This window comes from Morus notabilis, unplaced genomic scaffold (genome assembly GCF_000414095.1).
Source record: "Morus notabilis unplaced genomic scaffold, ASM41409v2 Scaffold96, whole genome shotgun sequence".
NCBI classification, from domain to species: domain Eukaryota; kingdom Viridiplantae; phylum Streptophyta; class Magnoliopsida; order Rosales; family Moraceae; genus Morus; species Morus notabilis.
In genome coordinates, this window is record NW_010367009.1 from 331194 (window position 1) to 399745 (window position 68552).

Below are 68552 nucleotides of genomic sequence, written 5' to 3' on the forward strand. Positions count from 1 at the left end.
ATCTGATTAAGGCAAGATTACGTGCCTGATCTTATCCTCAATTATTTCCTCTAAACAGATTAAATTTATACTTATTAGAGGTAATTAGTTTAGCTCACGTAAGTTAATCTACTACTTACAGTCCAATATCAATTTCTGAATAATTCAATAATGTTTTATATTCTTACTCGCGTAATATTTCAAACTGTTTCAAGTCTTGAAATTAATTTTAGACTGAACAAATTCTAAATTTTAATTTTCTGTATTCTATCCCAAGAATGACGTTTCTGACAGTGTCAACTCCCGAGCTCATATTGTATCCATCTACTATAGGTATTTATCTTGTGACTTTAACCTAACTGTCTGGCAATTAAGGATTTTTTTTTTCTTCTTTTAAAATGTTAGTGCGTTTTTTTTTATACGCCGCTAACATCGTGCTGTGCTTAGAGATTCTTGAAATTAAGATTCTCAAACTATACTTGTACTGAAAATTATTCCGCCTTAAAATACGGCGAGAATTTATCGATCGAATTTACTTGATCGAAACATGAACTTAACATGAAATTTGCTATAGAATTTAGGAATACATATATTAATTCCATAAATCCTCCATTCACAATATAACATAATATTTTCTAAGAAAATCCTTGGCTTAAAAATACATGAATTGTATTATTTAAGGTCTGGAATTTTCTCAGTCATTACACATATAAAGATAGCATTGCTGCCATGGTATGATCATCAGTACTGAATTTCCCCGTCTTCTCATCCCGAAAAGCATTGAAGACTTCTGCAATGTTCAAAGTTGAATAATAATATATTTGTATATGATCATGAGGAGGAATTAGTAAGTACTATAAGGATCGCTTGATGGATTAATTATTATATATAGGGAGATTATAAAAATATATATTTAAGCACCTTGAGGAATTCGATATCCATGTTGACGTAGGATTCTAAATTCAAGAGCTGTGGCATATAGATTCATGTTCTTCTTGGAGTACATATTATTGTAATTTGTGTATATTTCCTCCAACACACTCTGTATTTCAGCCTCAAAGTGATAAGATATTCCAAGTCTCTGCAAGATGTCTATATGCTCAAGTTGCGCTATATGATCACCTTCCAGCGTTTTAAGAATCTCTCTTACCTCTTCCTTGAGGTTCTCGACTCGTTCAGCATAAAAAGATTCCCTCTGAAATAACCAATCCAATAGTAGTAGCAAAAAAAATTAAAGAAATTAATTATGTCACCAAATGAGTATTTACAAAGGCTAATATATATACATATATATATATATATATGAAATTAATAATGTCGAAGAATGTTACCGTGTATTGAGTTCCAAGTGACTGCACGTAGTCGAACTTCCAAAGAGGAGGTTGGTAGTTTGCAGATCGTCGAGCAATATTTTCACCATTAATATTGGAAACTTGTTTAGAATTATCGGCCACGCATTGAACTCGAGAAGAATCAAGTACTCCAGTAGTACTTCTTAGTCTTTGAATTGACGACATTGGAAATGGAGCAGCTGGATATAATGATAATGCTGGTGATCTGCTGATAAAACTAGTGCAAATCGAGAGTGAAGTAGAAAACTGTACTGTATGATACGCCATGGATAAGAAATGAAGCTCTTCTCTTCTCTTTTCTTCTCTTTTTTTTTTTTGTTTTTGTTTTTTGGTTGGTTTCTAGCTCTTAGAATGGACAGTATAGTATTAATGAACTCTTCTGTGATTTTGCGAATGACAAGTTAAGTCTCGCTTCTATATATTTATACACCTCATTTTGATGAAGCATATACCAAACCAAAAGGAGGGCTTTTTTAATTAATATCTGTACCTTTTTCATTTGGGGCAGTCGGTCGGTGACTCGCGTAGTAAATTATGCACATGTTGGTTTTTGGAAAAACAAAAGCACAATAATAACATTTATGCACATGTTTTTCGTTTCTCAATATCGCACATTTTTTAATACTCTTGCAACCTTTTTCCATCAGGCTTCGACGATCGAAGGTGGTGGATTACAAACTAACAATTACCTGCACCAAGCTACAGTAGTCAGTCAATATAGCGCCACAGTTTTTGGACTAGCAATATTATATTTTTCTAGTGCCGCGTTTATGACGTGGTGTTTATTTATTTTGTATTTTACAATGATCATGTAGCCAGTACTGCCTAATTGAGTACGAATCCACTTTGAGAACAGAGCCTGTTTGTTTCTTATATATATTTTTGATTCTGAATCATAATTCATAATTTTTTTATTGTGTTTTCTTTCACAAAAAATATACGTAAAATGAGAATGATTCTGAATCATAATTTTGAATACACGAACCAAACGTTAATTTTAGCCTGGTTCACTTTACATATTTAAATTTTTAATTTTAATTGAGATATGACATTTTTTGAGAGTTTTTAACTGTAATAAAAAAAATTAAATGTGATATTTTTTTTAATATTTTTAACTATAAAAATTAAAAATTAAAAACTTAAATTAATAAGATAAATGATGCATCACTTAAAACTTAAAACTGAAGTCTCGCTTCTATATATTTAGGAGTTGTTTAGTTAAGGGATTCGTACCTCGATTCAAATTACAATTACATGCACCTAGCTACAGTAGTGAGTCAATCTAGCTACAGTAGTCAGTTAATATAGCGCCACATTTTTTGGACTAACAATAGTACATTTTTCTAGTGCCGCGTTTATGACGTGGTGTTTATTTATTTTGTATTTTACAATGATTATGTAGCTAGTACTGCCTAATTGAGTACGAATCCACTTTGAGAACAAAGTAATTTTAACTTTATTCACTTTACAAATTTAAATTTTTAATTTTAGTTGAAATATGATATTTTTAAAAAAATTTTAACTGTAATAAAAAAATTAAATATTATATTTTTTAAAAAATTTTAATTATAAAAATTTAAAATTAAAAACTTAAATAAATAAGATAAATGAGGCATCACTTAAAACTTAAAACTGAAGTCTCGCTTCTATATATTTATACACCTCATTTTGATGAAGCATATACAAAACCAAAAGGAGGGCTTTTTTAATTTCTCCTAATTTTTATATGTACCTTTTCATTTGGGACAGTCGGTGACTCGCATAGTACCACAAAAGAAAAGCACTATTAATTATGCACATGTTTGCTTTTGGAAAAACAAATAACAAAAGGACAAATATATTGTAAATAATTATGACGTGGTGATTATTTAATTTGTATTTTATAATATTATCATGTAGTTGTCCAATTGGGTACGAATCCACTTTGAGAATACGACAAAAGAAAAGTACTAATAATTGTGCACATGTTTGCTTTGGGAAAAACAAAAGGACAATTATATTGTGAATAATTATGACGTGGTGATTATTATTCTGTATTTTATAATGATCATGTAGCTTCTAATTGAGTACGAATCCACTTTATAAATATATTAAAAGAAGGACGTGGGTTACTGTTCATGTAGACCCACTTTATTATTCTCTTTATAGTGGAATGTCTATTTTGTCATTCTTTTCCTCTTCTTTCTTTGTTTGGTTCAGGGGTTGCTTGATCTTTTTTCCTCCCACTTGTTGATTTTGTCATTTTGTGCCTGCTCCTTTCTCTTTCTATGGTCTCTTGCCTCAGTGTTTTTCGTCTTTTTTCAGTTGCTTGAGCCCTACACTCTTTTGTCCTCTCGATCTTCTCTCTTTTGCCCTCTTTCGGTGGCCGCCACACATTCTCTCTGTGGTCCTCTCTTGCCCCTTCAATCTCCTCTCCCTTGCCCTCTTTCCCCGGTCGCTGCGCATTCTTCCTTTGATGTTTAATTTTCCTTGCCTTTCTCCTATGATTTCAGAGAAAATTTTGAGATTTTATCCCTTCTTTCTTCTACTTTCTTCAACCATTTTTGTTTGTGGCGTTGGTTTGATTTTTTGTTGTGGTTTTGCTAGATTGTTCTTCGATTCATATGGGTTTTAGTGCATGTCTCTTCGGTATTCCTGAGTTGCCTTTATGCTACCTTGATTTGTGGGTTTGGTTTGAATTTTTGTCTGCTTTTGGGGCTTGCATGTTCAGCCTTTTTGCCCTCGCCTCTGTCATCTGATTTCAGAGGAGATTTTGGGATTTTATCCCTTCTTTCTTTGACCTTCTTCGACCATTTTGGTTTGGTTCTTCGCTGTGGTTTTGCTGGATGGTCTTTTGATTCATGTGGGTTTTGGTGCAAGTGTCTTCGGTTTTCCTAGATTGCTTCTACGCTTGCTTGATCCGCGGTCTTAGTTTGGGTTTTTGTCTGCTTTTGGGGGATTGCATACTCAGCCTTTTTTTGCGCCAGATTTTAATGTTTTCCTCCATGTTTTTCCCTATTGCTTCCTCTTGTGCCTCATTTGTTTAGATTTCTTGGTGTTTACTAAAGTTTGATCTGGGTTTTGGTGCATGTTTCTTTGCTTTTCCTGGGCTGCCTCTATGTTCACTTGATTGGTGGTTTTGGTTTTTGTCTGCTTTTGAGGGATTGCATGTTTGGCCATTTTTTACCCTTGGTTTTAATGTCTTCTGTTGCGTGATATTTATGCTCACAAGTGCACATGTCGCAAACAAGTAATAAAGAGTGAATAAGAGTGTCGATCTCACGAAGATTGAATCACCAAAAATACGTGTTGGGAGTTGTATATTCAACAAAACAAGTAATGAATGAATGTGGCACAAATTCACTAAAATGATGTAAATAAAATGGATGCAAACGAAGTGCAATCTAAATGGCTAACAGTAAGAAGAACGTAATGATGGGCTGTAATTTAGTGGTGAAAATGAGCTAGGTCTGCTAACTTCCCTTAAATTGCAAGTCTGACTAAAATGTTACCTAGAATGTTGCAGCATTTTACTATCCCTGTCAACAGAAACTCCTTGATGCATAAAGTTCTTCCGAATTAATTATGACTAGGGTTCCTCAAGCCTTTTCTGACATATTCCTATGTGAATCCAGCTCTAGGAGTTCAGATTTAAGCTCAGGTTTCATTAAGTCATGCAAGGTGAATCATATATTCCTATACTATCCACTAATCAACAACTCAGCAAGTTTATTGAGCAAGCATCATTCATGCTAATCCGATTAAAACTAACCCTTCCAGTATTAATCTTAATCTTGTATCTTAAAATTAATGGCCAGTCAAGAATAGAAATAGACATTAGCTCACATGAATGAACAGAAATAGTAAATTAATAGCATCTCATAAACAACTTGTCATTCTTACAATCTTGGTTCCATTATCAAACCTAGCTAAAACAAATTAGTTCATAATGAGATTTACAAGGTTCAAAGCTCCAGAATAATCCATAGCTAAATTAGTAGCTAAAATAACAAAAGAGAGTTAAGCTAACAGAAGAAGAACAAATTTCAGCTGGATCTTGGATTCCTCTTTGGCCGGCCAAAATGTCCTTCAACCTTCAGCCCTCTTCTCACGTTTTTTATGCTTTTTCTGGGCTGAGTACTCTTTGTATTTCCTGCCTTCTTCAGCTCTCGTACGAAGCTTTTTTTCTCTCTGGGTAGTGCTCTTTTTTTTTCTGGAGAGAAGATACTCTGTCTGTGTTGCATAAGGAAAAACAGTCTCTGTCCTCTTTTCTATATTTCAGCCCGTTTCTATCTCTTCCTCTTTTTTCTCCACTGGCGGCTGCCAACTTGTCCTAAGAAAACATTCCCTTCTAGGGCAACACAAGGGCTGAGGTGTCACTTGATGATGTGCACAGTGGACCCAAATGACACCTCTTCGGCCAGCTCACACGGATTCATCTTTGTATGTTTTCTCCAGCTAGTGCGCTGACGTCACCCATATGCCAGCTATTCCCAGAATGCTACCCAAAATGCCGCAGCATTTAGCCCAGAAATTTCCTGCAAAGTGCGCACACAGCCTTAGTCAATTTTTCACCTCATTTTACTTTAAAATCACCAACTTTCACTTTAAGAGGAGCACCAGTATGGAATTCAGCCAAAGTAAGTGTAAACTCTACAAATCTAAATTAAAACACACAATAAATTAGAAAAATCACTCTTGGTCACGCAATTTTGAGCTATAAAACCATTGGATAACTCTAATTTCTTAGAGTTGTCATCTTCTTACATGCTTTTGTGCCCCATCTATTTAGTAGACTTCATTACATAGACTTAATTACACCTCTAAATTATTATCTCAAAATAGACTTAATTACATAGACTATTATAATAGTATTTTCTAATAAGAAATTATAATTAAAAGGGACACTACAACAAAAAAGGTCATTTGCGGCGACTCATTGTCATTGCCAATAGGTGAAATGTCGTCGCAAATAATACATTTTTGACGACATGTTGTCGTAAATTAGTCGCCATAAAAAATTAGCCGCAAATAATATATTTACGACGACAAATTTTTGAGCTGTCATTGCAAATATAGTAGCGACGACAGTCGTCGCAAATAAGTCGTCACGAATGTTCCGTCAAATATGTCGTTGATGATGACATGTCGTGGAATATTTGCGACGATATATGTCGTCGTAACAGTTCAATCTATTTGCGACGACACTCCCATCATTAGTAATGTGACTATTTGCGACAACATCTTAGAAATGTCATCGCAAATAGTATTTTTTTATAACTTTCTTAGTAATACTAATTAATAAAGATAAAATTTATAATAAAATTTATAATAAAATAAAATAATATAGTTGATATAAAATAGTCAACATAATAATAAAATAAGTCTTAAAAAGTAAATTAATTAAGAAATACTAAAATGTATTGATAATAAAAAAATTAAAAACAGATATTTTAATCTCCTAAATTAGAAGCATCGTCATCCTCATCCTCGTCTTCTTCGTTTCGCTCAGGCGGCAGAGGAACCAACGGTTGGGGGCGGTTAGCTGGCAAGAAGTTAATGTTGGGATTCATGGAGTGCATGACTTCCATCATGATTTGCTGGTTGTCGAACATGTTGCGTTGCTTGATGTAAAGGTTGTTCAGCCAGTTTTAGACATGCTGTGGCAAATTAACTGAAGATGACACGTTTGATTGCGAAGCAGATGATGAGGTGGAAGCGCCTGAACAATTCCTCCATGGTAGTGTCGGTCCCACTCCCTTAGTGTGTCCTCTGCGCTTTCCCAAGACTTGGGATATAATCCCCTCCTCATTGACCGCCGTGGATGAACCTTCCCCAGCAGACAGTGTCATCTGCGTGGTTCTTTCCACCACCATCTGAGCCTGCAAAAGTAAATAAAATAAAAATAGTATAATATGTTATGTTAAATATGAAAAAAGAAATAAGTTTAAAATTTACTTACAAATGCATGTTCCGCATCCGGATTGATAAAATTCTCCCCATGACGGTGCATGTCACCCCAATTGTCAATTAATGATCTTGGCTCTTGGCTCTCGGGACTTGCCTAATCAAGTTGAACGTGTAGAATAATTATTAAGCCAAAGTGACAAAAACTTAACAAGTATGTAAATTAGTATTACCTTATCGAAACGATGCTGAGAGTATGACTTTCTACCATGGAAGTTAGACCACTTCTGACTACCACGATTTTGTTGTTTTTAGCACATTTTTTCTAGCAATAATTATAGATGAATTAGTAACATACTTAATAATTAAATAAACCAATTAATAAAAAATAAGAAAATATAATTAAATTGAACCTGAAAAGTAGGGGACGTAAAACGATCATAGCAAGGTCCCCATTGCTCTTTGCTCCTCAAGTTTTTAGGAGGATTTTACCTGACAAAATCTTCATTTTGAATCCTCCTTTTGTGCTCCTCAGCACGTCCTTCCAGGCATTGTAATGTGGGTCACATATATATCTTGTATTCAAGCCGACAGCATTGTCAAAATATTTGATGTTTTCGCCAATCGCCTTCCACGAACCTCTCTCGTCAAATGTAACATCGAGCTTCCCATCTTTGTGTGCTTTCTCTACTATATCTCGACCTATAGCTACTCCTCGACCATGCCGACGTCGAGATGTCGGCTCCGGAACTGTACAAAAATAAAAATAATAAAATTTGATTATAGAGAGTTCGACAAGTAACAAGTTTTAAGAGCATGTATTATAACGTATAATACCTGACTGACAATGTGTTAGGAGTCTCATCGGATTAGGTGGAGGCTGTGATCCTCCTGCAGAGCTGGCGCATGTAGCTACTGGGCTAGACATCGAGATGTTGTGTCGTAAACTAATTCTTATTAATTAAATTTTAAAATTAATAGATTTTAATAAAATTTTGGCATTATAATGACATTTTTTTTATTATCCAAAAATTTAAACCTGAAAAAAATATTTTTTAAAAGATTTCAGCACACCATAACTGCAAGATGTGTCACCCAGAACAAGTATTAAAACTTTTAATCTCAACCTAAATCAAATTATAACCTTAAAATTTCAACAATCTCAATATCAAATTTTAACAACCTCAAAATTAATAAACACGACCATGAAACAAGAAATTAATAAACACGACCAAGAAATTAAAATTTGGACCGTATTATGTTGATCTTTTACAACGCATTTGGACTGAGCGTAGTTAACTTTGTTCTTGAGAAATTTACAGCGCATATGTATCAATAATTTGAAACCAAGTTCTTGAGAAATCAAGCTTAACTTGGGGTAATCGAACCCAAAAAGCAAAATTGCTCTACTTTGACAACAGTTTCAGCAGTCCCAACTTCATATTTCCTTTTTTTTTTTTTTTGAAGCGATGTGTAATTTAATTAGGTGAGGCCGAAAATCTTACGCCTACATATAAAAAGTTGCATCAATTCCAGCAACAAAACTGCACATGAAATTGGAAATAGAAGGCTCCATAAATGAAGCAAGGAGAGCATGTATTAATCAAAACTTTTCATAAGGCCTATAATTGACTTTTAAGCGTAAGGACCCAAAAAAAAAAAAAAAAAACGCAAATCAGTATGGCATTTGCAACTCCTAGTTCTATTGGATTCGCTTCCTCAACAATTAATTACTAGAACTCTACCCCCTTATCATCCATCTTTCATCTCTGCATTGCTCTTTTCCTTCCACATTTTCCAAGAGTTCTACCAGTAAAAAATGCCAAGAAATAACTGGGAGTGAAAAGAGATTTTGAAAAACAAAAAAGGAAAAAAAAAAAAAATTGGGTGAACGAATGCCTATACCGGAGTAAAGATGGCCGTTTCCCCAGGATTCAATAACGCTTGAACTAGGATCCGACTGCTGCACCATTCAAATAACAAAAAACTCATAAATTTTAAACTAAGAAATACAATAATTTGGACCAAAAAAACTTACAAAATTCAAACCCACTGAAACGGGGGTTGAAAACGGCAAGATTAACCGGGACAAAGGGCGGCAGCGGCGGCTCTCGACGGCGGCGGTGGATTTCGGCAGTGGCAGCATAATTTTAGAGTTTGGGATTTTTTGGAAGAAAAACAAATAAAACATATAATATTGTTGATTTTGAAGAGAATACAAAGATATTTTGAGAGTTTGGGATGAGAAAACCGAAAAAAATCGGTGAGAGGCCGAGTGAGAGAGAAGAGAGAGAGAAACCGATCGGAGAAAATGGAGGAGGAGGCCCTGCTTGTGAGCATATAACAGGATTTATTGCGACAACAAAATAGACTATTTGCGACGACATATTGTCGCAAAAATAACTTAAAGTTATTTGTGACGACAATGAATTATTTGCAACGACAAGTGTTGTGTAAGGAAGGTTTTGGAATCCTTATTTGTGACGACATATGTAATGTCGTCGCAAATAATATTTGGGGTCCCGCCCTGTTTTCCCGCCTTGTTAATTAGTGAGGGAATACAAATCATTTTTGCGACGACATACATTATTCTCGTCGCAAAAAAAATGTGCCAACCGTCAAAATTATTCTTTTTGCTTGGGAAAATAAAATAAAATAAAGTTTATTTGTGCGGGACTATTTGCGTCGCAAATAATGGAGTATTTGTGTTGACTTGTCGTCGCAAAACGTGCTATTTGGCGCTAAAATTTAGCGTCATACGATATCTGGTGCCAACCATTATTTACGACGACGTATGACGTTTTTGCAACGACATTATTCTTTCAGTTTTACAGAATTAGTAGCGACGACTTGTCGCTGCAAATATTCACTTATTTGCGACGACAAATAGGCCAATTTGTAGTAGTGGGAGGTGTGGAGAGTATATAGTGGTGTGTAAATAGAACCACTCATTTATTTATTGGGTGATTTTAAAATGCGGTTTTTCCTTTACAATCACCTAAGTTTTCTACTTTTTCCCAAATTATTTTTGTAGGGTAAGAAATCTAATAACTGTGTATATATGTATATATATTTAGAGGATCAAAAATCAAACCTCTTTTATATGCACACACCAATATAAAACTTTAATTTGGGGACATTGCCTAAGTTCAAAAACAAGATACTTTCTCGTTCATCTCATTAATTTAAATTTTTAATTTTAAATTTTTATAATTAAAAATTTTAAAAAAATATCACATTTAATTTTTTTTAGTACAATTAAAACCTCTTAAAAAATATCATATTTTAATTAAAATTAAAAATTTAAATCTACAAAGTGAACCAGGCTAAAATTACTTTCTTCGTAAAGTGGATTCGTACTCAATTAGGCTACATGATCATCGTAAAATACAAAATATAAACACCACGTCATAAACGCTGTACTAGAAAAATATAATATTGTTAGTCCAAAAACTGTGGCGCTATATTGACTGACTACTGTAGCTTGGTGCAGGTAATTGTAGTTTGTAATCCTCCACCTTCGATCGTCGAAGCCTGATGGAAAAAGGTTGCAAGAGTATTAAAAAAATGCCTGATATTGAGAAACGAAAAACATGTGCATAAATGTCATTATTATCCTTTTCTTTTTCTAAAAGCAAACATGTGCATAATTATTTACAATATATTTGTGCTTTTGTTTTTCCAAAAACCAACATGTGCATAATTTGTGGTACTATGCGAGTCACCTACCGACCGACCCTCCTTTTGGTTTTGTATACGCTTCATCAAAATGAGGTGTATAAATATATAGAAGCGAGACTTAAACTTGTCATTCGCAAATCACAGAAGAGTTCTTTAATACTATACTGTCCATTCTAAGAGCTAGAAACCAACCAAAAAGCAAAAACAAAAAAAAGACAAGAGAAGAGAAGAGAAGAGCTTCATTTCTTTTCCATGGCGTATCATACAGTACAGTTTTCTACTTCACTCTCGATTTGCACTAGTTTTATCAGCAGATCACCAGCTTTATCATTATATCCAGCTGCTCCATTTCCAACTTCGTCAATTCAAAGACTAAGAAGTACTACTCGAGTACTTGCTTCTTCTCGAGTTCAATGCGTGGCCGATAATTCTAAACAAGTTTCCAATATTAATGGTGAAAATATTGCTCGACGATCTGCAAACTACCAACCCCCTCTTTGGAAGTTCGACTACGTGCAGTCACTTGGAACTCAATACACGGTAACATTCTTCGACATTATTAATTTCACTTGGAACTCAATACTCATTTGGTGACATAAATCATTTCTTTAATTTTTTTTGCTACTACTATTGGATTGGTTATTTCAGAAGGAATCTTTATATGCTGAACGAGTCGAGAACCTCAAGGACGAGGAAAGAGAGATTCTTAAAACGCTGGAAGGTGATCATATAGCGCAACTTGAGCATATAGACATCTTGCAGAGACTTGGAATATCTTATCACTTTGAGGCTGAAATACAGAGTGTGTTGGAGGAAATATACACAAATTACAATAATATGTACTCCAAGAAGAACATGAATCTATATGCCACAGCTCTTGAATTTAGAATCCTACGTCAACATGGATATCAAATTCCTCAAGGTACTTAAATATTTTTTTTTTAATTTCCCTATATATAATAATTAATCCATCAAGTGATCCTTATAGTACTTACTAATTCCTCCTCATGATCATATACAAATATATTATTATTCAACTTTGAACATCGCAGAAGTCTTCAATGCTTTCCGGGATGAGAAGACGGGGAAATTCAGTACTGATGATCATACCATGGCAGCAATGCTATCTTTATATGAAGCTTCATTTCATATGGTTGAAGGTGAGAGTATTTTGGAGGAAGCTCGAGACTTGACTACCAAATGCCTAGAGGAATACATAATGATGACGAAGAATTCCAAGGAACACCAAAATGATGATATTAATTTGTCTCATCTTCTAGTGAGCCATGCATTGGAGTTACCACTACATTGGAGAACACCAAGGTTGGAGAGTAGGTGGTTCATCGATATGTACGAGAGGAGACAAGACATGAACCCTTCTTTGCTTGAACTTGCTAAACTAGATTTCAACATTGTCCAATCTACGCACCAAGAAGATCTCAAACATGCGTACAGGTAATTGTTAGATATATTAACAAGATGATAAATCAAAAATAGTAAATTTTCTTCTCTTGTGCACTCAATTTGTGTAAGATGAAAATAATTAATATATAAAAAATCCAACATACATTATTTATTTTCTACGTACGATGATTGAGGTTGATTCTAACTTGTCGTATATCATGTGTAATTAAAGGTGGTGGAGAAAGACGGGCCTAGGAAAGCTTGAGTTTGCAAGAGATAGGTTGATGGAGAATCTCTTACTTACTTTGGGATTTGCATTTGAGCCTCAATTTAGTAGCTACAGAAGATTAGGCACCAAAGTAAATGCCTTTGTAACACTAATCGACGACATATATGATGTTTATGGTACACTTGATGAATTGGAGCTCTTTACAGATGCGGTTGAGAGGTAATTAATAATTTTGGTAGTAATATTAATATTAATATAATTATGTCATGATCATTTTCAATAATATTGCCTTTTGAATTAAGATCATCACATATTGATCTTTATTAATTTTATTTATATTAGATGGGATACAAGCGGTATGGATCAACTGCCGGATTACATGAGGATGTGTTTTCTTGCCTTCCACAATTTCGTAAATGATACGGCATTAGAGTTTCTCAAGGAACATGGCATCCACTATATTAAATACCTTAAGAAAGCAGTACGTACTAATAATTTAATTTATTTTTTTTAATCATTTTTTCTAGCTCCATCTATCAAGTTATTTCCTTCATTTTTGAACGAAATATTTACATCATGCGATCTTAATTAATTCTTATCTAGCTACAAGTTTATTTCTTGTAATATTTAATTATTCAACAATTCTGGCTAACTTTAAATCTCATATATATCATATTTTTTTAGTGGGCAGATCTTTGTAAATCTTATTTAGTCGAAGCAAAATGGTACTACAGTGGATACACACCAACATTCCAAGAGTACATTGATAATGCATGGATTTCATTCTCGGTACCAGTAATACTGGTGAATGTCTACGTTTTTGCTGCAAATCCTACAACAAAAGAGGCATTGACTTGCTTGGAAGAGTATCCGAGTATAATCCGTCAATCAGGAATCCTTTGTCGATTTCTAAATGATCTTGAAACATCGTTGGTATTAAAAATAACTAGCTCATGGGAAATTATATTTATTTAAAAGATAAAATATTGTGTTCTCTCAATCCATTGTTTTCATAGTATTAATCATTGGAAACTATATTTATTAGTTATTATTTTCTTCTAATTTAGGATGAAATTAAAAGGGGTGACGTTCCTAAATCAATTCAATGCTACATGCACGAAGCTGGTGTTTCAGAGGAGAAGGCTCGTCAACATATAAAGTTACTGATTCGTGAAACGTGGAAGAAAATAAATGAAGATAGAGTTGCAGACTCCTCCTTCTCAAAAACATTCACTGAAATTGCGACGAACGTTGTTAGGATGGCACAAAGCATGTACCTACATGGAGATGGATATGCTATTCAAGATCGTGAAACAAAGGAGCTTGTCATGTCATTACTTGTTGATCCCATTCCTCTCAAGTCTTACCCATGAAAAGCTAAGATGATCACCATTAAAGTGTCTCATTCATGTCTGTTATGTTGCCCCAGCACAATTAATTTTTTTCTTTTTATTTTTCATTTTTCTTATGTGATAAATTGTGGGGTGCACCTAGAACAAAGCCTCTTTCTTGTAAGTTATATCTTTTTTAGAAAAGTAATTACCATTCGAATAGAAAATAACAATTATTAATACATTTATATATATTACTAGTGAAGCAATGTGCTTCGCATGTGGAGTTAATAATGAAAATAAAGTGACATTTTATAATTATTGCGTTAATTCAAGTGTAATTTTTATTTTTTTAGAGTTATTTTTAAAGTAATATTTAGTGTTTTCCTAAGTGATAATTTTATTTTCAAACAAAAAATGTAATAGCGCCAATAAGGAACTCTCCTTTTTACAATAGTAATAGATAATAAATATAGCTTTCATATTCTGCTCCTACTAACAAAATTATGTGCAACTCCTCAACTAAATTATAATTATATCACCTCTAAAAATTTCTCTTCTTTCCCTCTTACCAAACGGAGTTTAAACTATTCATGTGGAAGAAATCACTAAATTTTTTCTTCATTTTCGATTTGACAATCATTGCTATAAATTTTAAAGTTTAGGAGATGAATTGCCAAGATTAAAAGTTAACCCCTGTTTGTAAATTTGGTATGAATGCTTGATATTAAACCTATTTAACAATAGAAGATTATAACTGTAAATAATGTGTGGGTGAGAATCGATGCATCGTTATAACTTATAATACTTAAAGCAGTAAGTACGGTCAATATCTTAATCCTGAAGTTCAAAATCAGGATCGTGGTGCTGGCTTTGGTACTATTGAGTTGGAGATCCTCCATTACATATGACGAATAACGGAGTGTAGTGACGATCGACCTTTCAAGGAACTGATAATGTAACCGGGTGGGTTAGTTGATCACCATCCATCATCCTGAGTGCTTCTTGTTGTTTTTGCTTGTGTGTGTGTGGGGTCAGTTGATCGATCTTTCAAGGAAATGATAATGTAACCGGGTAGGTAAGTTGATCACCATCCATCATCCTGAGTGCTTCTTGTTATTTTTGCGCCCATCATCTTGAGTGCTTCTTGTTGTTTTTGCTTGTGTGTGTGTGGGGGGTCAGTTGATCGATCTTTCAAGGAAATGATAATGTAACCGGGTGGGTCAGTTGATCACCATCCATCATCCTGAGTGCTTCTTGTTGTTTTTGCTTGTGTGTGTGTGGGGGGTCAGTTGATCGATCTTTCAAGGAAATGATAATGTAACCGGGTGGGTCAGTTGATCACCATCCATCATCCTGAGTGCTTCTGGTTATTTTTGCGTGTGTGTGTGGGGTCAATTGATCACCATCCATCATCCTGAGTGTTTGTTGTTTTTGCGCCCATCATCCTGAGTGCTTCTCATTGTTTTTGCTTGTGTGTGTGTGGGGTCAGTTAATCGATCTTTCAAGGAAATGATAATGTAACCAAGTGGGTCAGTTGATCACCATCCATCATCCTGAGTGCTTCTTGTTGTTTTTGCGTGTGTTGTGGGGTCAGTTGATCACCATCCATCATCCTGAATGCTTCTTGTTGTTTTTGCGTGTGTTGTGGGGTTAGTTGATCACCATTCATCATCCTGAGTGCTTCTTGTTGTTTTTGCGTGTGTGTGTGGGGTCAGTTGATCACCATCTATCATCCTGAGTGCTTCTTATTGTTTTTGCTTGTGTGTGTGTGTGGGGTCAGCTTATTGTTTTTGCTTGTGTGTGTGGTGGGTTCCTGAGTGCGTTTTTGCCTGTGTGTGTGAGGTCAGTTGATTGTTTTTGCTTGTGTGTGTAGGGTCAGTTGATCACCATCCATCATCCTGAGTGCACCGCTCAATAACAGCGCCAATAAAATAATGTTTTTGACACTGGACTTGTATACCCAATTTAGTTACTTTTATAGCGATAGCACCACAATAGTTTTTGCTGAGAAATAGCACTGTACTAGTTACTGCCAACAGATGAATTTTGGATAATAATCCATAAATGGAGAAAAAGCATGAAGTGGTAACCAATTAAGAAGGATCGAGAACACGGCCACAGAACTTCAGATGAACTGAAGACTAAGAAATCAAAGAATAAGAGCAAAATTTATAAATCAAATAAAAGAGTTGTCGATAAAATAAAATATTCATTCTTTCAGGCAATTCCCTCGTGTTCATATTTTTCAAACCGAAATAATTGGATTCTTATAAGCATCCCTCACGTTCACCTCTCTAAAACAAAAATAATTGTCATCATAGACCTTAAACCGAGTTATAAAAGGGTCGAAAGAGGAACTCTAGACGAACTATTTAATCGACATCAAAAAAGGGTATTCCACTCACACAACTTGATAATTCTCTGTGACCAACTGCGTTCTTTGCGAAAACTTGGGCGGAGCTCCACCGTTCAGGGGCAAGATGTTCACAACCTGTAAAACGTTAAGACATGAACAAGGTTATAAAGCCATGAATCTGCACTGAATTAATGTTACAACTTTAGAAAATCAATAGCATATTGGAGGGACAATTTTTCAGACGCTATCTTAATGTTCAGGGGAGAAAATCAATTGATTTACATGAAACTAACCATACTTCATATAAACAAATATACATATAACATAGCTATGCCAAACGGGAAGGGAAAATAAACGCATTAGTTAAACTCTAATTTATCAGATGCCCAAATATATCCTTCTGCCCAGCTCCCCAAAAATAATATTCAACATGTATGAATCATAAAGTCAATAATCGACCAATGTCAACAATATTCAAGGATTTTTTTTTTTTTTTTTTGTGCTTACACAAATACGAAAATGATGAAGATTCATATGATAATTATGAAACCACAGCTAATTCTTACTCAGCACCAGATTTATGTTTTATAGATGCAGGACAAAGTTTGCCCTTGCTCGTATTAAAAATTGCCTACATAACAGAATCAGATCCAACCTTATGACTTGCAACATTCACATCAGTATGGAACACAATCACGTGGCAAGTAGATTAGAGGCTCACGTGAAACATTCAAGTAGCATGATGAAAAGGTCCAAAAGAAAGATGCATACCTTCAAATCACTGAATGTATTAGTAGCAGAGAAGCTCACGGAAATAGGGAAAAACACAGATGAATCAGCTGGAGGAACAACAAACTCCATTGATCCACTGCCAAGATTTAAACAAAAAGGTAAGAGTCCTTTGCAATAATGTTTTAAAAAATAAATAAAAAATATATATATATATAACAGAAAGAAATCCAACAATTACGGACCTGCGGCTAGAGTTATCTATGAGAAGTATGGACCATTCCAAGACGGAATTCCTTGAGTCATACCTGCAAATCATCAAAAGTGAAAGTGCATTGAAGGTTGAACTCAAGAAATACAATGATATCAGATAAAACAGAGTAACGATGGCATAGAACTAATTCACGTATCATCACAAGAATGAGTAAATTAAGTAATATGCCAAATCTAGAAGGTGACTTATCAAAACAGAAATATAATATAATATCCAAACAGAACATTTGGTCCCCCGAAATCTTAATCCTTAATACAAACAATCGGCTAATATGCCAGGTTTATATTCCATTTCTCTCTTCTGCACACTCCAAACAATAACATATTTATCATTTTAACAAAACAATCCATTTACAAATAAAGATAAAAGATCATACTGTCACAATAATCATAAGTTGGAAATAAGGACAGGAAATCCCCAACAAGCTGCAAAGTATATTCCAAAAATCAGGATTCTTTAGTGTACGGATCAATAACATGCCTATATTCATGAATCCGACCATATGTAGCTAAACATATGTGAGGGTCCAACACCTATGTTAAAATCTCGCGTTTACATGCAACACTTTACAATTCCACAATTGTAGATTCTGAGATCATTAAAACTGTTCAAAGATCAACATTAGAATAAACATTACAAAGTGGGAATGAATCATAGAACCTAAAGATGAAAATTTTCAAATATCTTATTAATTAACTACTTTCTACGATAGGACTCTGTTTGCTTTCATTGGGTTCGTTGCAACTATTCTTTGTGCTAGAGGAACAATTCTAAGTCTACAAAAGTGGGGAGAAACCTAAGAAAAAAGAACCCGAAAACCCACTTTCCACCATCAAATGGCTTAGGAACCAATCAAGGCACTCTATTGACAGTATTTTTGACCACTTGCTGGCACTGTCTCTACGTTCATGGACTAGCTTTTTTGCTCTTCTTTCCTAATTCAAGCCCTCTACCTACAGTGACCTGTCTCATCTACTGCTGACCACTCAAAGTACAAGCTATAAATAAAATTTAAGGGATTCAATGTCTCACCTCCATTCACCATCAACTTGTCTCACACTTGGAGCCTCGCGGAGAGCTGGAAGTGGTACTGAGATCACAACATTCCGCAGATCAAACATTGATGAAGCTTCATATTCGATGCTGACATAAGTTTCATTACCAGAAACAGAGGGCCAGCAGTTGACTGCAAGAAGAATAGACATGTAAATGACCTAAGCATTCATTAAAACTGTAAACCCAAAAAAATAAAAAAGAAAGAAAAAAGACTTGAAACCCACTTGTTAAAGGCACTATTGATTCGTCTGTGCTCTGCATTCTCCACTTCAAAAGACCAACACCTCCCGCATCACCAGTACCAGCAGGAAAAGGCCTATTGGGATCCTTCAGGCCAAGAATATTTTCATTTGAAAATAATTCTTTGTTCATGTTAGGGTGTGTCTTGAAAAGGATGCCAGGATTCCCACCAGTTTCAATCTAAAGAAAAGGAAGAAAATAAAACAATCATAATGAGAAAAACTAAAGCAGAACTCTTGCAATGACAACTCTATAAGTCTCTTATGGCAAAGACCGCATGCAGCCACTTTTGATTGGGGGGGGTAACCATAAACCAAAACGCAGTACCTGAACTTGGATATGTCCATCTTCTGCATTAAGAATTTGCAGAGACAAAGTTCCCTGCACATCAAAGTTGCTGACTCCACCATCACGTTTAAGTGTTACGTTGAGTTTCTCCTCGACAGTCAAAGTAATAGGATCAGTTAGAGGTGGGGCAGCTGATCTAGATTGGCCAGCTTTTGGCTGCACATCTTCAAGGATAACTTCACCTTCCGCTTTCAAAGACTCCAAGAACTGGTTTGTCCTTTGTGATTTCCCTAACTGCATACCAAGACCTTTAGGAGGAGCATTGGCTGCTGAAGGTGGACGACCTGAGGATATTAACATGAATGGTTAAAAGAGTTCTTTTAGTGCAATATGTAATTGTCCAAATAAATAACTGGTATTGCTGTATTAGAAACAGATAGGACACATCTATATTCATTAAAAGGGAAACATAACGCAGCTTAAAAAACCAAGCACTTTTTTTTGGGTAAAAATAAAACTTCATTGAAAAAAAGAAAAGTACAAAAGCAAAATCAAATCTTAAGGAGACTACTGGCGAGTCTAAAGAATTGAAGCAAATAGAAATGCATTATTTGCAAGGGAATATTGAAAAGAATGGGGGAGAAAACAATAACTTCGAAAATGTAACCCGCACCAAAAATGACATTCATCCAAAAATGATAAATATCATAAGCATTGCCTAACATCCATAGCACCAAGCATGAACGGACCTTTAGACTTGGTAGAAAATGAGTCAACATCAGTGCTCAATCCAAAACCAGAACCACTGCCAAAACCACTTCCACTACTAGAAATGCTCATATCACTAAAGCTACTCTCAATTCTTCCTGAGCCCATCGACTGTAAAGACATAAATCCTCCCTTGTCACCTCTACCCTTTTCAATCTGCAAAATATAAGAAGTGGCTGAATTTTAAATTGGAAGACTTGATGATGGGAATTGTCATAGGCACAGAATCTGTGCATGAGCACATACAGGACCCCTCATAAAGTACCTTGCTTTTGTCAATCTCACTAGCTTTACGTTTCATGACGTCCTTGGTCTCATTGATCTTGCTCTGCATTACCAACTTATGCAGCTTCTCTTCATGACTCTCCATCTCACAGTACTGCTTAACCTGAGCAACAGTAACATTTTCCTTGTGCCCAAGAGATATGACTTCATCAAAAGCAAAAATCAGCTCGAAAGCAGTCCTGCATATGCCCTCTTCATCTAGGGACATAGAATACTCTGGTACCTATAATTGATTAAGGAATAAACTGTTGACCTAAAACTAATGCAAATGAAAAACGCCTTTACCCAACAGATCTTAGAAGCCATTGAAAACCTTAATAATCCAAATTGCAAAATGTTATACAGTAAAAGATATTGAAGAAGAAAAAAGAACTTAAAATTTAAAAGAAATAAAGAAAAAGAAAGAAAGAAAGAGCAAAAGAAAATCTGTTTACATGAAGTAGAAGACTTAGTTGGAGAATTCCATGGACCATCATCCTAAATAGAAGTGGCAGTTTTTCTCTTCAGGAAAACTGCAGTTGCAAGTATAGGTTTTTTGACGTTTCCATGTACTTGAACATCTGATAATACTAAGACTCTAATTATTAGATCCACAGAAGTGAACTAGGATAGTGCCCATCTTATAATAAGTTCACAATTTGTAGAAGTGGGGACTGGAGCACAAGTGCATACAGCCTCCATGACCTTGCGCACAAATGCAGCTTCCTAGCCCTTTCTAGAGAGAACCATGGTGGTAAAAAGAATTGTCATAGGCTGAAAGAATTTATCCAGAAACCCAATGAAAAATGCAAAGTAAATTCATGAAAGACTTATGGAAGAACAAGGCATTAGAGCATGAAGCATAAAAGGTCGGGATCGAGAACCATGGTAAAAACATCTCAAGAAAGAAATGTTTTGCTTCGGATGAGATAAACAACCATAGAACAAAAGGATACAAGCTTAGAGAGCAGCCGCAGTGTCTCCAGATCTTCCAGAATGTTGCTTTGTTTGTTTGTTACAAGTAGCAAGTACAAAGCTTCAATAGGCTGGTAAACATAGCGAACGTTTTCTGTCTCAACATATGTATGTTGTTTTCCAGTGCCTACCAACTTTGGAAAAGCAGCAAGCAGACCTTCTATTCTTATACGAGACATATCCACAAACTGCCTAGATACAAGCACTGCCAAAGCAAGAAATAGAAACCATTAATTGAGAGTTCAAAGCACCCACAAAAAATGCAACAGATCAAAACTTTGTCACTTAAAATGAAAAGTAAATCGTATATCTATGTAATGAATAACAGATTGAGAATCATGATTATGTTAGTAATCTTATTTGCTTAAAAACCAAAGGAATAATTCATATTGGGATATTTACCATTTTATACCCTGTGTTTTGGATTTATTCAAAAACTATACTTTTAGTTTTTTATCTCATCAATATTCAATTATATACCTTTAAATTAGATTTAATACACAAATCAGTACCTTTCCATGGTCAACTTTCGATTTTAACCTTAAAAGTACTTAAAATACCCTTGAATAAAAAACGGTAAATGAAAAAAAAAATTAAAAAAAAAATAAAACTTACAGTTTTGACATAAAAAACATGCAATATACCCTTGAAATAGGTTTTTTTTTTTTGTGTTTTTATTTATTTTTTGTAATATTAGAAAGTTTTAGTTTTCTCTTTTTCTCTTTTTCTTAAGGATAGTTTGTCATTTTGAAGGTCAAAATAAATTGTTGACCGAGGTAGGGTATTTGTATATTAAATCTAATTAGAAGGTATACATTTGAGATCAAAAACCGAAGGTATAATTTTTAAATAAACCCAAAATACAAGGAATGAAAATATAAATATTCCATTTATATTTGAAACAACACAGAAAAAGATAAACAAAATAAAACCAGATGCATTGAAGATTTGTTAAAAATTAATGCTCTAAAAAAAATAAACAAGGTATGCAGAATGCCAATAGATACAACATATACCACTGTCCTTAAGCTTCATTCCCAGTCCCATATCTATATAGTATATTACCAACTTTAACAAATATTTTCAAGCGATTCCAGAAAACATTCTTTGTTAAGTGTGGTGTTTAAACTTTAAACTCAATGTTATTGGAACTTTCAACCCACATATTGTTCATGGAGATTCACACTTCCAAGATGCAGTTTGTCATTTAAATTCCATTCCTTCTGATATTACACTTTAGCTTCAAAGCCATTCCTGAGTATTTCAGACATATCCTTTAAATAAACGCTATGGGTTTAATACAGGTGATAAACTGAGAGTGGGTTTAATACAGGTGATAAACTGAGAGTTCCTACCATTATACTTTACACAAAATGAGCAATCTCTTTCCTTCCCATAATAGTTGTCTCACGTTTTCCTCACACTAGAGAACTCCAACATAAGAGAAGCAGGAATTTTTATCTGAATTGACTAAAAGAAAGGCTAGAAACATACAAATTACTCACCTTTCCCAGACTTGCTTACAATGGAAGCAGCAAGAACAACCTAGATCACAAATGAAAGATAAATGAGAAGCAACATTGCAATAATAAGAAATAGCAACAAGATTGTGAAGGAATCAAAAGATGAATAGCAGCATTAGGTACTCATGCCCTTTTATATCTTTGATTGAAAGGGTGGTATGAAACCGCATGTACTTGGTATGCACACATTTTAACCCCTTTTCAAAATTGAAAACTACAACAAATGCAGCTAAAGATGCTGAAACAACGATAAATTATACAGAGGAATATATAACCACATTAGTAACTGAAAAGTTAGAACCAAACACCATCTGTGATGAAACATAGAAGATTAAAGTAGGAAGCTCAAAAGGGTAAAAAGCTTACCATCTTGATTTACTGAGAAATAAGAATCCACGAGCACCGATCACAACGGAACAAAGTCTTGTCCAGCACCTAAAAATTTAGATTTGGGGAACGTAAGATAATAGACAAGCAACTAAGACCGCAATTAACAAGTATAAGAGAATATCATCATGCAATAAAACTTCCCGTTATTCCATTATCGATAACTTATATCTCTAGAAGAAACTCGCCCACGTGAGAAACAGAATAGCAAAAATTTGAATTCCCAGTAGCTCAACTATAGGCACCAAAAGATCAACTATATACGAATAATTCAGTTCTATTCGCTAATTTGTCATGTCTTTCTGAAGTACCCACAGAACACACATAAACTTGAACACAAAATCTAGAGAGAAAAGCTGGTCTGCCCAGAATCAGGTCGAGGTGAAATTCAAAAACTAGATCCAATCCTATAAAAGACGACCTTACAAATCTTTGAAACATCGTCTTCCCCATAAACTAAGGGTCCATTTAGTTCGCTAATTCGAGTTTTTAATTTAAGTTGAGATGTGATTTTATGTGAGTTTTTTACTGTAGTAAAAAAAGTTAGATGTGACTGTTTATGAGAGCTTTTTACTGCAGCAAAACTCGAATCGGTAAAATGAACTGGGCCTAAGACAAACTTTCAGATATCGTAGATCCAATAGAAGACAACCTTAAAAATAAATCAAACTTTCAGAATCTCACAAGGGAAAACTGAAACGTCCACGATAAACAAAATGAAACTAACAGATCTACTAGATCAAAGACATTCCCACCTACACATTGCAAAACTGAAGCTGAATTGTATAATTTTGAAATCCATTATCTCCTTACTTAACTAATTACATCTCCGTTGCCTCCTCAGTTATTTATTCATTCATTCTAGAGATCAACAACACAAATGCAAATTGAACACGCCCAAATTCTTCTCTAAAACTCCCGACACCCAAAAGGAAAGAAAAATCTCACTCCAATCCCCAATACCGTAAAATTACGATTACAAACTGTGAACTAACGAGATTAAGAATCAAACTGAAGGCAGCTATATTGATTTGATAAGAAAATGAGGAAAGAATAAGAACGAATTTAGCGTCCAGATCCAGCGAAATTGAAATAATTGAATAACAAATGAAAGAGAAAAAGAACTAAATTAGCTTTGGAAACAGATCCCTAACGATTTTTTCCCCCAATTTGACCAAGAAATGGATCAGATCTCCATTAAGAAAGCAGAGAGAGAAAAACGAAATTCATGAGAGAGAGAGGGGAGAGAGAGAGAGAGAGATCTGAACCTGGAGGTGCGACGTTGGCGCTTTCGGAGGTCGACTGAAGTGAGGTAACGGTGAACGAGACGAAACGAAAACACGAAGAAAGAAATTTGGAGAAGAGTGCTCTTGACTTATATATTTGCCAAGGGAAATGAAGAAAACAGAAAATTGGGGATGTGATTTTTTAGTTCCTTCAATGGCGGTATTATGTACCAAATAAATGAAAATTATTATTGCATTTCTATTTTGTTTTCTTACATCCCTGATAATGAATTTTATATTTTGTCAAAAGCAAAAGGGTTTTTAACGGTTAAATTTATATATTTAATAATTTTTACGTAATTTTATATAAATTTAATAAATAAAAATTTAATTTAATTGTAAATTAACGTACTTTAAAAAATTCAAAAAAAAGGGTAACGTATTTTATTTACTAAAATGATGAAAAGACTCTTCTTTTTCACATGATGTAAAATATATATATATATACACACATATATATACATATATATGTTATAGCATGTGCCATCATGTCATGTGAAATATATATATATATATATATATATATATATATATATGTGTGTGTTATAGCATGTGCCATCATGTAAATAAGGGAGGATCAATTCTACCAATTATTTTAAAACTTTACAATCTAATATAAAAATATGGATTTGGAGAAATCTCAATCCACTAATAATGAAGAAGTTCTCTCAACATCTAATCTAATCTAAAACTATCGAATTATATTAGACTTTTGAAGAGCCGTTTTTTTCTTTTTTTAATTTTTACAATTAAAATAAATATCATAACATAAAATAGTTAAACAAAAGCAAATTTAGGGCCGGTTTGGAATATATACTCAAACTATAATTTTGATTCTAATGTTTTAACTTTAAATTTTTTATGAGAGGAAAATATTATAGCAGAATCAATGATTTTAAATTTGAATATATGAAACAAACGGGTTGTAACACTCATTTTTCTAACTGACAAAATTCCTAGAAATAAACATTAAGAATTAACTTGAATAAAGTTATGGTATTATAATTAATTAATTCTAACATCATATTGAGTTATATTTTACAGGTGAATGCGACGAGGACTCGAGGTGCTAAGAACAAGTTCATATCATTTTATAGAAATTATATATGTGTTCATTTTCTTTTTATGATTTGATAAATGTATATATGTTCATGATATGATGTACTTCATGTTATAATGCATGGAATTAAGTGTCTTAAGAAAATTCTAAGTTTTTCCTTAATTTTTTTTTTAGACAAAAGAATCATTTCCATGACGTTAATTTCCAGCTCTATTTTAGACTTTTAAAATTCTGAAATTATTCCATTAGTTTATACAAAGTTGTAGAGCCTTTCATAAGCTTTCCAACGTCTACTCAGTTGTTCAAATTGGACATCGGAGTAAAAAGATGTAGCCAGTATACTATCCGGATATCTAGCAATCTCCGAACAAGTTACTGCACGCGAACATGAACGGAAATTCTAGATGACAGCCATTCCCCCAACTGTTAAGGGTCATTTAATCAAAGAATTAATCCCCAAATTAATGACAAATTAATCATTTTTTAATTTTACATGATTTGTCAGTCAATATATATTTTCACTCATACTCTCTCTCTCTCTCTATCTCTCTCTTTGTTAAGGGTCATTTAATCAAAGAATTAATCCCCAAATTAATGTCAAATTAATCATTTTTTAATTTTACATGATTTGTGAGTCAATATATATTTTCACTCATACTCTCTCTCTCTCTCTCTCTCTCTCTCTCTCTCTCTCTCTCTCTCGCTCTCTCTCTCTCTCTCTCTCTCTCTCTCTCTCGCTCTCTCTCTCTCTCTCTCTCTCTCTCTCTCTCGCTCTCTCTCTCTCTCTCTCTCTCTCTCTCTCTCGCTCTCTCTCTCTCTCTCTCTCTCTCTCTCTCTCTCACGTTCAAAACACCACAGAGAGCCTCCAAGACCAGCCATCAAACCTCCATCATTTTAATCACTTTTTGTAAACCTTTGGTTCTTCTAAGCCACAATCAAGAAGATTTCAAGGTATGTTCCATCTCTAATTTGGTATTCTATTAGGTGATTTTCTTTGGTATTGGGTGTTGGTTTAAGGAGATAATGAATAATTTTCTTTGGTTGACGATTGAGGGATGATATATGTGATTTAGGTGAGGTTTTAATGTTAATGGTCGTATGTTTTATTTTGGGATAATCATATATGACATGGTTATTATTTTGGGTGTTTTGGTGTCTTCATAATTTGATAAATTCTAGAGAGACATGTTAGGAATTATGTTATTTTCTTATATTGCTATTTCTTTTTATGTTATAAATTGTGATTTGATAGAAACATGAGTTAGCATATTGTTTTTAAATTCGAGTTGTAAGATATGTGAATTTTAATAGTCATGTTAATGTTTCTAATTTGCTTTGCCATGAGAATTTTTATAGAATGTGTGAACTGAATGTTTTAGGAACATGTCTTAGGGCTGGTTAAAGTATGAATATGGTTGGAATTGATTTTATCTTTAATGAATTTATTTTGGTATTTTCGTAGTTTACTATGCTGGAATTTTTTAGCTTAACAAATAAGATGGCGTTGGAAAGATCTTGATGTCTATTTTTATTTGGCACCAGTTTAAGGTCGTTTTGATTTTTTTATGATTTGTTATGAATTTTTAAAGAGATAAAGGTCAGCCTGTCAGTTTTTGTAAGATTTAGAAAATTTGTATAATTACTGGGATTTTTATGAGAATGGTATATTAGACGTTGTTTTGACGTGATCAATATATTTGATGAGTTGTTAAGACTTTTTAGTAATCTCATTTTATAATTTATGGCATGAACGGTTCTAGAGGCGAGCACCCGAGGACCTCATTCGTCGCGTCACCGTCGTTAAATTTTAAAAGGTTAAGTAAGGCGCTCATGTAAGTACACTCTCACCTGCAACATGAATTGAAGAATTGAGAAGTATATGATTTTGATGTTTATGATGATGTTATGACACCTTTAATATTTCATATGATGACGTTTTGAAAAAAAATGTATATATGTATTTTTATGTTTTTAAATGGCGTTGTACACCCTTGATGGTGACCAGTGAGCGGTCTTATTGTCACAGTTGGTATGGGATTTGCTACCCCATCCTTTCCGTGGCTAGCGCGCTATGATGGTACAATGTCAGACCCAATATATGATGGATTTTAAAGTTAAAATATGTTCAAAAATAATTATTCTCATGACGACGTTTATTGTTGATGAATAAAAATGTTCATTTACATTTGTGAGAATTAAGTGTCTTACTAAGCCCTTGTTTATATAAGTTATTTCATGTTGTAGACAATCTAAATGGTAAGATGTAGCCATGGAGAATATTGGAGTGGATGCGAGCTATGCGTGATAGGAAAACAGGAGAAACGATTATAGGATGAAAGTGCTTAATGTTAAACAAAGTTTTTAGTTTTTTATTTTTATTGTTTTGGAACTTTGGTTTATGGTAGTTTTGATTTGAAGAATATTTTGAACTTAAGTTTATTTCACGGTATAGATTTTAATAATTAAGTTGAACCGACATGTTTTTTTTTTTCTTTGAGGAAGTTCAAAACTTTTAAAGTTATAATATTTCAAGTTTAACTATTTTTCGCATTCTTTAAGAGGTAAATATTTGAAAGTTAAGATAAGTATGACGATCCGTGAAAGGTCGTGGGCTCTTAATTCGTTATGAAAACATACCTTCAATACAACTCAAAACTAAGTTAGTAAAAGTTTTCATTGTTCATCAACGTCACTTAATAGTTTGAATTTGTGAATTTTATAGAGTGAATGTTCAACACGCGCAGACTAATCCAAAACCTTTAATTAAGATTTATTTTTAATCCATTACCAATCCAAAACGCCTCTCAACTCAATTCAACTGGCAAATTCATTTGGTTTCAACTGCATCTCCTCCCGCAAAGCAATCGGTTTCTGACATTTGACTCGGCTAACTTACCTCATCATAGTATGACCTTTGGCGTTGCCTATCATTTTGTATCTATCCTGGCCAGACTCTCTTTGGGCATGACTGCTAGTGCTACGTAATGTGTTACTACAAATTTCGGCTCCGTTTATTTCATCGATTCGAGTTTAGAATTTGAATTTTATTACAATAAAAAGCTCTCAGAAACAGTCACATTTTATTTTTTTACTACAATAAAAATCTCTCACATAAAATCACATCTCAACTCGAATGAAAAATTCGAATTGACAAATTAAACGGGCCTTTCATAAGTTCCCCACAAAATTTCTACCCATGACTCGATCTTTGCCTAAAGCAGGTAGCAAATCATGTCTTGTGTCGTTCAAAACTTTGTGACCAAATATTTTTTCCACACCATAATTAATCATAGCATCAACAACGTAATCTCAAACATGATTAAAAATCTTAATAATCCTAACCTCAAATATCAAACTTAAAGAACTAAGGAATATTAATGGAGTAAGGTTTATATCCTTGTAAACCAATTCCAAGTTAAGCCTCCTCCTCCTCCTTAATTTCTAACTTTGGTGAGTGAAGGAAGTGAGGATTTTTTTTTAAGAGGAAATAAGCTTAAAGAGGGGCAGCAAAAGAGAGGAAAAGGAGAGTGAAATTTGATCAGATGTGTCTAAGTGAAACCCACGTATATAACATACTTTTGGTGGCTAATTGGATTTGTTTTCTAACTATAGGATTTGCTAAGCTTATAAATGAGCTTAATTGAACAAAATTATGGTTAGTAAAGCACTAAGAATGGCGCCAATCTTAAGGAGGGAAGAGAGAAAAAAATTTCTGCAATATTACAACTAGTCATTCGTACATTAAATCAACTGTACTCAAGGAATAGTATATAGAATGCTACCTTTTTGAAACATGATACACTTTTTCATGTCTTTTATTGACTTTATTAGACCTAATTGTCTCTTAAATTATCACATTACCATTTTGAACAGTTTCTGACTCATTTGATCTGCTATATCTCAATCCGAGACAATCTCTATATTTTCGGAGTTAAATCGATCAACGCATAATATGGATTGGAATTGACCTTCAAATTATTTCTAAACTTAATCTTAAACTTGGATCATGAGTTTTTTAGTCTTAGATTAGGCCAGTCTTAGTTGTCGGGAAATTCAATCCCGATATGAGAATGACAAATGGTGCGTTTGGAACTCGTTTCAAAATAATTTAATTTTTTGTATGAAAATAAATATGAAAACGTTTTCAATTTCAGACAGAAATCATTTTAAAAAATGCATTTAGTAGTTTTATCAAAAGATTATTTTCAGTATAAAAAAACTCATTAATATCTCTCTCTTTCTCTCTCCTCGAGAGAGGAGAAAACGAAAATAAAAAATGAAAAACAACTAAAAGTCGTTTTTCATTTCTCTCTCATTTTACACTAAACCAAAAAATCGTTTTCATTTCTATTTTTTGTCTTTATTACGCCAAACGTCATTTTAGAAACGTTTTCATTTTTTCTTTCTTGAAAAACGTAGAAAATAAAAACGGAATCAATTCCAAACACGGTCAATTTTTTTTTTTTTTTTTATGCTAAATAACATGAAACTCTATTTTTCGAGTACGGGTTTCTTACGTCTTAGAATTGTGTTAAAGTTTAAAAATAAGTTTTGTTGACACAGAGTGTATCATTTAAAATTAGACCACAAACTTTTTCTCCCTCACTTGGAAAAAGCTATCTACAAGAAGAAATTTTACTTTATATTTTAAATGGTGTTTTATGCTTTTTGTGGATGTAGCTGATGATGGATAAGTTGTTTAGTCTCTCTTGAGAAAAGTTTGATTATAGACAAGTTCATAAAAATATATTTGTTGCTAATTTGTTTGAGTGCTCTATTCATTATGAATATAAATTTGTAGAAGCTGCTACTGTTTGAAAACACTAAACAGCATTTAATCTTCTAATTAAGTTTGTTTTATGGACTTAAATATATGAACTTTCTTATGAAATGAATTGGAATTTTAATATATATATATATATCTCTTAATTTGTAAAAAATGGTGGGAAAGTGCATTCCCTTTTTATAAATTAACTACCATTAATTTTATATTTTATGTTCAAATTTTAACAAGATTTTAATGGAGGGATTAAATTTGAGATTCTCATGAATGTAACTCTTATCTATAAAGTACACGCTGCGATATACATATTCTATCGCAAGCTAAATTGCCTTGAATTCATATATATCCGAATTTGGTAGAAAAACTAGAAATAAGTAACTCCAATTATCCAGGACAAACAAGTCCAGCAAAGAAAAAGGATACAAAGTAAAGGATATAAACATATAACATCAAAAGATATCCTTAATAATCATAATTATGTGTCTGCCCTGCACTAAAGTACTTCAAATGCATATAATATATATATATCCAGTAGCCTCGGCCTTTGTATTATAATTAATAATAAAGTCACCCTGCAGAATACCATAAATCAAGAACAACGTTTAAAAATTTGTTTAATTAGCTTGATGATAAGCTAGCTGCTGCTTATAAAAGATTACTAAATTCATGTTCCTAATTTATTGATGTGGATGTCTTTCATGTTACTTTTAAGAGAATTTAGAGCACGTTTCTTTAAGCTTAATTTTTAAAGGTACAAGTAATATAGCTATATATACATATCTCCCTAATTAAATCATCAACATATATAGATATAGGTGAACAAAATTTGACTTGTACGTACCATTATAAATATAGATATGTCTATATATATGATCAGTTAAGAGAGTAATCTTGAAGGTTGGGCTGAGTGGGAAGAAGACGGCAAGGGTAGAAGTTGTGGCTGCCGGGGGCCGCCTGAAGAGTGGCAAGCTGAAGCACACTGCTGGGCTGCTCTTCGCCGTCGAACGGAAACTGGTTCAACACGTTCACGTGATTCGCATTTCGGTTTTCTTCTTCGGCCTTTGCCACCATTGTCATCTGCGCCTGATGATGATGATGCTCCGCGGCCAATGCAGCTGCTGCCTCATGCTCTTTTATCTAATTATTCAATTAATTATTGTTGATTATGATCAATATTAATTTGTTGATTTTTTTTTTGTCTTTTCTTAATATATAGAGAGAATTAGGAAAATTTTTCAATAAGCATGTTTAACTCTAGATCTATATGTTTTCTTTTTCTCGTTATAATAATATTTTGTAGTCACGTATTTATCATATGTGTTTTTCGTTTATTTTTTTTTTCCTGATAAAAAAGGAAATAACACAACATATGATATAAATTTTACGTTGAAAAAAAGAAAATACCGAGAACAAGCCCTTAATTAAGATCAAATACTAAAACTAGCTATTTAATTAGACACTCACCATATGATAGATTTGTCCATTTTCATGCTCCAGTATTTTCTCCTGGTTTCATCATCAAATAAAGGATGATTAAAAACTACCGAGAGAGAGAGAGAGAGAGAGAGAGAGAGAGAGTTCATTAATTAATGATTTTCAGAATTCAATTAACTTTACCGTTCTCTGGAGATTCTGCATCTGCTGCTGTAGGAGTTCAATCTGGTGGTATCAAAATAAAATTCAGGTACAACATTTTCTAAGGTAAGAGTAAACTCTTTTAATGATAATCATTAATAAATAATTTATGTCCTAAAAGTTCTATCTTTTTTTTTTTTTTTTTTTTGCTTTTGGGAAACAAATATCACAAATCAACTCCACATTTTACAAATCTGATCTAGAGAATTTTTTTTTTCTTTTTGCCTCATCTCAAGAGTACGATTATACAATGAAGTGAACTAGTTTACTAATCGAATAATTATCATGTGTTAAATGAAGAAACTTATAAATAAATATAACTATAACAAGCTTATAAAATAAAGAAACTTATAAAATAACTATAATTATCATATATAATAATGTGTGTGTACATATATATGTCTCCTTTGTTTTTGCCGATTCGAGTTGTGAATTTATGTTAGAAAATATTTTAGAAAAAAAAGTTAAATTTAAAAATATTTTGTAAAAGAAAATATTGTAACAAAATATTTAGGTTGTTTTGTGAAACAAACGGGTTACATATACTGTATAATATACAAGCATTTGGAAGCAAACAATTGTAGTAGTACTACCGAAGTAAAATGTAATGGAAAAATAACAGTTTAGTGACCAAACATATTTACGAATGAAGAGATATATATGACATAGCAAACTTTACTTAATCCTAGAAAAATATGCATATACATATATATACTATACATGTATGTATATAATATTTATTTTATTTTTATACCTTCCGGGTTCGCACTTTGTGGACAGAATGCTCTAACATGTGCTCAAGTCCATCAAGTTCCTCCATTGATACAGAGCTCAAATCCTCCCCAGTGTAGCGTTGCAGACTCAGTTGAAGATTGTGGGTGTCGGTTTTTATTCTTCTCAGTTCACCGTGCAATTGTTCCTACAGAGTTATAATTAGTTGAACAAGCAATTTTAGAAGTGTAATATTATACGAACATTATTTAGTCTTTATAACAACATATATATATATATATATATATGATTAGATAATTTGGTTTATAGAAATTATATGGTACCGATTCATTGTGTTCCTCAATCCGGGTTCCTGTCGCAAGCTGATACCTCTTTATGATATTCTCCATGCTGTGAAACGTCAAGAAACATTAATCTTGAAATATATAATTTCCATGCACTAAATTAAGTACTCTAAAATATAGAGTATGGAATTGAATCATCAAAATGAAAATTTGCTCCCCCATTAAAAAACTAGAATAAATTGCTAGCTAGCAGATCATACGACGTCGTAATGGGGGCCGTGCATATAACAAAATGAAACGTATGATCACCGTGTTGTAGTTTAGTTTCATTTCACTGACAATATTCCAATTTGGCTCTATATACGTGTAAGTGTCGTGTTTGTATATCACTGGTATGCACTCAATTAATATATATATATATATATGTATGTATGTATATGAACAAGAGTCTTTTGAATGCACTATGGCAACTTTTCATCTTTTCCCTTTTTCCTTGAAAAATTATGCTTACCAAAATGCCTATTATTGTACTAATAATAGTTGGACACAAATGGACCATTCAGGGAGAAAAAAAATGAAGAAAAAAAATCTAACAGGAAGACAGTTTCACGAAGAGAAATTGATGACATTGAAACTAAAGTACATGAATTGAAGAAGATATATATGCAGCTGGTTGAAAACTTGCTGATCTTAGTTATCTCAAATAAAAGTGTAAATATATAATTGTACAAAGTTTAATTACTCACAGATCAGAAACGAAATATATATGCCTTAAAAAAGGAAAAATATATAAGGGCTTAGAATACATGATATGATCTATATATTGTACACATAGCTCAGGGTAAAAATATATATAATCAGAGTGGGTATGGCTAGACCCTAGATGTACAGATCTAAGCACAACAAAGCAGTTCAAGGAACTTAAATTGTGAAAATGGATTTTGGTCAGTACTATATATGTGTGTGTGTGTGTGTGTCTAAACCTACTGATCATGGAAAGAACAAAGCGAATAACATTAATTCAATAACACAGAGAGAGAGAGAGAGAGAGAGAGAGAGAGAGAGAGAGAGAGAGTACAATAGTTGTAGATCTTGAAGAAGGCAAACACAAAACAGCACAAGTAAAAGCAAAAACTCTTTTAAGGAGACCGATCAAACAAAGACTAGAAGAAAAAAATAGTAGTCTATTTTAATAATAAAAAATGTAGGTTATCATGAATAAAATATCTGTAAAGTACTTCACATATGATGTCCATCATGATTAATATTATTATACAACATATATATATATATAGTGTGTGTATATATATATGTACCTGGATGCCTCAGCACTGCAATACTCATACATTTTGCCATTACTGGAGAAGATGATAAGGCCGATCTGGGCATCACAAAGCACAGAGAGCTCATGAGTCTTCTTGAGGAGCCCGGCGCGGCGTTTCGCGAAGGTGACTTGCCTTGTGGTTTTGTTCTCTATCCTAGAGATGGTTATCTTCCCACGTCCCATAATTTTCTTCAAACCAGCGCTTATAATAATAAGCTACAGATCTTCTAGTTAGGGAAATTAGCCAAAAGAAAATTAGTAAATTATCTGAATTATCCAACAATGAATTAATATAAATTTCTAAAAGATACTAGAGCACTGAATAAACACATATATAGGCTATAGTTTATGGAAAAAAAAAAAGGAAAAAAGTTTCTCATATTAGGATATGCTATAAGAATATACAAACACACACCCTTTTTCTCCTATTAAATGAAGAACTATGTGAGAAAAAAAAAAGTGTTATTACGAGTATGGAAGCTTTTGTTTCTGAAAACCCCAACAATGGCAAATAAATATTTATGCGTATTTTAAGATCATTTTTGTAGATGTTGCAGAAAACAAGAGAGAGAAGTTAGAGAGAAGATAAAGGAAGAAAGGGTTTACTGGTCAGTCGTCTCTGATCTCTTTCTTTTGCTTGTTAGAATAGAACTTCTTTGGCATGAAAGCCTTTGTGAGCTGGACTGGTCTATATTTAGCTCGTTTTAACCTTAGAAATAAAGATGGTCCATTCTTTTGTAATAATATTACCAATATGCCTTTGAACTTGCACTAATTCATCATATTGACCCCCATCGATTCAGTAATATTATATATATGGAGACCATTAATTTGTCTCATCTAAATATAACCACTATGTTTTAATTAATTTTTTATTTTATATATCATGCTAGAAAATTCAAGAGACAATCTATTAAAAAAAAAAAAAAAAAAAACCTAGTATATGATGATGTTAGTGTTTTAGTCAAAAAATTCGATAGCCATTTCAGATAATCTTTTGCTTCGTTTTCTTTATCATTATATTTTTCTTTTTTTTTTAATATTTGAAAGCACAAAAGAAATGAGAACGAGAGTGACGTCGTATTGTTGACCACGCATCATAGTCTCTTCTGCTAGTAAACGCCAAGCTAGCTAGCTGTGGCCTTTATCAGTTTTACCAAATTGGGAAAATGTTGCCAAAAGTTGAAAATTCTCTGAACCCTAACCCCCTATCGGAAATGGCTGGCCTGTGGATTTGCTTGTGAGCTCTCTCAACTTTAAGGTGGAGTTTAAACTTTAATATATGGCTTAGTCATTAAGCAACCAAACATTGATGTGGAAATTATATGGGAGAAAGAGGGAAATAGGACAAGACTTGAGATGAATTAAAATTAATAGGCCAATAGTTTACATAAGTTAATAAATATGCCAAATTACTGTTTTCGTCCATAACTTGTCTAGTTATGAACCATAACTTAACAAGTTATTGTCCATAATTCACCGTTTTTGTCCATAACTTGTTTGGCTATGAACCATAACTTGACAAGTTTGTCCATAACTTATCTGGTTATGAACCATAACTTGACAAGTTATGGCCTATTAATTTCTATAACTAAAAATTGACCTATATACTTTCTTAAGCTTTTCATATTGGCATATTTTCTACTATTTCTCAAATTTAATATGTATATGCTAATTGCCAGTGATATAATATATCAATAGCTTTGATTTTGATTCTCTTTTTTACCTTAATATCTGCTAAATTATTATAATTACTTGGACATGAACGAGATCAGTTGGATTATGATTTGCTGCGCATCGCAAATTATTAACTACAAGTTAATTTACCACTAGAATAAGTACAATGTGGTTTCTAAATTAATTAAAAAAAAAAAGAAGAAGAAGAAGAGGCTCGTTTTTTCCAATATAGTAATTAACTTAATTGCTTTCTTGTATAAATATAGAAAAAATGGAGAATTTACCTTCAAGAGTGCATGAGTATGGAGTTTTGCTCCTTACTCTTGATAAATACCCTTTTGTTAGTGTAATTATTTGACTAAAAAGGTTATCAATCAAAAGTAAAGAGTAAAGATTAACCTATAATTTATGCACCTAATTTGTACATATTATATATAGTACAGGTAGAAAATTGAAAGCTGGAGTGATCTATTATACTACGTACAAATGAATCCTAATTAAGGATGACGATAAGATTTTCTATCTCTCACATTTTGGTTCTAATGATTAATTAATATTATAACTATACCTATGAACTGAAAACACGATAGTGATCACGTAAAGAAATTGTTAATGAAGTAGTTTAATTTTTTTTTTTTTGAAATTATAAGAAAAGGTTATAATCTATTATTAAAATATTTTAATGAAATTTCAAACGGGATTCTTTTTAATCCTCATTAATTTTTTAAGCCACCAATATGCTGTAGTACTATTCCGGTGTTCTCTATGGCAATTAAAGCTCATTCATAGATATTATTTCTCCTTTATGCGCTCCAGATTAGCGAACCATGTTGGAGCTTCTATATATATATATATGCACATATCCCCACCTTATACGTATTAATTTTAAGGTATAAACTAACCATATTGAAATTCTTAGCTATATAGTCGCAACATATAACCTTCTTGTAATGACCTAAATTACATTATGATGTAAAGCTTTTTTACCAGTAATAAGTTCGTCTGAAACCATGTGTTTGTGTGTAGACAAGAGTATTTTTGATGCATATAAGCTAATATAATCCATATGCGCAGATCAGATATATATTAAAATCTGTATATGCATTTATGTAATATATTGTTTTTTCAAAACTTTTTTTTTATTTTTTATTTGTTAACAATATAACATTAATGGTCAAATGATGTGCAGTTGTAATCATAATTTTCTGCGCCTTGCTGCAACAAACCCTATTATAACCCCTTTAGTTAGGAAGCCCTTAATTTGGAATAACCAAGGTTTAGCAGCTTGGTCCCCACAACCACAAGGCCACTACATTTGCATCTCTCTCTCTCTCTCTCTCTCTCTCTCTCTCTCTCTCTCTCTCTCTCAAATTAGAGCTGGTCAGTTGATGTCAATTTTCTTATCGCATGCAATACTTTTGGATCCAGTGCAGTTGAATGTATTTATATTTAACAATCACCTCCTAGTTAATCAATTAATCATTAGAAGTAATCAATATTTAAGAAGGTAATCAATCGAGCAAATTTTCGGTTAAAGAGATCTAATACTCGTGAACTGACCCAACGGCGTGTGTGTGTATATATTTGATGATGATCAACGGTGTATAATAGCTTGCAAGAAATATTAAAGGTGAAAAGAAGTTACAGACATATATATATTTATATATGACATGTATATATATATATATATTACATTAGTGGATAAAAGCATGATTCCGGAATCAGAGCCAGCAGTAGAAAAAAAACAATAAGAACTTGTTGCTTGCCTCAATCTGGAAGCAGTTTTACGTCAATTTCATCTCTCTCAATCACGTTCTCTTTTATTTCACATGGTGTATGCAGAGAGAGAGAGAGAGAGGTTTGGTTTGACTAATCGCACTTCTTATTGATTCTTTGGTTTGGACAGAAAATGAGATGGGGCATTACAATTTTAACTCATCATGCGTATATATTCGTCTTCCCATTAATTTAATTCCGAAAAAGAAAAATGAACGTATATATACATATATACATATATATATACACTTATATATACATGAACGTACAATCAAAGTACGTCTCTTCTCCCGTGGCTGTTCCTTTTTTTTTTTTTTTTTTATGATTTTTAACATTGTACGTGCTCTGAGGCTCATATTTGTTCCCAATAGATACGTGTATTTTGTGCAAACAAAGAATATCAAAGTCCAAATTGAATTTGAGATACGAATCAGCTGATGAGTTATTGAACCCCAACGCATTTTCTACATTTATATATGCTATGAATACCGAAACCCTCTCTCGCCTCTCTACAATATGCATGTCTGCCTCAATAAAAATTATAGAATAATAATTTTATACTTTAACACTCTCTTTACGTGTAGGCTGGACAATGGACAATCATGTGGGTAAATTAATTAAATAGCCTAACACGTGAATATTTAAGCCCGATATATATTACAGACCCAACACATGATGACAATTTTAAATGGGAATAAAGAGTGCAATTACAGGAGTTTGAACTCAGGACCTCCCGCTCTAATACCATCATGTTAGTTTACTAATTCATCCCAAAAGCTTAAGCTGTTAGAAGGTGGGCCAACAATAGTTTTATACTTTAACACTCTCCTTCACGTGTGGGCTAGAGAATGGGCAATCGTGTGAGTAAATTAATTGAAAAGCCCAACATGTGAATATTTAAGCCCGATATATATTAAAAACTCAACACATGATAACAATTTTAAATGGGAATAAAGAATGCAATTATGGGAGTTTGAACTCAGGACCTCCCACTCTAATACCATGTTAATTTACCGGGATGAATTGGTAAACTAACACAATAATAATAGAAATTATAGAATCATAGATATATATGTATACTTTTAATCAGTCCATATTTTAGTTCGATGTACAAGGGCTGTGAAGTCCAAAAAACAAAACAATAGGGGTAGATTTTGTCGAGAACAATTTCTGTGTGTTGAATACAATTAGTTAAGTTATCTTTCAGCAAAAATTAGTCATAAGCTACCGCCTATCTCAATATTTTTAATTCTATTTCCATTAAATTTTGAGAACGTACGTGATAGTGAAGACTGCCGGGCGAATATTAAAAAAAAAGAAAAAAGAAAAACGAAAAAGAAAAGAAAGATGAAGAAGAACTGATGTATGCATAACTGAACAGAAGAAGAATGAGTAAGGTCCCAAATCATCATTTTTACCTAAAGATGACAATTCGTGTTTGACTTAATTATTTCTCGCGTCAAAAGCAATTATGCATAATGAATGCATAGTGCACTCAATGACTTGAAAATGCTTTTGATTGTACCTAACATATCATATGGCGTTGCCTAAAAACTGTTGTTGAGACGGATGCGATGGACTTGGTGAATTCGTTCAATAATTGTCTTTTCTGGTGATTGTATTCGGGTATCTTTTCTGATAATTGTTTTATTATCAAAGATATTCAGATGTCTTCGTCTGCTGTTGGCGGTCGATGCTATCATGTTTCTCGGCAAAGTAACGAGATAGCTCATCTATTGCCTGATTCTGTGCTTTTTTACTTCTGCGATGTATTGGGTTGTTGAGGCTGTCCCGTTACCTTGTAACCTTCTGCTATTCAGGCTGATTTAGCCTTGTTATTCTACGATATGTTTCCCCCTTAAATTTATAAATAAATAAAAATTAAAAAATTAAAAAATTAAAAAAAAAAATCTTAAACAAGGCATAACAGAGACGTTTCAACTTATCTAATTAATTATTCAATAAAAAAAATCTTATCCGACTATTAAATATTAATCAGTACTTCAAGTGTAAGTCAATCAGGTAAACCTAAAAGATGGACGGACAAAAAAGTATCCAAGTAACACTGATCTTCGTACTGGCTCTAAGAATCATGTGCCAATTTAAGCCTCGTTTAGTTCACTAAAAACTCAAATCGATATGTGACTTTATGTGAGAGCTTTTAACTGTAGCAAAATAGTTAGATATAATTGTTTCTGATAACTTTTAACTATAATAAAATTGAAATTGAAAACTCAAATCAGTAAAATGAACGAACCTTAGTTTTAAGCCTTCTCAATTTAATTTGCTATCAAATTTGGTATGAAAAATGCTTCCCCAAAAAAAAATCTTAAGCTAAAAAATAATTAAAAAAAAGAACGTGTGAGATGTTTGTCTTTTCCCGCTCCTCATCCAATATTTGTAGAGCGAAAGACTGAAAAACCAGTCTGCTTCAACAGCTGAAAATTAAAACACTTTCCTTTTTGGTGGTATTTCCTTCACTTTTTGTCACTATTTGTACTTTTATTTTCTTTCCAGTAGCAGATAATCCACAACTTTTTATCGCTCTACATCACCAACTATTTACCTGGGACTCGGCACCATAGCAACAAAATGTACATGACAAATTTACATGTCATTGATAAAAAAGAGCCGTAGGCAAAGCAAAGTTTGTATTTACTATTAACACAAATAATAGCTTTACACATTAACCAATTTCAGAATATTTCCACAAAATACCAGCATGCTTTTCAATAATAATGTACAACCAACTTATAAAACATAATCTCACCGAGTCCCCTTTATCCCTACTCATATGATACACACCTTAACAAAACTAAACTCTTGGAATTATAACTTAATATGACAGCTAAAATGGCACAATGGGATTTCGACAGTTCTTACTTGGGTAGTTGACTCTGCAGCTGATGAGTCTGTGGTTTGCTTTGGCAAGCTGCAGACATAATGCGCAGGCGTCTTGTAATCTCCGTGAAAGACGGGCGTACGATTGGATCAGGTGCCCAGCATTGCTCCATTAGCAATCGCCATTCAGCATCACAATAGCTTGGCACGGGTGGCCTCAATGTGTTGTTGACAATCCCTCCTGCAAATTAGGAATCGCCATGTAAAGTACAGAGAACATTTCTTTTTCTACAAATTCACTTTTGATCTGGTTCTAATGAAGACACATAAGATCTACGGGAGTAATCTACCACATGATGGGTCTAATTCAAGGACCCTCCATATATCAAAGAACATAGTTGTTGCATGATTCATCGCTCTATATTATTTGATGAATGGAAAATTTATTGGCTTGAGTGGTAATAAGCTTGGACCGGATGGAGAAGTTTAGTTCTCGTCTTGCTTTAGGTTCTTTGGTTGGAAAGAGTCGAGGAGACTTTTAAAGAGTGCTTTCAAGACGAGCTCTATTATAAGAATAAACCAAGTGCTAGGCTATTTTTTGAGTTTCGACGTCTAAGGAGTTCACAAATACTCCTCTTTCACTTGAGCTGGAAGTATGCTGTGTTGAGTGTTGGCTTTAGTTTCTCAAAGGGTTTCCCGAGCTTTCTGCAGGTTTTGTTTTGTCATGTTAAGACTAGTTTTTCCTCTTCTTTTTGAAGTCTGTTAATCCTTTTCTTTTTTTTTTTTCCTTTTGAACTCTATTCTCATACATAAGTTTTGTTTGTTTTCCAAAAGACTTGTTATCCAAAATAATTCTATAAGATAATAATACCACCTGAATTTGTAACTTTTGACATTCATAACACAGAACACAAGTTTCTTCATAACTCAGCTAACAGATAACCAAATATATAAATAATTCAACCAAAAATAAATTTATGGCCATGAAGTCAAGGAGATCCGACTCAACTTCATTAAAAGTTCTGATTTCTTGGATGAGTGTTTTCTACGTGCAAGGTAAAATTGCCAAGAGTATTTCCAAAGAAAAATGTAAATCGCTACGAGATACTGGGAAAAAATAAATAAATAAATGAATCAAGTAACTTGTATAAAACATACCTATAATTGCTCCGTAGTGCATATTGGCATAAGGCTCCTCTCCAGTAAGAATCTCCCATAGGACAATACCGAAGGAGAACACGTCAACCTGAAAACAAGGGGAAAAAGAATGGCAAGATGGTTGTCAACACCAGACCAAAAGATATCTGAGATTACAACTCTGAGTAACTCTCTCCAAGTAAAATTATTTACTCGACTCTAAGATAGTGACAATTCTTTCAAGGCTAATTGAATTTTAGTAAAAATAAACATTCCACTACTTGGTTAGCAGATCTTAGACCTCACCCCTTACCACAATCTTACTTACTTATTCATTACTATCATTCTTCTCATCGCCATAGTTCTAAAATAAGGAAATAAGTATTTTAACACCACACAACTAGATTTATATCAGCACTTCTTAGTTCTACAAATACCTACTAGTTTAGTCGGTACACATACCTCGATCTTTTTAGTAAACTTTGGGTTTTATCAAGCAGATTCAGATTCTAGTTATGTATTACAATAAAAGATCAAAAAAAAATTATCACAAAAAAGTGCTTAATTTTTTTTTATTTTGGTTCTAGAGTTCCATATAGCTTACCATCCTTAGATTTCACCCTTTTGTATTTTACATTTTTGCGCAATCTCATGAATTAAAAATGCATCCATTAGATATAGGTTCAGTGAATCATTTTCCCTCGTACAAATTTCAGGATGGACCATGACATGTTTTTTTCTTTGATTGTTTTAAGTTGGAAAGATGTAATAGGGAGATGATTTGGTAGCTTTCTTCTCTTTCTTTTTTCATGGTCAGACTTTGTTTTTGTTCTGTAGCTTTTAGGATACCTTATCCTCTGCTCCTGTTATTGATTTTTTACCAATAAAGTTTTTCTTATAAAAATATCCCGCGCAAAAGTTCTGCATTGTTCAGAATGATTATTTTATTCTCTTTCTTTGTACAACTAAGTAAATAGCAGTTTACCTTTTCAGAAACCTTACTACTACTACCATTCAGTAGTTCCGGTGCCATCCATGGAAGGGTGCCCCTCACACCACCAGTGACTAAGGTATTTCTTTTGATTTTTGACAAACCAAAATCACCAACCTATGAAATGTGAAGCATTCTGTTAACAGTTGGTTTAAAGGTGGCGTCATTTACTGCTTACTAAAAACAATTGAGACAACTCAGATAACACAGGCAAACAGTTAAAGTACCTTGCAAATAGGTCGTGAAGGATCCTTCAAGTTGACAAGCAAGTTATCACATTTTAAATCAAAATGTACTATATTCTTTGAATGCAAATATTCCATTCCAAATGCTGCATCCATGGCAATGATGAGCCGTTTACGGCGATCTAGATGCCTGGTCAAACACAAAATTAATAAAAGATTAAGAGGACTAGATCCATTTATCAGGTATACTGGATATGAAGCTCATCTAATCAAGATAATACCTCTCTTTGCAAAGTAAAACATGCCTTAGAGATCCATTCACCATAAACTCCGTCACAGTAGCTAGCGTTCCTCCTGGTCCATCCTGGACTACGCCATAAAACGCCACCACATTTGGATGATGGAGCTTTGAAAGAATCTCAGCTTCACGCCAGAACTCTAACGTCTGGGAAGTAAATCAAGCACTAATTACAAACATAAAACTTAAAGAAAGGAGGGGGTGGGGAAGATTAACCTCACAAAATCAGCAAGCAATTACTGTAAAGCCAAAGTAATACACCGCTAAATTATTCACAATGGTAGGCAAACGCTATCTTTCATGGCTAGTGTTCACAAGCAGATAAGATTATCAGAAATAAGGACCACCATTTTTCTCTTCTTTTTTTCCCCCCTCAAAACAAGCAAGGGCAATCTGAGGGTATAAAACAGAGGAAACACGCCAAACGAACTCCGCTTGGCCATCTATTCTACCCACTTCTCAAAAATATCTTGAGCATCTCAGGATCCAATACCATTCATTTAAAATTAATAACCAAGCAAATAATGCACTAAACTCACCAATCTTTCTTGCTCTGATGATCGTCCGGTAAAACAGCTCTTTTTTATTCGTTTTATGGCAACATCCGTCCCTCTCCATTTTCCATGATAAACAGTCCCAAAAGTACCAGAACCCAATTCCTTCAGCTCTTCAAGATCTTCATTCTTTATAATCTGCTATGAAATCCAGAGATGGAAGAGAATGATTCAGAAATTCCAAAACTTAAACTAACATCCACTGAGTATACTCCAGAAAAATAATCAGAATAGGAAAAAGAGATGTCAGAGCACAGATGATGCAGAAATTTGTTCTGGCCTAATGGCACGCATTTGAAGAATATCTTTACAAACACTTCTTACATGCACAAATTGAGATGGCAGCAAATAAGACAAAACATTATAGTAAGTATGATATAAGAATTTAAAATCTTTTCCTTTGCTTTTTTCCCTTTTTTTGAGTTGGAATTCAATAACCTATCAGCTTGTTCCGACCTTTTGTTTTATTCTCATTCTTCTCCTTTTCTTTTCCCTTTTTTTTAATTTGATATTTTATTGTATATTTAATCTATTATACAAGCCGGGGTACAGAGTTACGCAATAAATATCAAATTACTACATCAAGTTATATACAAACTTTTCATATAGTTAGATGTTGAAAAAGAAAGTTCGTGCACACTCGACCAAATGTTGCGGCTTGCGCTTCACGTCACATGAGTATTTCCTTAGTTAAGATACAAGTCTCTAAAACTTTCGGCCACACTTCCGTTGAGAAACACATTTGAATAATTATTAAAAAAGCACAAACAAAAACAAAATAGAAGAAAGTAGATAAAGCATGGCATCAATTGACAGAGATATGTGATTATAGTGACAACGAATAGGATGGGTTGGTCCCTATGGAGGAAAAGAATGTGCTGACAAAATTGACCAGCTATACTATTTTGTCCCATCATTTTTGAATATTGGTTTTGGTTGGTTATAATTTTAGCGTTTTCTTAGATAATTTATCCAAGACAAGTCTTTATTGGTAGGGAAGTCCCGGCTTTCAAAAGAAGGCAAGAGACGAGATGTTATCTTGATGCTTGGTTCTAGCTATTTTTTGGATACTTTAGTTGGAGAGATTCCCTAATGAGGGTCCTCTGACTAAAGAGTTTACGGATCTTCATCTCATGAAATTAGGAAAATTCATTTTATTTGCTCGTTAGTGAGGACTCAACTCCCGATCCTCCTCTCATGCTTCTAAACTCCCAGTTAATGTGTGTGTGTGTGTGAGTGAGAGAGAGAGAGAGAGAGAAAGAGAGAGTGATTGTAAAAATGGTGGTCACAATAGTGAAAGTCAAGGAATCATGGTTAACAAAATACCGAGACAATTTTCTCCATGTTCACATTGCTAGAGTATAAAGAAGCAAACTGTAAGGATCATACCTGCAAGGTACTAATATCAAAATTTCCAAGAGTAGGATCTACAAGAGGAACAGCTGTGTTCTGAATATCCAGCTTCCCTTCCTGTATGGTGATAAGATAACGGGTGGTCAAAGGTAAAGAAAGCGGTGGAGATGCTAATTACCTAAGAGAAAGGCAACAAATGGAATACCCCATAATCTGATTCCAGGATAACTGTTTTAACTATATCCAACTGCTCACTCTCCTTGTCCTTGAGTTGTGAAGGATTGTAATCGGAATGGAAATTCATTGTGATGGGACCAGTGATGTAGCTTGATTCTTGATCAATGTCCTCAACAAAGTTCATATGGGAGTCGATGTGATCCAAAGCACGTCCATCAAACTTCAGAGGAGGAAGACTATAATCTACGGCAGCTCCTTCTCCAATGTTTGTCAGCAAAGAAGAGTAACCTAGATGGTCCTGGTCCATAAGGGACACATCTTTTCTTTCAAATTCATCCTGGGCCAACTTTCTGAAGTATGACCAACTCTTTGGCTCATGATTCTCCATGTTGAAGCTCACACCATCACCAGGCAGTGGACTTATGCCTGAGAGGTTCTGAGAGATTCTAGCTTTTAAGAATATGTCTGACAGAAAATCACGAGGAAAACGATCATTGATGTCAATAAGAATGTCGCCATGTTCAGAAGTGCTAACAGCAGCAGCAGACTCTCCACGAGTAACAACTGTCGCAGAGTTTTCCACCCAAGCCATGGGCTGCACCTGGCTCTTAGTATGATTAGCATAGTCCTTATCAGTTGCATTTTCCTTCCACTCAAATTCTGGTGACCTTAAAGCGGAGCCCTCCTTGTTCTTTTCAGCTCCTTGACTTGCTGTTTGATGACTCAACTGTGCTGCTTCCTTATCCTTGGTGGAGAGATCTTTGTAGTTATCTTTGACCCGGACCATTTCATCCTCCCCAGACTTGGCTATTACATGTCTCAAGTCAGGCTTATGTAAATTGGAGTCACGCACCTCCTCAGAAATTGCTGAACTCGTAATGCTCTCGGCAAACTCTTTGTACTTTCCCAATTGTGCGAGTCCTTCTTCAAATGTTTGAGGATTTTTGTGTTGTGGTTTCGAAGATAAAGATGACTGTTCAAAATGCATAGTAACATTCCCATCACGAGATTTATCAACTGAATTTAACATTGGTTGCGAGTGCTCAGAAAGGGCCTGTGTTTTCAAGAACTGAGAACCGAAAGAATCATCTGATTTTGACAAACGGTTTAGTTCGGCTTGCTCTCTGGGAATTCGCTCCGAACTAAAGATTGGTTGGGGAACCACAGGTGGTTCAAGGCAGCTGAAGTCAGCAGGATCTGTCTCAGAACCACCATATCCAGCAGTAAATGGTACACTAGATGCATAAGGTTGATCATCCTCATTATTCTTTTTCACTTCACTTGCATCTTCAAGAAAGACTGAATTTTGTAGAGGTTCCTGGAGCTTCCTATTGCTTTTTGTACCTGTTGAAAGTGGCCCAACATCTCTTGCTGAATTTGCAAATGACGGTTCTTCTGTGTGAATATAACTTGGAGCGGAACCATCGGGTGAATGAGAAGAAAAGACCTGCTCATTTTCCATGGTCCAACTTTTCTCATTTTCATTTATCTTATGGAGTGAGCTCCCTCTTTTCATCACCGCCTCCTTTAATGGCACTTCCTTTTCTAGAGACCGAATTTTGTCAGGTTCACTTGTCTTTTGAGCCAAGCTAACTCCTTTCAGTTTCATCTCTTTCATGGATGCTTCAGAATCATGGAGATGGAAGCCATCGTAGAGCTGCTGTTTAGCCAAAACTCCTTGTTGAGTTGCATGCGCATGAATGGGCATTGGAGCCAAACTTTCTCCAGAAGTTGCATAGTTAGAAGTGTGAATACTGTAATTGTACTGCAGTGGGGTAGATGATAGATGCTGGCTGGCTTCTCCCTTATGTAAGTCAAGTCCCCGATAACCTTGTGTATCAAATTCAGAAGCACTGGCTAAACTAGGAAGCAACGTCTGAGAAGCTTGATGAGCTGATGAAGGCACATTCACCGTTGAAGCAGCAATACTAGCACCAGCTAATTCAAGTGAAGGCTGCCGCTCCCTGTCAACATTTAGACTGAGTAGCTCATCCAAATTGTTCCCAGAGGTGCTTGCCATACCCAATGAGTTCTTTCTTGAGCCTAGGTCCATACCATTTACAGCAACAACATATTGGACCTCAGAATCACCGTCCATGCTTCCTAGACCAAGCTGAACATCCTCCAAATCACCACTAGAAAAGAGGAATATCCGAGGCTTTTGTGATCCCCCATCTTGAAAAATGTTGCACTCCTCCATCATGTTCTGTAGATCCTCATCGCTAGAAACAGAAACCAATGCATCAAGATCCTCACCTGGAAGCTGATATTTTATTGTATGAGTCTGGCTGTATATGGTCAATGTTTTCTGCATAAGTTCCAACCAAGAAATATCCTTACTTATCCGTATGATACGTGTTTCACCTCCAACATATCTAAGCCTTCCGTCACTAGGACGAGGCAAAATTTTACCACCGAAGCTGGAAAGGAACTTCACCTTCGTGGATGAGCTCTGCGATGCTCCTGAAGAGGCATAACCATGAAATCCATGACCGCTATCATTCCTTGACGAGCTTTTCGGTACTGATCGTACTGAATCATGGTAACCCTTCTCTTCATGAGCAAAAGATCCGTTTCTTTCAAAGTCTGGGGCACGGGACTTTTCCACGGAATTAATCATTGAGATATCGGACCCACTTTCTGAACCTGTATGGCTAATTCCCAGTAAGCCTTTTATGTCCATATAAGTAGGCGCATTATTGGGATCAACATAAGCATTCGGAATGAAATGTTGCCTTGGATTCACCCTTTCCCGCATAAACTCGAGAGCGAATTCCTCACCAGTTTGAATGGAGTAGTTCAGCCCAGGTCTAGCCCCAACAGACATATTGTAACCTGGTGGCCGCAAATTAGTATTGATATTACTTGACGGATCCTGAAAATATCTTGAATTAGTGGACCCAAGTCCCTCATTTCTTGATTCAGTGTTGTTGTACCGAACTTGTTCGTAGTTTTTCTGTTGATCCATAGCACCTTTTCCCAGATTCCTTTCCATTTCACTTTAACTTCATTCACATGGAGAAACATCTTAGCTAAGGTGCCAAGCTAGCGAATAATAAACTTCATCAGCACATAACCTTCTTTCCGTGGAGATATTTCAGTCGTCACCAGAACAACCTGCACATTAGTTTAGTTTAGTTACCAATGTAATATCTTGCAATATAAGCTAAAGGGATTCTAAGAACCCATCTCTCCCAAAGAGACGCGCACATGCGTACACACATAAAAAAGAAAAAAAAAATAAGAGCTATGCTTCAAATTATATCGAAAACCCAGGATTTCGACGTCTCACAAACCCCAACTTGCATCCAGAAAAAATTTGAAAATTGTATATGCACAAATCACAAATATTAGCTCCAGACCAAAGAAAAATAAATAAATAAAATAATGCAAAATGAACTTTAAACAAAAAAAAAAAGCTCAATATGTAATTGTATAATTTTGGAAAAAGTTATAAGCAAAAGTAGATGTGTGAGATTAAGAAGTAACAAAAGAGTAGCTAATGAAATAAGCACAAATGTTGAAAAGCAAATGCACCCACGCATAAAACAAATTATTTTAGATATATCAAATCAGTAGCTTAGTAATGGGGATAGGCTCAAATTGATTTTTCGGTTCCATGGAAGATACATATAAAGTAGAAACTGTAACCCTAAACTCATTTTCATTCTCCAATTTTTACATCTCATTCACCCCAGAATTGTGTTAATTTAAAATTTCAACACTAGATCCAACAACTGTCAAACTCCGAAGGATACAAATAATGATCATATATTTGGGAAATTAATGAAACTTCAACTAAAGATGTTAATGTAACGATACGATATTATAAAGAGAACTATAAACCACATTAGTTACTGAAAAGTTAAACCAAACACCATAATATATCCAAGAAGATTAAAATAGGAAGCACAAAAAGGTAAAAAGCTTACCATCTTGATTTACTGAGAAATAAGAATCTGCAAGCACCAATCACAAGGGAACAACAAAGCCTTATTCAGCACCTAAAAATTTAGATTAGAGAATGTAAGATAATAAAAACAAGCAACTAAGACCACAATCAACAAGTAAAAGGGAATATCATCATGCAATACAACTTCCATAATTCCATTATCGATAACTTAAATCTAAAGGAACACACGCCCATGAGAGCAACACAATAGCAAAAATTAGAATTCCGACTAGCTCAACTATAGGCACCAAAAGATCAACTATATACAAATAATTCTGTTCTACGCTCTAATTTTTCATGTCTTGCTGAAATACCTACTGAACACCCATAAACTGGGACACAAAGAAATTGAAAGAATTGAATAACAAATGAAAGAGAAAAAGGATAATCATAGCAGCTTAGGAAACAGATCTTTAACGATTTTTTCCCCAATTTGACCAAGAAATATATCAGATCTCCATTAGAAAAGTAGAGAGAGAAACGAAATTCATAGCTAGAGAGAGAGAGATCTGAACCTGGACGTGCGATGTTGGGGCTTTCGGTGGTCGTCTGAAGCGACGCAACGATGAAAGGAAACGAAACTAAAACACGAAGAGAATGCTCTTGGCTTATATATTTGCAAAGGGAAATGAAGACAAGAAAGTAGAAAATAGAAAATAGGGAATGTGATATTAGCCCCTTCAACGGCGGTACTGTACCAAATAAATGAAAAATTATTATTTCTTTTGTTTTTTTTTTTAAAGGTTTCTAATTTCTTTTCTTACATCCCTGAGTAACGAATTTTATATTTTATGAAAAACTAAAAAGCATAATAAAAAAAAAAAAAACTAAAGAGAGTATTGTAGTTTATTTACTACAATGGCGAAAAGACCCTTCTCTTCGTACAGGTATTTTAAGGAGGGGAAAGGAACAAAGGAAAAGAACGCCATCATGTATCATGTTAAATGACAAAAAGACCCTTTTCTTTATACAAATATGTTATAAAAAAAAAAAAGCAAAAATGTGCAACCGTCATGTACATAAGAAGGGGTTAATTCTACCAATTATTTTTGAACTTCAACGATCTAACTCAAAACTATCGAATTAGAAAAATATGTTATTAATTTGGAAGTTCCCTATTCAATTACAATTAAAACTATCAAATTTTATGGATTAAATTCTGCGGGATAAACCTAAAATTTAAACTTCAACATTTAAAATTATCAAATTTTATGGATTAAATTCCACGGGATAAGCTCAAAATTTAAGCTTTTGAAGCTTAAGGCCCGTTTAGTTTAGTTCGTTGATTTGAGTTTTTAATTCGAGTTGAGATGTGACTTTATGTGAGTGTTTTTTACTGTTACAAAAAAATTAAATGTGACTGTTTCTGAGAGCTTTTTACTGTAGTAAAACTCGAATTCTAAATTCGAATCGGTGAAATAAACGACGTCTTAGACTATTGAAGGCCAATTTATTTTAATATTTAAAATTAAAAATATATATACCATAACATAAAATAATTCGATAAAATCTAATTTAACTAATTATAAAAAACTAACTTCAATAAAACTCAATATTAATCGTTCATCAATATTATTTTATAATTTGAATTTGCAAATTTAACGGATTGAAAAATGTTTCCGTAAATCAATTTAAACCTTTGAGTTGGGATTTTTTAATCTATTAAGGTTCGTTTGGTTGGAGGATTCAAACCATGTGATTTAAACTATTTTCGATTTACGTGTATTTTTTGTGAGAGAAAATACTGTAGCGAATCACGAATCATAATTCGAATAAGGGAACGAATTCCTCTACCAAACACCCCCTTATTATTTAAACCGCCTTCTAACCCAATCTAATCTGACGGATTCATTTGAATTGGATGGATTGAGCAATTCAAACCTTACTTTTTTTTGTAAGTTTCAACTTCATCTCCTCTCACAAGGCAATGGGTTGCTGACCTCAGCCTTCAAGGATTCGATTAATCGTTTGCCAATAATGCTTGGCTTCTCATCTTAGCTAGCGGACATGTTCATAGTCGTTCATGTCATACCAGTAGAAGTAAATCTCGAGACTGTAAACCCAATCAAGTGTGGACGTTTGGTTCACGAATTTAGATTCATGATTCAGAATCATTTTTTATTTACGTGTATTTTTTATGAGAGAAAATACTATAGCAAGTTACGAATAATGATTCGAACTATGACACGAATTCTCATACCAAACACAAAAAGATTAGGATCTAATAGGAATCATCATTTCCCGTAAATGTTCTATCTATGACTTGATCTTTGCCTAAAAGAGGTAGCAAACATCTAAGTGTCATTCGAAACTTAATGTGACCCGATATTTTTTCCATAATCAACTGACATGAAGTATCTCCCTGTAATATTTTTACAAGACCCGTTGTTATTTGGCTAAACTTAATAGGAAGTTAGGCTACTTCACAAGAAACATTAGCTACAATAATGGTCAAGGTGGTTGTGTTGTCAGTAAGAGTCCGTTTAGTATAAGGATTGAAATTATAGTGATTTGAGTCATTTGATTCAAATCCATGATTCATGATTTGAATCATGATTCAGACTGATTAGAACCTTCGTTTGGATGTGTATATGCATGATTCTGATTCTAACCTGAAATGTGATTCGAACCAGTGTTTGGTTGTCTTGTTTTCTGAATTTGAATCACGACCAAAATAAATGTAATTTAAGAAATTATATAATAAATATAATTCGTTACGTGTAATTTAAAAAAAATATAATTCCTCATATAATTAAAAAAATGAAGTACTAGAAAAAAATTATGCAAATAATTATAACTCAAAATTATAATAAGCTAAGTGAGAAATAAATGAAAAAAATGTGAATTAAAATTATATAACAAGCCAAGCATATATCAAACTTGTCTCCCACGGCTTCCATTATATAACAAGCCAATTAATAGAAAAAAATGATTTGATGCACCTACTATTAATCAATTCGGACAAAAATGTTAAACGGAGAACACAAGTAATCTTTCACTTATCCAATCATAGTCAAGTCGCTAAACAAGATCTCCGTTTTTTTTTTTGGATCAGTTAACACTGCAGAAGAAATGATGAACTGAAAAACGACATGTGATTAAGGTTTTCAATTAACAATAGAATAACCGTCGTTAGTGTAATTTGTCGTTGAACAAGCATTTTGTTGTTTAATGTTTCTTACCATTTTCCTTTTTATCGTACAATGTTTCAAATTGCCCATCTGTGTCAATACAAGCATATGCCTCCTTTATCCATGGTAGCAATTGCATAAGTACCATCTTGTTCTCAAGTTGAAGTTTGTATGCCATACAATCAAGACGCAACAAGAATCACTCGATTGAAAGATTTCAACTGAATCTTTTTGGTGTCTTCAACAATAGAAAAAATTTGATATTCATCCATCATAATTGCCAAAGCACAATTATTATTATTCCTTCAATAAATTAGACAAAATTCCAATTTCTTACAATTAGTGTAGCTTCAGTAAATGGAACTTGAACATTCAATGACTGAGTAAGCGCCTTATAACCACCAGAATTGAAGTCAATCAAATTTCCAGCATATGTCATACTGTTTGCCAAGAGGATGAGATTCTCTTTGAGAACACCTTTGCTCACCTTGATACCAATGTCGAAAGGCGCTATAAAGCAAACAACAAAAATGTAACTCAAATAAGCTATCTCATATACAATTGGGTCAACAGATTCCACTTTCCTGGGTGAATAGACTAACTTCATAAGTTGTCTCTACCAATTATATAATGACGTCTATAATAATAGAAGTATCATAACAATCTTAACTAACTAAGAATATACTGAAAGAAAAAGAATCTGCTTCAATATATAAGGCCTGACTTCTGAGGTGAATATTCAATGATGACTGGCGTTTTAGATCCACATATGTAGAGACTTCTTTTATAGTCTTTTTATTTTTCTTCACAATAGAAACTTCTCTTAATAACATAAAAGATCACGCATGTCAAATACAATACTAACTTGACGGATAGAACAGCTTTCTTCAAATGTTTACCTACTTTCTTCTTCCGGAATGAATTAATAGCCTCTTCAAATTTTTGAAGAATCTCATTCATACCAATATCCATCTCTTTGAACAACACCTATTTAATACAGCACAAGTTAGTCAAAAGTTATACTCTAAACAAAAAAATTAAAAGAAGAAAAGAAAAGAAAAGAAAAAAGAGAGAACATATATCGGAAAGAGAGAACAGCACCATCATTAGATTGCAGAATCAATGGCAAGACCAAATTCGCCAAATCAAATACGTTATTCGAGGTACTAGATAAATTTTCAATGGCAGCCTCATTCCTTGATACAATCATCCGGTTATAGCCTTTCCTACAAAGAAGTAACAACAAGAAAAATCATCTGTGAATGGAGAAAAACAAGTTATATATGTAACAAAAAGTAATGGAGAAAAACGGTTATAGCCTCTGCCACTGGAACTCCTTTTTTTTGTTTAAAACCAAACGAACTATAGTTCCTTAACATGGGAGGAATAATATGTCAACTCATGAAGCACATACTTCATACTGTAGTGCACCAACATTTCTATTGAATACCCTAAGCAACATACAATTCATTTGATCATAGTCTTTCCTTCGCAGCTAATAGCCTCTCCAATTCCTGCCAATAAGAATCATAGTCATAATAATGCAAGTTATGATCCGTGTGTACACAGATTTATGAATTAACATTTGATCAAATACATGTGGCTTCTTTCCAACTATCTCATCTGGAAGCCTTATGCATTGGTTAACATCAAGTAACAACTACCACTGGATCTTCTCCATTTGAAGAAAACTGCAACATATACATAAAAAAGTTGGTTGACGCACTCAATGTAACAGTAAACATATTGATTGTCCATGTCTCTGTTTGCCTATTTTGGAATGGTACTTCACAAAGTGTATACCACCCGTCTCATTCACATATGTAATAAAAATAGAAATAAAGGCCAAACCATGAGGATCACGAAATGAGTTCAAGACCATTGCCACCACATGGTCCAAAGTCTTTAACATCACCTGACAAGTAACAGGAACATATTATCAAATACCATACAAGAAAATGCATAATGATTATAACCATGTTATGTAGCTCAAATTGAATTTAGTCAGTTATTAACAATAGAAGCCCTTTGATACCTTTGAGCAACCCTCTGCAATTTGGGCAAGGGCAATCAATTTGGCGTGGTGCTTCTACCACTCAGGGGCAGCCAAATATGCAAGAAACCGCTCAGATGCAACAGGGACAATAGTCATTCATGTTGCAAAATCCACACTCGGAGCTTAGGATCCTTAAATCGGAAAGAGAGAACATATGGGCTTGTTTGTTACCGTTTCTGTTTTCATTTTTCACGTTTTTCGAAGCAAAAAATTGAAAACAGGAATAAAAACGCGTTTGGCGAAGTTTGTGTTAGAAAACAAAAACAAAAATGTTTTTGTCGTTTTGTGGAATTCTAAAAACGAAAAAAATCCGTTTTCATTTTCTGGTTTTCATTTTTGTTTTCCTTCTTTCTTCAGCCTCCCGCCCTCACATTCTCTTCTTTTGATTTTTTCTTCCTTCTTCAGCCGAGCTCTTCTTCCCTTCCCTTCTTCAACCGAGCTCTTCTTCCCGGCCGAGCCCCGGCATTCTTCTCGCCCGTTTCGCCTGACTTTCACCGTTTGCTTCTCACCCGAGCTCCTCCGTTCGCCTGAGCTCCTCAGGTCTCTTGTTGTCAGATCTGCCTCGTTCTCATCTCACCGTTTTCTCACCAAGGTATGCCCCTAGCCAAAAATGTTTGATGGTGTTTGATTTTCCGATCGATTTGGTTGAGCAATTTCTGATTTGTTTTTTTTTCCGTTTTGACCCTGTTCTCGTCTCGCCGTTTGATTTGCTATATTCAACCAAATCGGTTGCTAGTTTTCCGTTTGATTTAGTGTTGTTTTGTTTCTAATTTTGCTATGCTTGATCTGATTTGGTCTTTTTTTCCATTTTTTCCCCTGGAGGCCCCCGTTGGGGCTGATACAGCCCCTGGGGGCCTCCCATTAGGGCTGACCTGGGAGGCCCCCAATAGGGGCTGAAAATCAGCTGATAATCAGCCCCCATCAGCCCTAATGGGGGCTGATAATCAGCCTTGATGGGGGTTGATTACAGCCCCCATCAGCCCTAATAGGGGCTGATTATCAGCCCTCATCAGCCCCAATAGGCGCTGCTGATAATCAGCCCTGATGGGGGCTGATAATCAACCCCCATCCGCCCCAATGGGGGCTAATTATCAACCCCCATCAGCCCCAACGGGGGCCTCCCAGGGACTGAATCAGCCCCAATGGGAGGCCTCCATGGAGACTGTATCAGCCCCTGCGTGTGTGTGTGTATATACTTTACAAATTGACATTTATTTTAATGATGAAAGTATTATTTTAGATGTGTGATAAGGACGATAATACGAAATGGCCGGCCGCAATTGACTTTCTCCAGTCATCAGATGATGATGAACAACTACAACATTATATCCAATTATTGATGTCGATTGGAAACAGACGAACTAGGCAACCTCGTCGTAATTTTACGTTAACAGGACGAGAATATGTTTTAGAACAATTACATGGACATCCCAAAAATTTGTTTGAAATGTGTCGTATGCATCGAGACACGTTCGAAGCAATTGTTCAGTTAATTCGAGACCGCAATCTATTGCCTTCTTCAAGTATTTCCGTAGAAGAATCTCTAATGCTCACTCAGATCGCAATAGAGAGATACAAGATAAATTTTGTCATTCTGGAGAGACAGTACACCGGCATTTTGATAATATGCTTACCACATTGTCTGCGTTAGCACCTCAAGTTATAAAACTACCAAATATGAACATTGTCCCCTCAGAGATTCAACACAACCCTAAGTACTGACAATGGTTTAAGGTACAATCTGACTCTGCTCATATACTACTAATATGACAAAAAATTTTAAATTAATCGTAACTCACGCCTTATGTATTTTAATAGGATTGTATTGGTGCAATAGACGATACACACATGATGGTTGTCCCACCTGCACATCAACAGATAGTCTACAGAGGAAGAAGACATTCGTGCACTCAAAATGTAATGGCGGCGTGTAGTTTTGATATGCTATTCACTTATGTCAATACCGGATGGGAAGGATCACCATTCTTGGCGCCCCCCCCAAAAAAAATATTACGTTGTGGATTCCGGTTACAGCAACACGCCCGGCTTTTTGGCACCATTTCGTGGTCAGAGGTACCATATTCAACAGTTTAGAAATGGTGGTCAACTAACGGGACCACAAGAGTTATTCAATTATTATCACTCTTCACTGTGTAATTGCATAGAGAGGTGCTTTGGGATCTTAAAAGTAAGGTTTAAAATTCTTAGGCATATAACCAATTATTGGATGCCAAGACAAAATGTTATACCAATAGCTTGTTGTGTGATCCACAATTTAATTAAGATGCACGCGCGAGATGATCCTCTATTTAGACAATATGAGGTTAATTTGCCAGTAGAAGATATTGAGGGAGAACAAGAAGGGCAACAGGAACAACAACATGGTATGGATGCACAAGAAGCAGAAACATATGAAATGGGTGGTCGACAACAACGTAATTACATGGTTAATTTTAGAGATCATCTAGCTAATCAAATGTGAGATTCATATAGGCGACAATAATTTAAGCTAATATTGTAATTTTCATATTTTATTAATTATTAGTGTTTTTATTTGTGATTCAATTATTATTTATTTAATAAATTAAATACTATTACATGTTTTCAAAAATGAAACTACCAAACGCAGTTTCAGTTTTTTTTAAAACTGAAATCAATCTCTAAATAAAACTACTAAATGCATTTTCAGAAATAATTCAAAAATGAAAATGAAAACGTTTTCATTTCCATTTTCGTACAGAAAATAAAAACATTTTGGAATCAATTCCAAACGCACCCTATATATTGCAGAATCCACTATAGTCATATGAAAGGTCATTAACCTAATAGTCATTCATGTTGCAAATATAATTGATACTTCATACTTCATATTAAAGGTCTACCAGAAAGTAGGCAACTAATAGTCATTCATGTTGCAAACATAATTGATACATGTATATGAAGTAATATTGCAGAATCCCATAACCAATTTGCACTTTCAATCGTGTCTCCCACGGCTTCTCTAGTATTCCACCCACATGTTATTCGCTAGGCGATCCCTAAAACGACCCATCTCCGTTCGGCTAACAGTAGCTCATGTTACAGTTGGCCCCTCAGGGACATTGTCGCCATTGTCATCGTCATCCATCTCGTCAATATTGGTTAGATCTATTTCACTAACCGGTACTGCATCACGGTAGTATTGATTTAGAAGCGGGTCCCCCTCATTTACCATGTGAATAAAATTATGTAAGATTGCACATGCCACTGGAATCTTCACTTATTTGTTCATTAGATAAGTATTATTGGGCCGCCTTAGGATAGGGACCCTAGCCTTCCAAACACCAAATGTTCGCTCTATACAATTTCACAAGGAAGAGTGCTTGTAGTTATAAATGTCTCTAGGTCCCTTAAATCCACCACTTTTCCTTTGGTAGTCAGGCAAATGGTATGTCTCACCTATATATGGAGCAAGAAAACAATCATTGTTTGCATATGTTGCGTCAACAAGATAGTGTTTTCCTGTGCAACTTAAACGAATTTTGTTAGAATTTGGAGGTCGTAACATGTAATAAACTGATAATCATGTCGCTAGTTTGAAGTCTTACCAGGTGGTGGATGTGGGAATTTAAACCTCGGTGTGTCGACCGCATCTGCAAGCACTCGTGCATCATGTGCTGAACCTTCCCAACCAGTTAACATGTACGTGAACTTCATGTCGAAGGAACATGCTGCCATTATATTCTGAGAGTTGACGCCCTTCCTATTGAGATATGCCATTGGATTTGGAACACCAATCGGTGTGTAAGGTATATGAGTCCCGTCAATTGCTCCGACACAGTCCTGAACATTAGTTCCAGAATGAAAGAGGTGAGTATCTTTCTAAAGCAGTCTTGTAACATATTAATAAGAAACACAAGTTAAAAAAGGTTACTAAAATTGATAAGACTGAGAAGCACAACTTACGTCAAACCATGTCCCATATCTATGACGATTGCCACGTACAAAATCACTAACTTTGGCATAGTTTGGGGGTTTAATGAAATCATCGTGCAGTGCAAAAATGGCATCTAGGACGTCACTTAATCTCCGTGAAATGGTCTCCCCAGAATGTTGCCATACATCTTGTGCCTCACGATTAGTTTGACTTTGTGCAACGATAGTTAAAAAGACAAATACTTGTTATGGGACGTTCATGTTGTTTGTGGGTTGTAACAAGCGCCTCTCAGTTAGTACTTCACAAATAATCATAAATGCACGTGGTCCTATACGCACCTTGTTAAACATTGCCGCCTCATTATTGTTTGCTAATAACTCATTCACTTTGTCTATACCCCTTAAAGATGAGTTATGCATCGGCCTTGGTACTTGGTCATAAAAAATGAAGGCGGCTGCGGCTGTAGCGGATGCTATTGCTACAAGGTAGCCCCTTCTTCGGCAGGAAGCTCTTCTTGAATCCACTTCGTGACGTTCATTCGTTAATCCTTGTGGCTGCATTATGTTGCTTTACACATTAACCTGTAACGACACATTACCAAACAAGTTATTACAAGTACGATCTCAATTGTTGTAATCCACTTCATGTAGCACAATTTCCATACTAAAATAGGAATTGGTTATAACTCAAGTGTTTTTAAATCAATTACATCACAACAATCCGGAACAATGGTCCAACCACATTACTCAGAAATAAATAATACAACTCATAATCAACTTAAACGTTACAGTGGAAAACTAGTTACTCAGATAAAGCAGTCTAAGTAGACAACACTCGAATGCTATTACTAGACACTAATCCGTGGTCCACCATGGGGGAAAATGGGACCATGTAAAACTACACTTGGCCATCTAAGGCATAGGCGGGTGGTTGTAGGGGTTTGAGGGCTGGTTATTGGGATGTGGAGGCTGATTATATGGAATTGGGGGCTGGTTATAGGGGTTAGGTAGGTGATTGTATGGGTTAGGTGGCTGGTTGTAAGTATTTGGGACTTGAGAGAAGTTGCAAGATGGCTGGCCATAAGGATCCCGAGTATGATGCACAAGTGGAGTTTTTGGGACTTCAACAAAGTCGCTAATAAAGGTCCGCCTGATGTCTTCATCAAGTCTACCCCAGACTGGCCGCCAAGTGGGGGAAGCCATGATTTTGTCAAAAGCATGAGTTTGCGTACGCTTATCAATTCCCATTTCCCCAAGCGAATTTAAGATGATGTCAGCTTCACTAGGGCCATTTACACTGTTGTAACTTGGCTGGCTTTCTTTGCTTGTACGAAACTCTTCTTTCAAATCATCTGTCATTTCCTTCACTAGAGAGAGTAGCATGTCTCGCGAAGAATCGTTCGATTTCCTTGATGTGGACTGTTTTTTCCGAATCACACGTGACGATGAGGCAATATTTGTGACATTTCGCTTTCCGTAACGATCGACTCGTTCGGCAAGATCATTACGAACATCTTCATCATCGATGTTCTGGTATGGAGCATCTTAGCTAGGCTGTTGGTGTTCATCAGCACCAGTAAGATCTTCAACGGGTGCATCATCCGTTGCCTGTCCGCCTACATTTGGGTGATATGCACCTAAACCAGAACTCCAACTCTAGTTGGGAAAATGGCAGCCAAGTACACCTCGTTCAACTTCCAACCACTAGTAAATAATGTTTTCGCATCGCGGTTTCTCTAGAAACAAAATAGAGAATTGGTTAGTAACCTCTTACTAGAGAGGTAAGTTTGTGACAATTTAAATATGTCCTTATTTTTTGTGAGTATAATCAATCCCATATGTTACCTTACAAATATCTTTCTACAGCTCCTTGGAACAGGTGAAAGTTGTAGTGCTAGGATCTCATCCTACTCCTGTATGATTTTATAACATTTTGTACGTAGCGTATACCTTACCCAATCGTCGTCGTTTCTCCCTAAGACGCTCACCCTCGGAAACATAGCCATCAAAAAATGTGGCCATGTCTGAGGCCCATTGGTTATAGTGATGAGTTTCTGGTAGGCGACCGTGGTTATCGTCGTGATATTCGTACGATCTCTCTAGCAGAAAAGCCTCTGCAGCAGGGCTCCAAAAAAGTGGCCTCTCTTCTCTAGTTTTCCTTGCCATCTTGATAACTCTATGAAAATAGAGTTAATTGAGCATTTCCCAGGCTTAAATTATTACCTAGAGGGTAATTAGTATTAGTTTTCTCCTATATTTTGTCTTGTTAATAGTTTTTAGTTATTTGTGATTCATAAATTCTCTCTCTCGTGATTAGTGTTTAAAAAAGAGCTAATTCAGGTGCCATTTGTGCTATAATCTCAGCTTTAAGAAAACGTGGTCGTTTGGAGCTTTGAGCAGTTTTTCGTTTCTAGAGTATGAAGGAATCCTAGTCAGCATTGCTGTGCATTGCTGCAGCAAGGCGAGCTGGGCCAAACGTGTGTTTTGCTGACAGCTGGACCTGAGATGGTTAATGGGCTGATTTTGTCCGTGAAGGGTGCTGATTGAGCCACTCATTGGAGGCTTTCTCATGTGCTGCCACGTGGAATTAGGGTACAATAAGTACCTGCAGCTGAGAAGAAAGAAGACGTCCTTGGTCATATTTTGTAACGTTGAGGCGGCTGAACTTGGAAAAGAAAACCACCTCTATTTCTCTGATCAAGTACCAGCTCCAGTACTGGAAAGAAGAAGAAGAAAACGTCACAGGGTGTTGAACGTAAAGGAAGGTCCATTGTTGATGCAGGAAGAGCTAGAAGAAACCTTGGAAAAGGGAGATTCGGATTCTCTCCTCATCACCTTAGTTTTTCTTACTCTCAATACTTTGTTTTACCTTGTTGAAGAACATTTACGTTTCTCTATAAATCTGAACTCGAATCCATATATAACTCTATAAGATTATGATTTGCTGGCTGAGATTGTTGAGTTGTTTACTATTGAAATGTTAGTTGATGTTGAATGGATCTGATGATTATTTCTTTATTTATTCAAGTGAGCTGAATTTGTGCCTTAACTGTGATTGGGAAATCATAAGAGAGGAGTATAGCTTTGATTAGATCTGGGAAGATTTAGTTTTAGTGGACACAACTTGAATAGTGCAAGTTCTTAGATCTTGTTTTAGATTTTTTATTCACATGATATAGGAATATATTGTGTCTTGCATAACCATATGATTTAGAGCTTCATTCTATGATTTTAGAGTCTAGATTTGCAAAGGAATTTGTGGGTTTTAGCTTTAAGATCAGTAGACAGAGGATTGGAAAATCCCTGGTTTAATAAATCTGGTTAACAAGAAGTCTTCGTTGCCGTCCGTTGCTGCAGCATCGCACAGCATTGTTAGGAGACAGTTTAGCAATTGTGAGCCACGCACAGTGATTTTGGCCAATTTTATTTGCACATTTTGTTATTAATTAGTTTTATCTTTGTTGTTCATTTTCTTACAGTCAGATTATCATTAGTTTTTAACATCTTAAAATCAACTTTAGTTTTCTTCTTAAAAACTTGAATAGAATTAACTTAGCAACTTGATTTCAAAAACACACAATCCCTGTGGGACGATACTTGGTTATTCATCATTTTATTACTTGTTGACTCGTGCACTTGCGAGATTCTAGATTCACAATTTTAGGCAACACATCTACACACGCATAGCATAACCAAGAGCAGGACAACACATGCAAAAACAAAGGACACCACATTGACAAAAATGACTACAAAACTGATAAACAACAACAACAACAACAAACAGCACACCAGACACAACAACAATCAAGCTTCCGGGCTCACACAATTACACATATCACAATGATTAGCATTTGTTGAATTACGTACTCAAGTAACAAGTTTATAGTCCCCCAGCATCACTACTTACTACAGATATTTATTGTGTACACTTATTGTGTACGTAATAAGTTATAAGTCAGATTGTATTTTAACTACTTGTTGGCGTATGTTTATTACCTTTTCTTTAAAGGCACCTAACATTTTGTTCGCCATTTTATCTCTATATGTATGTATGTCTACATATATGTAAATATATGTATATATATATATATAACTATATGATCAGCTATATGGTAGGTTGGAACTTGGAAGACTAGATACCCAACACTCATTCCTATAAGACTTCGCATATGCTCGTTTTGCACTCATTCATGTATGAAAATCCCCACCAACTTGTTTCATACACCGAAACGTCATCAAACTTACATGAACTAAAAGTTGTAATCAAACGTAAAATAAATCAACAGTCAAATTCCAAATTCCAGTTGTTAAACACAAAAACGAACTTACATGCTTATCAGGATTTTTGAGACACAACAACCACTTGTTAGAGAACAATCCCCCCGTCCAAATTCCAAAGCATTTCAGGATTATCAAAGCAACAGCCAGAAACAAATCACGTTGCAGGTAATTACAAATAATTGAAACTTCAGAAACTTCTGCCTACTTACAGGTAATTGAAACTTCAGAAACAAATCAAAAGTTCTTTACTTTTTTTTTCAACATTTGTGTGCATTATCGTATTAGTCAGCCTCTATAACTGCTATGCACCAACATTTTTCCATTTCCAATCGTAAGATATTCTATGCCAAACGAAGCGATTTACATTCTAGAAAAGATCTCAATAAAAAAGAAAATGATGGTAATCACAAACACTATCTCCAGAAACGAAAAATTGAACCAAAAATCACAACTCAGGCCAACACTATCTCCACAAATCAAAATCACAACCAAATCAAACATTATCCAGTCTCCAGAAAACAAAGTCACAACCAAAATCACAACCAATAAAATACTGGGTTGTCTCCAGAAATCAAAATCACAACCAACTCTTTTGAACGAACAAACGAAAAATTGCATAAGGTTAAGAGAGCATACTGTTAACGAGTTCGAGTCGGACAACGAGATGAAGGACGGTGGATGGAGCACTCCAAAGGCAGAAGAAGGTTTCTTCCGATTCCTCAACGACCGTCTGTCCTATCTCCGGTGAAGGCGACAAATGAACTTGCTTCCATAGTATCGGTGAAAGTGGTACCGGATTTGGAGTTTTCTTCGATTGTTGACAAAAACCCCTTTACTCCGGCCACTACTCATCAACGCCGACCGATATGGCCCTTGCGAACAAGTAGAGCAGATGACAAGAGCGGAGAAGAGGAGAAGAGAGTCCCAAAAAAGCCTGAGAGGATTCTCTGCTGTTGACTCACGTGAGAAGAAAAAGCAGATTCTCTGTCCAAGCATGGGAGAGAGGAAGCACGGGTGGTTGGAACTTGGGTGGGTGCATTAAGAGCACAGTGATTTTACTGTGTAAATGGGTTTCAAACGGTAAAATCAGGGGGGGCTGATTTCAAAATGAGAGCCCACAATGATCCGGATCAATGATTCTGATTCTAACCCATTACAACTATTTTGGGCTTTCAAACATAGATTCAACCCTAATCATAGGATTTGAATCTCTCAATCCCCCAACCAAACATGCACTAAGTTTGGTTATTTTAGTTTCTAGGTGCATCGACTCTCTCAACAAAATTTATGGTTCCTTTGGTTCATAAATTTAAATAGAAAAATTTGAATAAAAATTTAAATTTGTGAAAAAAATAGTAAAGAAAGAGATTTAAACAATAATTTAAACCAATGTGGCTTGACGTTTGTTTTCTAGTTTTTGAACTTTTGGAGGTATTATGAGAAGAGAAAAGATAAAATGCTCGGATAATTGATAGTAATCACTTTAAATAATGTAAACAACTCCTTGAATTAATGCACACAATCTAGGAGAGAAATTCAAGTGAAGGATTACACCAAGTCACACAAAAAAGCAGGCAAGAACAAGAAATTTTAGGCAAAGAGAATAAATAATAAAGATTCATATACACACACACAATATTACATAGTTCTAAGTAGGATAAATTTTACTTTTACCTTGAACTATAGTAGCGCTTTCACTTTGTCCCGTGAATTTTAAAAACTGGTTTGTACGCCCTCTGAACTATGAAATTTTATTGATTTTGCCCCTTCTATTTGTTGCCGCCTAATTTAAGATGATGTTTATGTAATATTAAGGTTGGGTTTAGTATTACTTTTCGCTCCTAAAATCACCTTCTGCTTGTAGCAAAAGTTAATTTTAATGTTTGGTAAATCTCCTTTTTGAAGAATCTACAACTAAAATCAGAGGCAGCCTAAAGGCAACTTTAGCTTTTAGATTATACGGGAATCGGCATAGTACAATTAATGAACTTTCATAATACTCATAATACCTTAATGAAATTTAAAATTTATAATCTTCCCAATATAAAATTTAGACACGTAATATAATATAATAATACAATAATATAATATAATATAATAATAATATGGTAAAGTCTCTAGTCCGGCACCGGGCTATGTATTTTTTTCTTTGAAACATGTATATTTCTTCTTTAGAATGTGTATATTTCCTCTTAAAATATGTATAAGTTGTATATTTTACCATAAAAAGAAATATACATGTTTTAAAATGAAATATACACATTCTAAAGAAAAAATATACATGTTTTATAAAAAATGAACAAGTGACGCTCTAGTCCGGATACCGAGTGGAGACAATTTCTATAATTATAATATTATATTATAATATCATATCATAATTATTATTTTATAAAAATATTATATATTATATTGTATGAATATAATTATATTTATTATATTAATAATAATATAATAATTAATATAATTAAATATTAGAATTGTCTTCCATCCGGCACTACCTCTAATGCAACCAGTCCAAAAATAAACTACAATCGTTGGATATCACTTTGATGGCCTTGATTTAAAGAGAAAAATTACTTGGTTTTTGGTGAATGGGAGGGGCAGCCTAACGTGATAACTGCAGACAAAATAGTAATATAAAATTAAGAAGAAATACTTTAATTATATGGCCAGACCCCATTTGAAAACGGACAGTCGTTTAAGGATTTTAGTGTAGCTAACTCATGCAAATAGGGGCTTCTTTCCACCGAAGGTCTACCGTGGCTTTGTTCATCGGCGGTTGTTGAATTTTGCACAATTCGAAATGGGTGTTTGTTCGTGTTCGTGATTCGGGGGGTTTGTTTCTTTGGCGAAACCAATTTAATCACGAGGGAAGAAAGTTGTTGAGCGGTAGATTTTGACTTGTTTTGCTTGTATGTAACTCAGAAAAAATTGAGACTTTTGTTCGCGACTGTTAAAAACATTGGGTTTGCTCTTAGCAGTGAATTTCGGCTACCCTTATGTGGCTTTCTTCATCGACGGCTACCCTATTGTGGCTTTTTTCATCGGCGGTTTCTGATTTTCACGAAATCCAAAATGGGTGTTTGTTCGTGTTCGTGAATCATGAGATGTATGTCTCCTCAGCGAAACTAGTTTAATCTTGAGGAGAGATAGGTGTTGATCGTTAGATTTTTACTTGTGTTGCTTGTATGTAACTCAAAAAATTGGGGCTTTTGTTTGCGACTATAAAAAACTGTGGGTTTGTTCATAGCCGTGAATTTCGGCTACCTTTTGTTCTTGAGAAAGCAAAGATGGGTGAATGTTCTTGAACGTGAAATTGGTTGTCTCTCTCTTTGGTTTAATATTTACTGTTAGTAAATTATATCTAAACATAACACGGATTCCATATTCGCTTATTATGTCACGGTGGACTGCTCATGCAAAGGCACAATTCCAATTGCAATATCAAACTAATAACAATGTCTCATAGCAGATATTGGAACTCATTAGGTTCGGAAGCTTACTATGCCACAAAAGTGGAAGAATTCTACCAAGAAACAAGAACATAACTGGCAAATTTATGCATCAAATTTAAGAGTTTGATGGAAAGAGAGCCACCTAATGCGAGCCAACAAGAGTCCATTGATGAAGTTAATCCGTTTGAAGTACTAAGAGATCCTTTAGTTGTCCGAAACAAGGGAACGGCAAGGCGTCCGCAAGCTAGGCCGAGTGCTCAGAAAGAAATAAAATCGAATTCTTTTCAGCTAAGTAGAACTTTTTATTTCGTGATGAAAATAAAGGAATATTAGGAAATATATATTTTTTTTGTTTTTTTTTTTCTAATTGCACTAGTTTTATTTTCTTTTCAGAATATAAGTTGTTATTATCGATGAGAATAAGCACCAGTTACAATAAAGGATCCGACGTTGACCGATTAAAATCAGTCGGTTTAACGGTTTTAAAATGTGAAGAGACTGAGAACTTAAAACGGTGAAGAACGAGATGAAGGCAATGGTGACTCGCGAAGGATGGAGGGTGAATGTCGACTCCGGAGGAGGGGCAGAGGGGCGTCATTTATTTTTTTAGGGTTTTGATCAGAGAACTACCAAGAAAAAGAATGATATATTGTTATATAATATATTAAATATATTATATGTCCTAGTCTAAATGAAACGGATCATTTCATTCATTATATTATACAAATATAATATATATATATATATGTGTGTGTGAAACCATTCGTTTCAGTTATAGCTATTTTTAAAAAATAAAAAGAAAATCATGTCAACTAAGTACATATATGAGAGGGAATTATTTCACTTATCTTTATGCGCCAGATTTTCTTTTTTTTGTTCAGTCCTACCTATGAATGTAGTAGTTTCTTCTTTGGACAGGGACATATATAAGGAATTATTTCATCATGACAATTAAGAAAAAAAATATATTTATGAAGATCACATTGAAAAAGAAAAAAAAAGTGTAATATGTGAAAATGATAAGTATGAAAAAAGGATGGAAAACAACAAAAACAATCACTAAAATAAGAAATAATTACACAAAATGCCTACTTTTAAAGTCTTGAATCTAAAAATACCCACTCATATACAATATTACAAAAATGTTACTTCTAAATAATAAGGCACATTTAATACCGGATATATCCCTATTCGGTATTTTAGATATGTTCTTTATATGTTAACTTTCATTATATAGGTTGATTTTTCTAATAATATATTGTCTTTTGACTTTCCTTATATGGTTATTTTTATAATATGAGCTTATTTTTTCATTACTTTCTATAATGATATATTATCATTAAGATAACGAAAATGTGATAGCTTTTTTATTTATTGTTTTGTTTGTCTGTCTATAATTTGTATTATTTCTTTACTATAATTTTTTCTAAGGGTGTTCGTCCAATCCAATCCATCATATTTTAGTCATATAACACCCAATTCAATCAAAGATTGGTTTTTAGAAATTCCATCCAATCGAATTAGTAGTGTATCATGTAATCCAATCTGATTAAGATCAATTTCAATTGGATTGGAGCAACTGATTTTGGGCTTAAGCTTTTTGTACGGTTTTTAAATTTTTATTTTCATATTCAACCTATTTTTAGATCTTTTTTACATAATTTAAATGCTATAGTTAAAAAAGAAAAAAAAAGAAAGAGAAAACAAGACTTAACATTAGTAAATAATAATGATAAAAAAACATATAAACGTACAAGCATATAAGTTGACTCAGGACAATCTACATATCTGACCATTATGTTAGAACCCTAGATCTATTATGGAATTCTTAAGTCAGAATGAGAGAAGAAAATGAAATGAATGACATTCAATTTTATTGATCAACTATGATAAACAATATAAAAGGCGAAAAGATATTCCGAGGCTAGTCAACTCTCTAGCTGAGCTAAACTCAGATTTACCACCTAATTAACTCGCTACGAATCCATTAATTAAACTTATCAACACTCCCCTTTCAGTAGCTGATCTATCAGTGGCTGGTCACAGTACCACTGCCTCAGGATCCAAATGCCACTCCAAATCTGCAGAGAGCTAAGCCAAGAGTTGCTGGCAAGGAACAGAAGCACCAAACTTCTTTCCTAACCAATGACTTTAAAAGATATGGCCCCAATTTAAGATTAAATCTCTCCCACATTAAACTACAAATCACGATGGTGCTTGTCCGCTGCCTCCTTCATGGAAGCCCGAGCCCTTGATAAATGCAGTTCGAGTGTGTCCAACATAGCATCATCTTCTTTTATAGTTGTTAATCCAAGGAAGAAACGACAGTGGAACCTTTGACCATAATGAATTGGCCGAGGAGGGTCTCAGCCATAGTCAATTTCAAAAGAAGAAAAGCTGGTAGCTAAACGGTAAGTTGTGTTCTACAAAATTCAGGCCCAAGGAAGCCACATAGCTCACTTCTTTGCCTGACGTGAGCAAAACAGTGCAAATAAGCCTCCAAGCATCGATTAACAACATCGGACGGGCCATCTGTTCATGGATGATAAGCCGTCCTGCATAACAAAAAGTCTTTTGGAGCCTAAACAATTCAGACCGAAACTTACCCAAAAAAATCTTATTGAGAACAAATACAATTGAACAAGGAAAAACATGGAATCTCACCACTGTAATAAAAAAAGAAGCTACAGGTTTGGGAGAGAAATTTATGCTTCAGAGGAATGAAGTGTCCACAGAAGCCCCAATTCATAAAGAATTACTATACAAGAAAGAGAGACAGAGGAAGAGATTTCCTTCACAAAACCAAATCCTAGTATAAAATAAAAGAGCCAATAAAAGACCAAAGCCAAGAAGAGAACAAGGAAGGCTATAAATACCCCAAAAGATAGCTAGAGTAGCGACCCTCCACGAAATTGCACCCCTATGACTAAGGCTGGGGGTGGGG

At 34.4% G+C, this 68552-nt stretch overlaps 7 protein-coding genes across 11 annotated transcripts; 1 reads left to right on the forward strand and 6 right to left on the reverse strand.

The window, feature by feature from the left end:
* Window positions 1-626: 626 nt before the first annotated feature.
* On the reverse strand, window positions 627-1743 carry LOC21401476 ((-)-limonene synthase, chloroplastic). The gene is made up of 3 exons (XM_010111548.2): window positions 1311-1743; window positions 901-1174; window positions 627-769 (listed from the first exon to the last, which is right to left on the reverse strand). The coding sequence occupies exons 1-3, from the start codon at window positions 1596-1598 to the stop codon at window positions 681-683; spliced, it is 651 nt and encodes a 216-aa protein (XP_010109850.1). The 5' UTR covers window positions 1599-1743; the 3' UTR covers window positions 627-680.
* A 9297-nt stretch (window positions 1744-11040) lies between these two features.
* On the forward strand, window positions 11041-14090 carry LOC21401477 (terpene synthase 10). The gene is made up of 7 exons (XM_024174366.1): window positions 11041-11438; window positions 11547-11820; window positions 11951-12353; window positions 12535-12750; window positions 12874-13012; window positions 13216-13464; window positions 13599-14090. The coding sequence occupies exons 1-7, from the start codon at window positions 11151-11153 to the stop codon at window positions 13902-13904; spliced, it is 1875 nt and encodes a 624-aa protein (XP_024030134.1). The 5' UTR covers window positions 11041-11150; the 3' UTR covers window positions 13905-14090.
* Window positions 14091-16036: 1946 nt separating this feature from the next.
* Window positions 16037-24178, reverse strand: LOC21401478 (coatomer subunit delta). The gene is made up of 12 exons (XM_010111550.2): window positions 23994-24178; window positions 22705-22773; window positions 22321-22360; window positions 20797-21020; window positions 19842-20084; window positions 19558-19732; window positions 18848-19152; window positions 18505-18700; window positions 18257-18410; window positions 17196-17258; window positions 16993-17089; window positions 16037-16356 (listed from the first exon to the last, which is right to left on the reverse strand). Exons 2-12 carry the CDS (start codon window positions 22705-22707, stop codon window positions 16267-16269), a joined length of 1590 nt encoding a protein of 529 aa, XP_010109852.1. The 5' UTR covers window positions 22708-22773; window positions 23994-24178; the 3' UTR covers window positions 16037-16266.
* Window positions 24179-30727: 6549 nt separating this feature from the next.
* On the reverse strand, window positions 30728-34012 carry LOC21401479 (MADS-box protein defh21). Its single transcript, XM_024174369.1, has 6 exons — window positions 33822-34012; window positions 32545-32611; window positions 32244-32408; window positions 31472-31513; window positions 31319-31360; window positions 30728-30991 (listed from the first exon to the last, which is right to left on the reverse strand). The coding sequence occupies exons 1-6, from the start codon at window positions 34010-34012 to the stop codon at window positions 30728-30730; spliced, it is 771 nt and encodes a 256-aa protein (XP_024030137.1).
* A 5904-nt stretch (window positions 34013-39916) lies between these two features.
* Window positions 39917-49415, reverse strand: LOC21401480. 3 transcript variants are annotated; one of them, XM_024174401.1, is made up of 10 exons: window positions 49286-49415; window positions 48751-48777; window positions 44847-47935; window positions 44678-44758; window positions 43274-43426; window positions 42718-42881; window positions 42479-42626; window positions 42246-42368; window positions 41282-41369; window positions 39917-40364 (listed from the first exon to the last, which is right to left on the reverse strand). In XM_024174401.1, exons 3-10 carry the CDS (start codon window positions 47811-47813, stop codon window positions 40162-40164), a joined length of 3927 nt encoding a protein of 1308 aa, XP_024030169.1. In that variant the 5' UTR covers window positions 47814-47935; window positions 48751-48777; window positions 49286-49415; the 3' UTR covers window positions 39917-40161. The 3 variants fall into 3 exon arrangements, with proteins under 3 accessions (XP_024030169.1, XP_024030168.1, XP_010109854.1); XM_024174400.1 differs by having other exon boundaries at window positions 48751-48822; XM_010111552.2 differs by lacking the exon at window positions 48751-48777.
* A 2772-nt stretch (window positions 49416-52187) lies between these two features.
* Window positions 52188-53062, reverse strand: LOC112094156 (DNA-directed RNA polymerase V subunit 1-like). Its single transcript, XM_024174356.1, has 3 exons — window positions 53003-53062; window positions 52801-52888; window positions 52188-52411 (listed from the first exon to the last, which is right to left on the reverse strand). Exons 1-3 carry the CDS (start codon window positions 53006-53008, stop codon window positions 52215-52217), a joined length of 291 nt encoding a protein of 96 aa, XP_024030124.1. The 5' UTR covers window positions 53009-53062; the 3' UTR covers window positions 52188-52214.
* Window positions 53063-56869: 3807 nt separating this feature from the next.
* LOC112094160 lies at window positions 56870-63134 on the reverse strand. Of its 3 annotated transcripts, XM_024174393.1 has the most exons (5): window positions 62790-63134; window positions 58212-58454; window positions 57903-58083; window positions 57545-57779; window positions 56870-57458 (listed from the first exon to the last, which is right to left on the reverse strand). In XM_024174393.1, exons 2-5 carry the CDS (start codon window positions 58232-58234, stop codon window positions 57304-57306), a joined length of 594 nt encoding a protein of 197 aa, XP_024030161.1. In that variant the 5' UTR covers window positions 58235-58454; window positions 62790-63134; the 3' UTR covers window positions 56870-57303. The 3 variants fall into 3 exon arrangements, with proteins under 3 accessions (XP_024030161.1, XP_024030162.1, XP_024030160.1); XM_024174394.1 differs by lacking the exon at window positions 57903-58083 and having other exon boundaries at window positions 56870-57395; XM_024174392.1 differs by lacking the exon at window positions 57903-58083.
* Between the last annotated feature and the right edge of the window lie 5418 nt (window positions 63135-68552).

Excerpts from the sequence above, each read along its gene's own strand:
- LOC21401476 (XM_010111548.2), bottom strand. The coding sequence starts at position 1,598 with ATGGCGTATCATACAGTACAGTTTTCTACTTCACTCTCGATTTGCACT. Across the intron at positions 1,175-1,310 it reads CACTTGGAACTCAATACACG|AGGGAATCTTTTTATGCTGA; the intron begins GTAACATTCTTC and ends TGGTTATTTCAG. Across the intron at positions 770-900 it reads TGGATATCGAATTCCTCAAG|AAGTCTTCAATGCTTTTCGG; the intron begins GTGCTTAAATAT and ends TGAACATTGCAG.
- LOC21401477 (XM_024174366.1), top strand. The coding sequence starts at position 11,151 with ATGGCGTATCATACAGTACAGTTTTCTACTTCACTCTCGATTTGCACT. Across the intron at positions 11,439-11,546 it reads CACTTGGAACTCAATACACG|AAGGAATCTTTATATGCTGA; the intron begins GTAACATTCTTC and ends TGGTTATTTCAG. Across the intron at positions 13,013-13,215 it reads TTAAATACCTTAAGAAAGCA|TGGGCAGATCTTTGTAAATC; the intron begins GTACGTACTAAT and ends ATATTTTTTTAG.
- LOC21401478 (XM_010111550.2), bottom strand. Across the intron at positions 19,153-19,557 it reads ATTTTCTACCAAGTCTAAAG|GTCGTCCACCTTCAGCAGCC; the intron begins GTCCGTTCATGC and ends TAATATCCTCAG. Across the intron at positions 18,411-18,504 it reads ATCAATAGTGCCTTTAACAA|TCAACTGCTGGCCCTCTGTT; the intron begins GTGGGTTTCAAG and ends TTCTTCTTGCAG.
- LOC21401479 (XM_024174369.1), bottom strand. The coding sequence starts at position 34,012 with ATGGGACGTGGGAAGATAACCATCTCTAGGATAGAGAACAAAACCACA. Across the intron at positions 32,612-33,821 it reads TGCAGTGCTGAGGCATCCAG|CATGGAGAATATCATAAAGA; the intron begins GTACATATATAT and ends GACGTTTCACAG. Across the intron at positions 31,514-32,243 it reads ACAAAGTGCGAACCCGGAAG|ATTGAACTCCTACAGCAGCA; the intron begins GTATAAAAATAA and ends TGATACCACCAG.
- LOC21401480 (XM_010111552.2), bottom strand. The coding sequence starts at position 47,813 with ATGGAAAGGAATCTGGGAAAAGGTGCTATGGATCAACAGAAAAACTAC. Across the intron at positions 42,882-43,273 it reads CATCAGAGCAAGAAAGATTG|ACGTTAGAGTTCTGGCGTGA; the intron begins GTGAGTTTAGTG and ends TTTACTTCCCAG. Across the intron at positions 42,627-42,717 it reads GTTTTACTTTGCAAAGAGAG|GCATCTAGATCGCCGTAAAC; the intron begins GTATTATCTTGA and ends GTGTTTGACCAG.
- LOC112094156 (XM_024174356.1), bottom strand. Across the intron at positions 52,412-52,800 it reads ATTCCGGAAGAAGAAAGTAG|CGCCTTTCGACATTGGTATC; the intron begins GTAAACATTTGA and ends TTTGCTTTATAG.
- LOC112094160 (XM_024174392.1), bottom strand. The coding sequence starts at position 58,433 with ATGCAGCCACAAGGATTAACGAATGAACGTCACGAAGTGGATTCAAGA. Across the intron at positions 57,780-58,211 it reads AGGCGGCAATGTTTAACAAG|GACTGTGTCGGAGCAATTGA; the intron begins GTGCGTATAGGA and ends ACTAATGTTCAG. Across the intron at positions 57,459-57,544 it reads ATTCCCACATCCACCACCTG|GAAAACACTATCTTGTTGAC; the intron begins GTAAGACTTCAA and ends TAAGTTGCACAG.